Source organism: Podarcis filfolensis, assembly GCF_964270895.1.
Source record: "Podarcis filfolensis genome assembly, chromosome: 11".
Classification (NCBI taxonomy): domain Eukaryota; kingdom Metazoa; phylum Chordata; class Lepidosauria; order Squamata; family Lacertidae; genus Podarcis; species Podarcis filfolensis.
In genome coordinates, this window is record NC_139613.1 from 44,253,421 (window position 1) to 44,314,368 (window position 60,948).

At 40.5% G+C, this 60,948-nt stretch overlaps 1 long non-coding RNA gene across 1 annotated transcript; it reads left to right on the forward strand.

Annotated features, from left to right (window-relative positions):
* The first annotated feature begins 2,853 nt into the window (after positions 1–2,853).
* On the forward strand, positions 2,854–60,732 carry LOC310745117. Its single transcript, XR_014539953.1, has 2 exons — positions 2,854–2,904; positions 60,621–60,732. It is a non-coding gene; the product is annotated as an uncharacterized lncRNA (long non-coding RNA).
* The last annotated feature ends 216 nt before the right edge of the window (positions 60,733–60,948 follow it).

Sequence of the window (60,948 nt, forward strand, 5' to 3'; positions counted from 1 at the left end):
CCATGGTTTGAAGAAGTATCTGATTCCTGTTTGTTCCCATCCTTCCACTGACCACGCATGTCCTTCCTGGTCCAGTGTCATCTTTATCCCCATCTGTGTGTTGACTGCCTGAGCATTATCCAGATTTTACTTTTCTGTCCATTCTGCTTTGCTGTAGGTTAGCTTCAGTTACTAGGTAACACAAGATAAAAGGACGGTCTGTGACAGCCCCTGATTGTGGTAACATCTGAGCTGGATAAGAAATGTGATTAAGACAGGTGAAGTATTTAGCGCTCTCTCTGTGTGTGTGTGAGAGAGAGAGAGAGTGAGAGAGACAGATCATACAGAGGCATGTGAATTTGTGGATTATAAAAGTCCACATGGTGGTCTTCTCCTTTGTTTTTGTTTTTAATGTACAACCAGACACAAAATATTCAATTCCAGGGGGAAACAGTGAGTAATTCAGAAAGAACGTTTGAATAGTTTGAAAATTCAAGTCATGCAAAAGTTGTAAAAAGTGACTAATAACAATATAAAAAGTATAATGAGTTTTTAAGGAATAATAAATTTAAACTAATGTCTATGTAACTTGGCAAAGTGAAGAGGTAATCATGGGACATTTATTAGAAACATGTTATGGTTAAATAAAGAGAGAGAGAAAACAAAAAGATAGGCATGTACAGTGAAAGGGACCCTGTTTTGCATGACTGCTGAGGGTGGGACTTATCCCCCAAAATACTGAATACTGTTGAAATAGAACACCAACAAAGACAGCTCCCATGTAATGTTATGAAATGCACTGAAATGAACTTGGCTGGGGCAACTGAACCAGATGGGGGGTATAAATATTAAAATTATTATTAATAAGAATGTGGAACCCTTTAAGACAAACTAATCACCTTGCAGAATACAATTGCCTGTCTGTTTGAGGTCAATACAACCTTCTTTTAGACGTATAGTCTGAGGCATTTCTGCACAGCATTATACCAAAATAAAATTATATCACCCAGTGGTCCATAGGGCTTTTGAAGGCAGATGCAACAAAGATCCCTTAATCAAGGTAAAATCCAGTCCCTGAAAAATGTGCTGCTTTGCTGTTCGATGTGAATACGATCAACAAAGTGAGGCAACCTCATTTGAGGTCTCGGTTCTATTATCTTTGCATTGTGTCAATATATCTCTAAAACCTCAGCTTGATGCTGGCTGCTACAATATCTATAATATTAATTAAATGCCGAGCACTGTATTGGTTACAGTATATCACAGAATGATTCACTTGCATTTGAAATCTGCGTCTTAATGTTCCATTCCTGCTCCACTTAATGCACATTGCCTAGACGCTATTTGCTGGCAACAAATCGACTCATCACCTAATTACCCTCACTAATCCAGTGCAAAGATTAAGTAGGGAATCTCGCCTGCCGAATAACAGCAACTTCAAAGTTATCTCCTGCTGCATGCACTGAGCCACCATGCTTAGAAGGATAAAAGAAAGCAACAACTTTCAAAATGCTTTGCAGGAGAGCCACACAGAAATGGCTTCTCCTCGCGGGATAAACAATGTGCTCTGTTCCCTGCCCCCAGTCCTGTTACACTCATGTAAATGTGATCCTGTCGGTTATGTCTTCATTAGTACTGAATTAATTCAAGTGTTTTCAGATGAAGTTGATGGGCTCCCTCAAGTGTAAACCTTGCATGTGGGAGAAAAAGAATCAGCTTGATCTTTTGGTGATCTTTACCCTGGTATCAATATTTTCATCACAGACCTTTCTGCTGCTCCTCCCACCATTTATTTATTATTTATTTTCCTATATACTGCTTGACTGTATTAAAAACAAAAACAAAAAAAATATGCAAAAATATGAAACATTAACATTCTTAATTTAAAAAAAACCACCACTTAAAAGCAGGAATTCACAAACAATTAAAATCTACAGTAGCTACAAAGAGATAAATACATGTAACTTCTACATATCTGGACAGGCTTGCCTAAATTAGAAAGGTTTTCAGCAGGGGCTGAAAGAATATAAAAAGGTAAAGGTTAAGTTAAGTCCAGTCACAGACGACTCTGGGGTTGTTGCGCTCATCTTGCTTTACAGGCCGAGGGAGCCGGCGTTTGTCCGCAGACAGTTTTTCTGGGTCATGTGGCCAGCATGACTAGGCTGCTTCTGGCGCAATGGAACACCAAAACCAGAGCAGTGCACGGAAACGCCGTTTAACTTCTGTGATGGCAAAAAAGGGTAAAGGACCCCTAGACTGTTAAGTCCAGTCAAATGCGACTGTGGGGTTGCAGCGCTCATCTCGCTTTCAGGCCGAGAGAGCCGGCGTTTGTCCACAGACAGCTTTCCGGGTCATGCGGCCATCATGACCAAGCCGCTTCTGGTGCAACGGGACACTGTGATGGAAACCAGAGCACATGGAAATGCCATTTACCTTCCCACCGCAGTGGTACCTATTTATCTACTTGCACTGGTGTGCTTTCGATCTGCTAGGTTGGCAGGAGCTGGGGCAGACCAACGGGTGCTCATCCCATCACGAGGATTCAAACCACCAACCTTCCGATCGGCAAGTCCAAGAGGCTCCATGGTTTAGACCACAGTGCCACCCGCGTCCCATAGTGACCGTACCAACCTGCTGTCAATAGTAAAGGAGTTCCAAAGTGTAAGTAATACCACACTAAAAAAAGGAAGAGTCTTTTGGAGCAACATACAGTGGTACCTTGGGTTAAGTACTTAATTCGTTCCAGAGGTCCGTTCTTAACCTGAAACTGTTCTTAACCTGAAGCACCGCTTTAGCTAATGGGGCCTCCCATTTCTGTTCTTATCCTGAAGCAAAGTTCTTAACCCGAGGTAATATTTCTGGGTTAGTGGAGTCTGTAACCTGAAGCGTATGTAACCCGAGGTACCACTGTATGTCTATCAACATGTCCATTCATGTCTTCCAGCCACAGGTTTAATGACTTCTCAGTCTTGACTAAAGCCTCGTCATGTACCTAAGCTTCGCAGTTAGAAGGAATACTCCTTCTTCCGCACCTTGTCAGCACATATGCTAGACTTTTTCCAGCCATTTTGTGTGCCACACTGCAGTCATGCTACTCCTCAAGCAGTCCAGCGCAGCCAGTTTCTCTTCCAGCGTGGGAACGTATCTCTGCTTTTTAGCTTTCCCGCCAGCTGAGAAGGAAGCAACCTGGGGGCCATGCTCTCAGGCGGAAAGTTTGCTTGCTTTCAGATCACCTCCGCTCGCTCTCTGTGCTCTCCCCTAGGCCCTATCTCACGTTCTGATTCTCTGACTCTAATTCTCACTCTCCGACGATGCCCGAACACTCTCCCGAGGTGAGTGAAATGGCTGGTGGGATTTCCAACCATTGTTTCCCACTCCCTCACCTTCTGAATGGTTACCGTATTTTTCGCTCTATAGGACGCACCCGACAATAGGACGCACCTTGTTTTAGAGGGGGAGAACAAGAAAAAAAAATGTCTCCCCTCTCTGCGCAGTGCCCCTTCAGCGAAGCAGCAGGAGAAACGGAGCCCCTTCCATTTCTCCTCCTGCTTAGCTGAAGGGGTGCTGCGCCTTAGCTGAAGGGGCACCTACCCTTCAGCGAAAGGAACTCAAAGCCTCCGGAGCACAGCGGGAGCTCCCGCTGCACTCTGGAGGCTTCAGGCGGCTCTCCAGGCTTCACGTTGCTATCGCTGAAGCCAAGGATCTTGAATTCGCTCCATAGGACGCACACACATTTCCCCTTTCTTTTTGGAGGGGGAAAAGTGCGCCCTACAGAGCGAAAAATACGGTATGTTGATTTCCCTCCAGTTTCTTCCCCTGTTTGTTTGTTTATTTATTTATTTATTTGATCGTCTGCATACAGTTGCGACTGCATAAGAAAAGTGAGCATAAGTCCTTAATGTAGATAGATAGACAGATGATAGAGCAGGCATTTCCCCAGCTTTCCTTCTTAAATCTAGTGAATTAATGCCAAAATATGGTTGGTGGAGTGGTGTAAACTAGTATACAGCTGCCTTTCTCTCTTCAGCTAGAAAGCTCTCTGTGTAAAAAGCAACCCAGTTCAAATATGTATGATTAGCCCTAGGACTTCTTTTTTAAAAAAACTTTCTCCAAGCATTTTAGTGCTACTTGCAGTCACAATGCCAGGGGCATTTCCAGGGCCCTTTCGACATGTATGCATGCAGAAGTCACTTGACAGCAAAATTAAATAAAACATGCTAAGTCAATTTGTACATCAATACAAAGGCCACAGAGTCCTTTCACAGCTCACTTGGCAGTAATTGAGATTTCCAGACATTCCTTGGGATTTTTTCAATTTCCCTCCCTCACCATCCCATGGCTACAGGACAAAAATCTAGTTATATCTGCTTGCCTGCGGCTGTTTTCATAAAGGGGAGGGGGCATTTTTCTGCAATTTTAAGCTTCCCAGGAAAGCTGGGAAATACTTTTCCTCATGGAAGTTTGGGAGTTGATAGCAGTTATTGGGAATGAATCAACACATTCAGGAAAGGCATATAATATGGTCCACCTGGTCTGTACCGCTTTGGGGAATTGCATGATTAAATGCGCTTATTCAAGCAGGTCAAGGGTAACTATTCAAGCCTAATATTGTCATTTTAATTTCTTCTAGTTGTTGTTGTTGTTTAGTCGTTTAGTGGTGTCCGATTCTTCGTGACCCCATGGACCAGAGCACGCCAGGCACTCCTGTCTTCCACTGCCTCCCTCAGTTTGGTCAAACTCATGCTGGTAGCTTCGAGAACACTATCCAACCATCTCGTCCTCTGTCATGCCCTTCTCCTTAGGCCCTCCATCTTTCCCAACATCAGGGTCTTTTCCAGAGAGTCTTCTCTTCTCATGAGGTGGCCAAAGTATTGGAGCCTCAGCTTCATGATCTGTCCTTCCAGTGAGCACTCAGGGCTGATTTCCTTCAGAATGGATAGGTTTGATCTTCTTGCAGTCCATGGGTCTCTCAAGAGTCTCCTCCAGCACCATAATTCAAAAGCATCAATTCTTTGGCGATCAGCCTTCTTTATGGCCCAGCTTTCACTTCCATACATCACAAAATTTCTTCTAGGGCCAGTTTTAATTCTGGGATCCAAGCTCCTAGCATGATGCAAGGATTGAACGTGGGACTTTTGGCATACAAGGCAAATGCCAAGTCACTGAACGATGGCTCTGAATTTTCTGCTCCCTAAAACTCAGCAATGGTCTTCGAAGCACTATTTGATGAACTACTACAGTCCTTTGAAGAATCACATCTATGCAGGTCAGGTACCACAATGTACATTCATTCCAAATGGGCTTTTCATTTTTATTTTTTTTACTCAGAGAAAAACAATAACTGGAGCTCTCACGGCAAATTTGGCCAAACGCAAAGTAGAATTCAAATCAAGAGTAGTTTTATTTCTACCCACGTGCATTGTTTTCTCACAGAATCACAATACATTTAATTCTTAATTGAGAAGACAGTCAATTGCATGATAAATGTTTACCCTTATAAAAATTTAATTAATAATCATATGGCTAGTCGGTTTTGTAATGATCAGTTTCAAATGCTGAAATATAGCAGTAGAAACAGCTATTTAAGTAAATGATGGCATTGTTGTTCAAACTGCAGAGTGCCTCGGAAGCTATAAATCAAGGCTAAAGTGGTTTTGAAGCAAAAATGATTATGATTAGTCGTGGTACACACAGGTCTTCAAATGAATCATAAGAAAAATACCTTCACAATACAAAATGCAGAATGTTGTTGCTTCATTTATTTAATTTCTACTTCTCCCAAAATTCATAAGCTGGCAGCAAAACAAAAAATCAACATCGTTGCCAGCTGAAGAGCTGAGTAGGATCCAAGTCCCGATCCTTTAAGCTCCAAACCAATGCGGGGGAACAATCTCTCTGCAAAGTACTTGGGATTCTCTTCTTAGGGCTTGGCCAAGACACTTTCTTGCCAGAGGTGCACAACAAAATGGCAGATTCTTGGAAGCCCACTAGTCTAACTGCCACGCTGGTGACAGGACAGTGTCCTCCATTGTATCTATGGGCCACTTTTAAAATGAGGCTGCATTTTAAATTGTATTTTAACCTGTATTTTAAATTGGTTCCCCCCCCCCTATTATGTTTTTATTGTAATTTTACTGGTGTTAGCTGCCCTGAGCCCGGCTCTGGCTGGGGAGGGTGGGGTATAAATAATTTTATCATCATCATCATCAAAGGGCTGGTTCATTCTTCCATTTGTGCCATAACTAGAAATCATGGGTCTAAGCCGTTTTCTGCTTGACCCACACTCTCTAGGTATGGGTTGGATCCGAGCCGTTTTCCTCTTGCCCCCACTCCTTTCCAATGGAAAACCTGCTTTTTAATGATAAAGGTGAAGGGTAAAGGGGCCCCTGACCATTAGGTCCAGTCGTGGCCGACTCTGGGGTTGCAGCGCTCATCTCGCTTTATTGGCCGAGGGAGGCGGCGTACAGCTTCCAGGTCATGTGGCCAGCATGACTAAGCCACTTCTGGCAAACCAGAGCAACGCATGGAAACGCCATTTACCTTCCCGCCGGAGCGGTACCTATTTATCTACTTGCACTTTGACGTGCTTTCGAACTGCTAGGTTGGCAGGAGCAGGGACCGAGCAATGGGAGCTCACCCCGTCGCGGGGATTCGAACCGCCAACCTTCTGATCAGCAAGTCCTAGGCTCTGTGGTTTAACCCACAGTGATAGATCGGAACAAATGTCAACCCAGGGAAAACCTGAAGTGCTGTTTGCTTTGACTGAGTGCCAAAGAGCCGTTTTCCCCAGGGATAAGCAGCGGGACCAGAGGGAATGTGGAAAAGTTCTAAGACTAGCAGGCTAGCATGAGGGATAAGCAGAAGGTTGTGAGAGGCATGCACTGCTTGGAGAGAGAGAGAGAGAGAGAGAGAGAGAGAGAGAGAGAGAGTGCTCTGGGAGAACTGGCTCATATCTTATTCCCCTAAAAACGGGTTTCAGCTGTTCTCCTCTGCATATACAGCTTAGACACTAATTGATTGGTTTACTGACTACCAATTTTCTTACTCCAGTAAACACACAAAATATTAGTCAGTAGTGTTTGCCTCTGGGTGTGATGGTTTCTTTATTTAAAAGTGAGATGAGAAAGGAACGAGTGGGATATGAATATAATTTTCTTCTTTTTTAAAAAAAGTAGAACAACTTCAGAAGATCAGCTATAGCATGAGCAATACAAGCCCCTGTAGGCCACAATTACAGTTGTTATGCAAGCATTACAATTCTAATATAGAAATATGCAAATTCATTTCCAGTTGTAAGCATGTGCACATTTCTCCAAGAGCGAGGCAGGAAACATAAGTACGCCATAGACTGATTAAGCCAAGAAGCGTTCTCATCTGCAAATGAAAGAGCACTTCATCTCTCCTTAGCTCATTAACTCCTTGGAAAGGCGGCCGTGCCATTTTAAAGCCAGCCAGTTGACCACCCTGAAACAGAAATGGTCTGATTGCTGTACTAAGGGATCCTGCATTCATGACGAGATGAAGCTCCACTGAGGGACTATAAACTGCCATAAGTAGATTTGCAGCAATGTAATACCGTCTTACTAATCCTTTCCTATACCTATCTAACTACCTGTCAGCGGCTAAATTAATGCTTATCTACCTCTCAGGGGGTGTCATAAAGCTTAAATATTTAAATGTTTCTAATGTGCTATGAGATCCCTGGTTGCTACATAAAATGCAACTATTTCCTCATTATTTAGAACAGATTGATTCTGTCATGATGTTTGACAAAGGGGGATCTCACAAGGGTCTTCCCAAATCTCGATGAAAGCTTCCTTACAGCGCAACTATTAGCCTTCCATACCTCGATATGACCCAGTTAATGGAAAAAGGAAGACTAAAACCTTGGGATGTCGAGAATAAACACAAGAACAAAGCAAATGATGCCTTGTCTCTTTTCTTTAACAGCTGTGTGGATGATACAAATTAAACAGCTTTTTTCCAATACGGAAATACAATTATGGGGAAAGATTTGCTTACTGATATTCTGTATGCCAGTCACCTTATTACTTGTGTATGGCTCCCGATCTGCTTTTGAACCCTATGCTGCATGCTGAGGAGAGGGAAGACTGAGGATGAACTTTTTATGAACTAAAAAGTTTGTTTGGAGGAACTTTAACTGAACTAGTTCAATATATAACAGGTAGACACAAACTGCAAATAGTTCCTTTTCGAACACGATAAATTAGAACTAGTTCCTTTTTTCTTTTTTTATTGAGTTTTACAATTTAATCAACATAATCCATCAAAATAAAACACATAAAGAAATAAGCATACATCCCCCACCGACCCAAGGACTTCCCTCAACTTCCACTTCTGGTTCTTTTTAATATTTTCTCATTCTGCATATTTTAAACTAATCTTAATATCATTCCCCTTTACCAAAATATACTATTTTTTCTGAATCTTCCATGCCAAACCAGTTCCTTTTTTCAATAAAATATACATTCACGGCATAGAGAGATTAGAAATATCTTGACTCTTGCAAAGTCTTACATTTGAGACTTTGCATATGATACCTGCTATGTGTACCAATCAAGATAAAAATGAATAAAAGGGAATAGGGAAGTAAGAAGAAATTATATATCAGATTGAATAGGTCTGGCATTCTAGTTTCAAAGCTGTGTCTGGCATTCTAGTTTCAAAGCTGTGTAACAAGTTGTATCATCCAACATGCACCAACATCTCACTGGTTGGCCTAACCTTTGATTTCTTCTTTTATATGTTTTGGGGTCATGGCAAGCAATTGCAGAACAAAATGTGTTTCCTTCCCTTGGAGTTCTATTATTAGCCTGCAATCCTGAAAGTCTACTTTTTCAGAGGGTTTTTTTCACAGTGGCATCCCTATTTTTTATCAGCATGTCAAGGATATTTGAGTTGCGCTGTCAGCATTCAATAAGGTGAAGAGAGAGAACAGGCCAGCACAAATTAATTCAAGGAAGAAAGCTTTGGGTCCCCAATTACATTAGGGTGAAATTAAAACACAAAAAGAAACAAAGATATACACATACAATACAAATTGAAATTTAAGAAGAAAAATGCTAAGAGAGATAAAAACCATTTTTGTTGCTGCTTACAGTGTTTTTTGACTCGTTTGGTTGGATTATTGTTTCTTTTCTGAAAGAAGTAGAAGTTCTAGATTAATTTTAATTTTGAAGCCTAAATATTATTTTTAAGACAAGTTTTTAATGTTAACATCCTTAGGAACGTAAGAACATAAGAATTGAGAAGAGCACCCTCACTTTCTGTAGTTTCCAGTAACTGGTATTCACAAGTATACTACATACCCTCCAACATTTAGCCAATGAAAATAGGGATGTCCTATTCTATCATCATCATCTTGATCATTTTATTATTTATACCCCACCCATCTGACTGGGTTGTACCAGCCCATCTGGACAGTTTCCAACATATATAAAAACCCAATAAAATAATAAACTTTTTTTTAAAAAAAACTTCCCTATACAGGGCTGCCTTCAGATGTCTTCTAAAGGTTGTAGATTTGCTTAACTCCTTGGCTCGGGGGTCACATAACTCCATAACCTCCAATGAAAAGAGGGCCGCTCTCCAATACTCCTCCAATGAAAATAGGGACATCGTAAGAAAAAACGGGACACCCTAGGATCAGATCAGAAACTGGGACAGCTTCTGCATATCCAGGACTCTCCCTGGAAAATCGGGACACTTGAAGTGTCTGCATCTGTGGAGGTAGAGCTTAACCTCTATCTTGACTACTGGTCATTGAATTTGTTCTCCTTGAACTTGCCTCTTTTGCGCATCACTTCTATTTTGAATTTAACACAGCACATCTTCATGCAAGTTTGTGGATTATATTTTGACAAGAACATCATGCTGCAAAGTTACTGAACAGTAGCCAAGTTTGTTGCAAAGAGCAGCACTCTTCAGTTTTAGAAACTTACAGAGCCGGTAGACTGAAAGAGTCGGATGCTGATAAAAAAAGCATCAAGATTTTTGAATGTAAACTTTTCTAAAACTGCAATGGAACCTGACATACTGGGAAATACATTTACAACATAAATTTAAATGGTGGAAAATTACAGGGAACAGAAAGAACATTTAAAAAAATTTAAACTCACATTTGGGCAGTAATCCTATGTACAATTTTCTTAGAATAAGCCGTTAACATTCTGAGACTTAGTTCTAGTTAAAATAAGTTAAAATATGCATGAGGCTGAAGTCTTAAGAGCACAATCTTATTAAAAGTAGGCCTCACTGAGTTCAACCAAATGTGCTTACTCCCGGTTTGGAGGAGAGACTAGGATTGCAGGCTTACAGCATGGTCCTAACCATGTCTACTCAGCTTATCCCCAGATAATTGGTGCTAAAATTGCAGCCTTACCTAGGAACCTGCATCATTCCTGTATCAGGGGTGTCCAAAAAATTTTCAAAGAGGGCCAGATTGTTAAATTGTGGGTGAACATATCAGACGACACAGCGATTCTTCAAACAGCTCTTGTTTATTCACAGGCCAGAACAGAACTGAACTGAAGGGTTCAGCCAGTCTGCTTATATAGAGCTCCACTAGAACGCAACAGTAACCATTTTCTGTAACTATCCAATCACTGAACTTCACTTTCGATCCCTTATTTGCATATGTGGACCTGAACTATCTACAGTATCCCCCTGCTGGCCCAGGGTGAGAACTTCAGTACATAACACAGATTTGATGAAGTGAACATGGGTGAGGGTCAAACAAAGTTGTTGACCTTTTTTTCGGATTGAAGTTGTTGGGCTTTTTTTAGGATTTTACCCCAGAAAAGAAACTGCCACAGGGGGCGGATTAAACTGACTGGCAGGCCAGACTTTGGACATGCCTAGTGTATGTCTAATCTGCAAGCTTCTCCAAAAATCCGAAAAGCAAAGACTAGATAATTTCTCCTTATTCTTGACAGACCTCTCTAGCTACTTAGCAGGCAGAATACCTGAAATGGAGTAGCAAGTAATCAGCTTTTTCCCAATATTTCTGGCAGAGGTCACAGAGAAGAATTGCTGCAAAAGCCATTTAACGTGCAAGAGAGTCATAAAATCCCCATCATCCTTGATGCTGACTATGTTGTATTTGAATAACCTTAAACAGCATATTGAATTGTTCAACTGATTGAAAATAATGAATCCAATACATTCGAAACATAAAAGACATTTTTTTGCAAGGAATTGCTTTGCTTGTAAATCACCAGAGTAGCCAAATGTTTAAACAGGGAAGACCAAAATGTATTCAGGAATCTGTACTTAAGAATAATGTGAATGGAACAGGTTAAATGGATTCAGAAGATTTTAACAATAAAAATGGCTTTTCCATTCATATACTGTATGAAGTTATGAATACCAATTTGTTATCCTAACCACAAAAGCATGTTCCTTTACAACAAAACAGAGTATTTACATGTTCTAAGCAAGCATGTGTTTAAACATGCATATACATGAACACACATGCATCAACCATCATGATATTTAAAAAAAAAATTTTTTTTTAAGGCTCCTAATTTAATGGATCACTTCACTCTCTATATATGTCAAGGTGCAGTGCATTAGGAATGGTAACTCGAAGTAAATTACACCAAATAGAATAGGAAAATAGGGGGGGTTACATTGATGGGCAGGATATAACACATATAATTTAGCTAAGCAATCTCAGCAGTACAATCCTGTGCATTTTCTATTATAAAGCATACTGATCTCATGTCTTATTGCAATCCTAAGTAAATCCTATTGATCTCAATAGCAGGTGCTCCTAGGTAAGTGTACAGGATTGGAACCCATATGTTATTTTTACACTTAGAGCATTCTCCTGAATTCCCTGGGCTCTACACTCCCTCCCACCCTCTGTTTTCATTTTTAATTATAGACAGGGACAGAAATACAAGTGTGTCTGTGGACAAACTGTCTGTGGACAAACGCCGGCTCCCACGGCCTGAAAGTGAGATGAGTGCCGCAATCCAATAGTCACCTTTGACTGGACTTAACTATCCAGGAGTCCTTTACCTTTTACTTCACAACTACACTTACATACAGTTACTTCACAACTCAGGTTACAGACACTTCAGGTTACAGATTCCGCTAACCCAGAAATAGTACCTCGGGTTAAGAACTTTGCTTCAGGATGAGAACAGAAATCGTGCACAGCAGCAGCAGGAGGCCCCATTAGCTAAAGTGGTGTCTCAGGTTAAGAACAGTTTCAGGTTAAGAACAGACCTCCAGAACAAATTAAGTATGTAATCAGAGGTACCACTCCACTGTACTTTAGAATATGATCATGGGACATCCAGAAAGTGTAACTACATAAGAACATGAATCATCCCCAAAATATAATTATAAATGAGTCACCTTCAGAAGTCTGTTCAAACGGTGATCCTGGATAACAACTAGGATTGTCATCAGTATCACTTGATGCTCTTGCTCTCATCTTGAAAAAATATCTATCCATATTCTGCATGCATATATATATGCTATGCTATAATACCGTGAAATGTTGACATTTTTTTTTGTCCTTGAATCTTCCTGCCACACGCCATCCTCTCCTGCCACACTAGTGTGGCACGCCACACCCTTTGATAGCCACTGCTTTAACTTAATGTGCTTGATAGAAATACATTAAAAAATGTCCAGTAGCACCTTAGAGACCAACTAAGTATGTTCTGCGTATAAGCTTTTGTGTGCATACACACTGCACACTTATTCAGATTTTTGTGTATCTGAAGAAGTGTGCATGCATACGAAAGCTTGTACCCAGAACATACTTAGTTGGTCTCTAAGGTGCTACTGGACAATTTTTTTATTTATTTCGACTGTGTCAGACCAACACAGCTACCTACCTGTGCTTGATAGAGTATCTTTGGCTCAGTTTTAAGTTGCTCACATTATTATATTCAGATTTATTTTTAACCAAGCCTTTAAAAAAAAAAGGAAATGCAATGTGTTCTTATTTTTTAAAAATTCAATCAATCAAAACATTATAAATCTAATTCAAGTTTTGTTTTATTATTTTTAATGCCATCCATTTTTATTTGTTATGGACTGAAAGGTTTAAAAATACCAATTAGTTACTGAATGATATCTCACTCGATCCATGATGGAAAATTACTGGGCCAAACTCCAAAGCTTAAACACAGACCACCTGCACTCGAGAGTGAGAAATTGTTCGTGTTTCTTGTTTGCATTAGGACAAAGTTCATGTAAACACCTGCTTGCAGTAATGAAACTTGGAAAGAGATAGAGCAACTTGCAGGAAATAAAATGTAGGCAATGTGCTGCATCACAGAATATAAACTACCGTATTTTTTCATGTATAAGACGCCCCCTATTTTGGGAGACTCAAAATTTTAATTGTCCAGAGTTACTGAACTTTTTTAAGGGGGATTGCCGAAAATAAAATCGCTCACCCGCGCTGCCACTCGCACGCGTTGCAATAGCCACTTATCAGCTGTTCCCTCGCAGGCAGAGGCCACCAATCGCACGCCCAATTCATGAAGCAACAGCCAATCAACACCAGCCCTTGCCGTAGCGACCAATAACACGCCCAACAGCTGATGACAATCTCTGGCTCCCGGCAGCAGCCAATCACACGTCCCCCCCTATGCACTATCTGTGTATAAGATGACGGTATATGTCATCTGTTTCCCCCAATCCTATGGACTATGCACCTCCACCTTCTTATTGTACAAAGTGGAACAGAGGCAGACATAAAGGCAGTGGCTGCTGCCACTCCCAGGCCCAGGCAAAACAGCTTTTACTTCCTGTAGAGGCTTGAAGAAGAGGTTCCTTGAACTACTGCCCCTGCTCCAAATCCTTTGCCCCAAGTAGAGTTTTTTTGGCTTGAGGCAGGGAAAAGAGGAGATGAAAGCAGCAGAGGTCACTTGTTAAGCCCCTGTGTGGTTAGTAGAGGGATTATTGCACATCCCTTCCATGTATGGCTGACTGTGCTGAATCATGGTCAATGTTTTGATTACATTTTTGGAAAGAGTCCATTTGAATGAGTATATTGAATGACATGAACCACAATCCTACCATGAGATATTTTAGAACATCAGCAACAAGTTAGGTACCGTTCATGCACAACTTAGATTACATGGGGCTTATTAGACACAGGGGTGGTCTTATATGGGATAGAAAAAAAATAGAATATGTACTACTGTGTGGTAGTTACAGAGCTGGGGTGCTTCCACCAAAGTATTCCAATTTAAATGAAATCACAAAGAGGAATGAGTCGAGAAATGAACTAACTAGAATCCCTAACATATTCTACCAGTCCTTCCCAGGTGCCACTCTTGAAGTTTTGGTTCCATATGAGATAAAACTGGTAGTGTGGCAATTTGCGGGTTCCTATTTCTAAAGGGTACAGTCTGCTTTTAAGCTTCCTTGATCATCCAACTTGAGTCTAAAGATCTGAGTCCATATTTTAAAATGACTAGAATAAATAAATAAATAAAAGAGCACCCATCCATAACTCACCAGAAGAAGCAACTTTTTAAGGGGGGAAATATTTCAGTAACTCAGGATACTTACTTTGAAAGACATTCCATGGAAACAAATGGTAATTCTGAGTGGAGAGGTTTAGGAATGGAGCACGTGTTTTCTGTGCATTGTACTTCATGGTGTAAAAGCAAAGGATTTATTAGTTCCACAGAACATCAGCTGAGCCACTTCACAGTGAAGAAAAATCTGTCAATGGTCAAAATCCCTATCTTGAGGACCAGGTTATACTATCTCTTTACAAAGAATTGTAGAGGAACAATGTCAATGCGTTAGCAAATTGGGTTTCCAAATAAAATCCCCATACCTTATTAATCATTAATCTGTATTATTTGTGACCCACAAAGCCAATCTTCCAGCCATGTATGGTCACCTGACAGAGGTCAAACCAGCTTTCAAGATTGGTTTCATGAATTGAAGGGCTCCTTCCATCCGCAGAAGGAACTATAATTCAGTGGAGACTTCCCAATGGAAGTTAAATGGGTGGAGGTCATTTTCACATAGCCACCACCTCCCAAGCTCTTCCAAATGATCCCCTGACTCTCCAGAGCATTTTCTCAAGTGGCACAGAGGGCTTCAGGGAAATGGGGTATGATGAAAACTACCTCCCTCTTCCTGCAGCAGGCACATCCTATGAGCAGAGTTCCATTCGCAGGACGGTGGGGTGCAATGCCATGTGTTCTTGCAACAGCAAATAAATTATCAGATATCTGGCAGACTACAATACATAGCTGGTTCACTACCACTACAGAGTTGATTACAAGTTGCTCAGAACCTATAACCCAAGTTATTGAACTTGTGTAACCATACACTCTGAATACATTTGGATTGTTTCATCTCACTTCATCAAATACTCTTCTAAATTCCAGGTCTATTTGATCTACTCAATCACCCAACTTTATATTTACCATTTATTTGGTAATTCCATTAAAGGAGTAATTGAGTTTGTCTGGGGAAATCTCTTTATAAACAGCAGGTCACAGGCATATGGCCTCAATACTTGCTGTTTGTAATAATGTGTCTTTAAAAATAAAATAAAAAAAACATGAAATGAAATGCAACATATGACCCAAGAAAATTGCTGGCTTTGTTCTATTTAACTTCAGTAAAATGTTTTCCTAATATTTTCTCCATTACAATTTAACAACAGACTAATAACAGCCAACTTCCTTTTAATGTTTGCATCAATGTGTAGTAAAAAATAAGTAAGGGGCTTTTAGCAGACAATAAAACCTTTATGTTCTTCAAGACTTCAGTTCAATACTCATAGATGCTTATTTGAATACTTTTTCCCTTGAAATACTGATATAGAATGTCAGAAAATGTTAAATTTACACGGCTGCTTTATATCCATTGGCAATATAACTAGGTTGTAAAAGTATATTTTGGAATATAAGCAAATTTGTGATTATCTGAGCCCTCAAAGTCTTTGTTACCAAGAGAATCTGAATCAGATTATATAATAATATTTGCCTTGGTTTGTTTCTTAAGGAGCAATTATTTAGCCATTTTAAATTGCTCTAGTGCATTTTCTTGTTTAAAAGCATGCTAAATTGCAAGTGGGGGCACTTTTGCTGCCTAAAAGTAGTATATTGGCACTGCAAAAAGGAAAAGCAAAACTGGCTCCCTGTGCTCTTTTCACACAAATGTTCTTACATGATAACAGAGCTTTCCACCTTCAACACAGGAGCACCATGTTCTTCCAAGCGGCTAGAACTGTGTTCTGAAACAGTTGCAAGACAGACTCAGAGGGAGCCCTTGGACTGACTCATTTGTCATTTAATGGTTTGGGGTTTTTCTGTACAGATTTCTCATGAAACATCTGCATTGAAATGGGACAGGGCGGATTTAAGTCCAGTCCATGCTGAAATGAGATACAACTGGACTGATGTGTCTTTGTGAGAGAGGGATAGGGATGACAAGATCGGTCCTATATAAGTGTGTGTGTCAAGGCAGGAGTCAGATTGAAGAGGCAGAGTCCATTGTCAGTGAAGTTAACTCTTTATTCAAGGAAATGGCATGCAGCTCAGCAACACTTCCCAGATGGCCATGTCCCTATGTCTGCTATGTATTGCCCTACCTGGAAGGTGGTCTGTTATTAAATCTCCCATTGATTTTAGTTCTGGATAATTTCACAAGAAAAAGTACCAGCAGCTCAGTTTCTGACTCAAAAAAGCCAAGAACAGCCAAAACACCTCAAGGCTTTTTAAAAATCTCATGATACTTATATCTGAACTACTGTTGCATTTTTTCCCCTGTTTGACACTATGAACAAATGAACGATAGACAGACAAATCTCTCTCAAACATTTGTATAGCTTCTTAAAAATAACAGTCTTCTGTAATTTCGCAGAACATGCTGTGTTCCATCCCTACCGCTGCTACTGGCCTACAATAAAACTGTTATGTAACTGAATTCTGAATCTTAAGAACTTAACCCCAACAGCTCTCTATTCTTCTCTCGTCACTGTGATGTTCTGATTCCTACTTAAGACTAGCTCCATATTTAGCTACCCTAGGTCCCACAATCATCTTCTGTTGGTGAAGAAGCTGATGAAAGACCATCTCTCAACCAAGGTCAGAAATAAGCTTCTATTTCAATGGAGAGTATCCTTATTTCCTCTTCTTCCCAGGCACAGTCAGATAAGGGCTGCATCTTACCTTCCCAGAAAAATAAGTGCCAATTCTAACATTGGCTATAGCTAACTAATTTAAGGAAATGTGTAGCCCACCCTTCCACAATGGCTATAGTGCTCAGGATGGCTAACAAGCCATGTGATGAACGGCTGCCTCATGAAAGAATTATCCATCATGTCCCTATGACAGCCCTAATGCAAGTATCAGCCCTTAGCATTACTGTGGTTTTCTTTAGTGACCAGTGCTCTTACAATCCAAAACCATAAGCTTTTTTCTTCTTATATACTAAGGATAATCTCAGTCATGACACATTCTAGGAGTATGCACAGGCCCCAAGATGTGCCTAGTATTTGTGCAATTTTGAAAATTTCAATCTGTGTGTACTCCACTCAATCTGCAATTCAGTTCCTGAGCTGCTGTCTTCACAGTGAAGCTCTGTATTTTCCCATTCACTATAATGGGGAAAGTAAAAAAAAGGGGGCTTTAATCTTCTCCCTCTTGGGCAAGAGTGGGTGAAATTTGCAGGCATGTGATCCCCTCCAAGGTGTATCAAGACTGCCAAGTTGCAGACAAATAGACCCAAGGGCTTTTTGTGGGGTAAATAAAAAGATTCACTTTCTTCCAGAATCTCTTATGAACGGGGAAAGCGTGGCAACGGTTAAGTGACAATGCCCCACTCCATTCCACTTTAACACACCTACAAGCAATCCAGAGTTCTCCAGTGCTCTGTGGGGAAAATATTGGAAAGCTTCATTTCCTTCAAAGCCCATGGACCTAAAGAAACATAGATGCATTATAAAGGAAAATGTAGAGCTGTGCTGGTACAGAAAAATACAGAAATCTAAGACGAGCCTCCTGGATCAGGACAGCAGCCTATCTAGTCCACCATCCTCTTCTCATGGCCAACCAGATGCTTATGAGAAGCCCACAAGCAGGATCTGAATGCAACAGCACTCTCTGTCCTGCAGTTTCTAGCTACTGTTTAGTAGCATTCAGTGGACAAGGAACATATCCATCAGGGTTAGTATGCAGTGAACACAGCACTCTGTGGGCCCTGATCCAACTCATGGGGAGTGTAATGGTTATATGGGGTTGCTCGTGCGTAAGTTGCCGCCACTCCTGGCTAGGTTGCCTGGTTAAACCTTTTTCTGGCTGGACAGCCCTTCACTTCGTGGCTGTTTCAGTCGCTAGCAGAATCCGTCAGTGGGCGTTTCTTGAACTTCTTCCAGCAAAGAAGTTCTTTGACGCCAAGTCTACGCCTACTTTCCCTGCGCGGAAGTCTTCTGCGCAGGGTGGGTGTGGGTAGCGGAGGACCCGTGCTCTCCCCGCTGGTCTCCGGCGAGGAGTCCTGGAGCCCCCTCGCCGATTCCCCCATCTGCCCCCCTTTATCCCTGGTGTTACGCTGATTTCCTTCCCCAGCCGATGAGCTCCCTCTCTCCCTGCTGGGCCCTTCTCCAGCATCGCTTGGGAGCCTTGCCTCCACCTCTGGCTCCGATGTCAGTTCCCTGACAGGGAGTTTTTGACATTGCATTCTGATTAGGGATAGGAGACCCCCCCCAACCCATGACTCTAATTCACCTTGTTACTCCAGCCCCACATGGAGCTGATGCACACCCTTAAAATATACCCTAAGGGTTTGTTCAAATAATGATATGAATTTCAGACATTCACTAACCTCTAGAAGTCCAAATATGCAGATGAAGCTGATGGACTATATGGAATTGGCGGAAATGACTGGCAGAATCCGAGACCTGGGAGAAGAGATGGTGGAAGAAGACTGGAAGAAATTTAAAGACTATCTTCAGAAATACTGTAAAATTAATGAATGTTAAAATTATGCTTGGATTGGTAATAAGTGGTAATTAGTGACAAAAGTTAATAAGATTATGTAAAAAAGGTATTGATAAATGGTTGAAAATATCGACGTATAATATGTTATGGTATAAAGTTAAAATATTTGAAAAAGGGTAAGAATTTGCTGAATTAAGTATGTAAATGGGAACACAAAAGGGGGGAGGTGTGAGGAGGTCAAGAACATAAGTATATGAATTTGAGGATACTGGGAAAAATGGATTTGTTTTATTTCTTTTTTCAAACTTCTTTTTTCTTAATTAGCTGTGGTTTTTTTGTTTGTGTGTATTTTTTGTGTTTTCTTTTTTGTAATGTATATTTTTATCTGTGGCTTTCTATTCTGTGAATTTTTATTTTTTTCTTTTGTAAAACTCCAATAAAAATTTATTTAAAAAAAAAAATAGAAGTCCAAATATGGGCCAATCTGAATGATCCTATTTAAAACCTGTTGACTTTTTCGTCTTTCTACTTTGAAGCATTGGGTGGCATCCAGTTGTGCACTTATTATCGCTCTTCACTCTGGCCCAGGTCTAGGAACAGCTGTTCACACAACAGTGAAACAACCAGTCACAAATATTTCTGGCCCCTACGCAGATGATGAGCATATGGACCAAGCCAATTATAACATGACCTGCTGATTCAACCCTGGCTGTGAAAGAAAGGAAAAATCAACTGGGCCGGAACTAAGCCCAAGTAAAGTTTGTGTGAATTGGCTGCAATTGAGTTTGAAGAGGGATACCTGCCAACTGTTTCCATTGTCTGTGTTCCAGATCTCCAGTCTTGCACTTCTGTTGTTGTAGAGCAGAATATAGGGCAAATTATTCATAAATCTTACATTGACCCAGATCACCGTAAAAGCTAGTGACCTACATGGCTACATTTGAATCAATTACTTCTAAGAATTTTAGTCTGTGTGTGCAAGAAGAAGAGTGGCAGGGTGAGGACTGGAACAGATAATTTTCTTGATCTGAAAGCTAGCTTGTTAAATAATTTAGAATAAATGTTTGATTTCTTGATTTAACTAGGCTTGTGGATCACTCAAGCAATGCTCTTGGGAGTGCAGTGCTTCAGAGGTCATGTTGTTCTGCTCTAATTTAGTTTTTATTAGAAAGTTATGTTCTACAGAATGTACAATTATACAACTATAGAAAACACCCAAACACCACATCAACCATTTGCATCTGTTAGCTGGCTGACAGAACTGGAATACTAGTTAGGTCGTATATATTAAAGCAGGGATCTCAAGCACTTGAGACCTATTGATTTCAATGAAAGTGTTTTAAGCCCAACCTTAACTCTTCCACTGAAATCAATGGGACCATAAACTTTGACTGGAGCAATACTTAGGGGAAGAAATCAGCAGAAACAAAGACAATGGTGGGTTTTTTATTAAAACAATATAAATGAATTCTGTTCTACAGAAAGATCTGTTGAGACGCAGTGCTTTGAGTGTGGCTGCCGAGACCACATAACACTGGTCTTGAAAGATCTACACTGGCTCCCAGTATATTTTCGAGCACAATTCAAAGTGTTGGTGCTGACTTTTAAAGCCCTAAATGACCTCAGCCCAGTATACCAGAAGGAGCATCTCCACCCCCATCGTTTAGCCCAGACACTGAGGCCCAGTGCCAAGGGCCTTCTGGCAGTTCCCTCACTGTGAGGAGTGAGGTTACAGGGAACCAGGCAGAGGGCCTTCTCAGTAGTGGCGCCCACCCTGTGGAACGCCCTCCCATCAGATGTCAAAGAAATAAACAACTACCTGACGTTTAAAAGACATCTGAAGACAGCCCTGTTTAGGGAAGTTTTTAATGACTGGTGTTTTAATGTATTTTTAATCTTTTGTTGGAAGCCGCCCAGAGTGGCTGAGGAAACCCAGCCAGATGGGCGGGGTATAAATAATAAGTTGTTGTTGTTCTAGGAACAAGGAGACTTGAGCTCAAATTCTCATTCAGTCATGGAGTTTCCATGGGCATGTCAAGCTATCGCAGCCTAACTCTGACCTCAAAGGATAAAGGGGGTGAGAAAACTATGAACATCGCTTTGAACTCTTTCCTGAAAGTATAGGATAAAAGCATCTAATTATAAAATCAGTAGGTTTTTAAAAATATATAAAACAATAGTGGTTCTACCTCAATGTCAGAGGCATTATGCTTCTGAATAGCAGTTGCTAAAAATCACAAATGGGAAGAGTGCTGTTGCTTTCATGCCTGGGTCACAGGTTTCCCACAGGTATGTGCCTGGCTTCTGTGGGAACAAGATGCTCAACTACTTGAGCCATTGTCCTGATCCAGCAGTCTCACCTTATGCTCTTATGTTCAGATACAAGAAAACCATTGCCGCCAAATTATTTAGGGTGCTCTGTTTCTGTTTGGCTCTGGAAAAAGTCCTGGTATTACAACAAAGTACACACAGAGTTTAATGCTAAAGCTGTGTGCTCCTGGGCAGTCAATGATCCAGTGTTCAGGATTCTATCAATTTTACTGAAAAGCTTCTGTCTCCCATTTAGCAGAGAAGCTGTAAATGAGGCCATAGGTAATGCAACTCAGTGCAAGGTATTTGCTTAGCCCTGACGCAGGGGTAGAAGATAAATGGAATTGGTTAGATTCACCTTGACCCAGGGCATGACCACTGGCCATGTTGGCTGGGGCTGATATAGTCCCACATCTTGGGGGTGCACATGTTTTCCCATCCCTGACCCAGGGTCTTGACCTTCAGATGTGATAGACACTGCTATCACCTTATTTCCTATTCATTATTCAAGGAGGAGACAGCTTTCAAAGCTTTTTGTGTTGAAAACTTAGGAGAAATCCAAACGAGACCCCCAAAATAGCATTGGGTCAGCCTCAATTCTGCCTTCACAATCTGTCTTCCTTGAAAAACTAGTAATTTGAAGAAAAACTGATCAGACACATAAGGAATTTATGGACTCCCGATTCACCTGTCAGTGTGTTTTCCAGTGATTTATTCTAATACAGGGAAAACCTTGGGTCTATCCAATCCAACTGTCTGCCCCCCCCACAGTTTCCTAGATATGGCCCCATAATGAGATGAAAAATATGTCAGCCACAGAACTAGTGTAGTGTTGGTTTGATTTGTTATGTAGGTAACATCCTTTATTTATCCATCACCTCTTTTTATGTCTTTTTCACATAACTCCTAGCAGCTTTCTGTGTTTTATTTTAATGAAAACATTTGCCAAAATTAACAATACTTTAAAATGTTATATTAATTACCTATTGTCATGATCTGTATGTTTTCAGTAGCATACCAGCCTTCCTTCGGATAAGAATGAATTCAAGCTTTGAAAAAGAATAAGGGGGGGTGGGTGGAATCAAAACAGATTTATAATCCATTGGCACTTCATGTCTATGTTCTTAGAAGCATTTTCTGTTTAAAAATAACTCACTTGTCCTTACATAACGCTATTGCAAAAAGCTCCCTAGGAAACTGACCAATGTAAACAGGGGTCTTTAATCTATGATGGGCCAGGGGCAACACTGTTCAATTTATTTTATTATTAGAATACAATTTGAGGATTAGTACCACTAAATATGAATCAAATCGTATGCTAAGAAGGGATTGATTTTTGAATTTCCTTAAATTGCTGAAGAAACCAGATGGCAAGAGAGAGAAATCCATTAAGGGATTATAATAAGACTGTGCAGGATGATGCTTTTCTGCAAGAATGTAATGTCTGAGGAAACTATTCTAGAACAGCAGGGAAATTTTTCATTCCATTTCATAGTTTGAAACAAACAGTCTTTAGAACAGCATAAGATTTCCACTCCATTTCAACGTAATCCTCAGAGTACAGATTCTGTTACTTCAGAGTCAAGGTACAGGCCAATTTGATGAACATTTAAACAACAAAGATGATGATGTGAGGGTAACTTCACTGAAAACTATGACTCAGACAATTGGGCTAGGCCTATGTTTATTACATTTCTTTCTTTCTTTCTTTTTAATTTTAAATCTCCAAGGCACCCACTGATGGCCAATCTTGTGCATTTCGCAGGACTTTGATTTGAGAAATTCTCAATAATAGTCCATTAAAAGTTCTGTCTTTTCTTATCAACTACTTTACATTTTGACGGACAGCAACTAAATTTGTGTGTATCTGTATATACAGAGAAAGGGGAGAGAGTAATGGTATTAGACAAGTAATAGCCAAACCTGGACATTTTTCAGATGTTTTCATTCACCCTTTAGTTCCTCTCTATCCCATTAAGAAAACTTAAAGACGGCCACAGTGGCTTGATGGTTCAAGGACCATGAACTCATAATTGGTTCCAGTTCTGAGAATACAGAAGACCAAGCCAGTTGAGAGCAATAAACTGTACATCATTACCCCTTCGATAACAGTGTGCCTTTAATATCATGTTTCACCTTATAAACCATGTTGATGGTGACAGGCAGCCAAATAGTGGATAAATCACATAACCTTACATTATCTTTTGTTGTAGTAGTTGTTTAGTCGTGTCCGACTCTTCGTGACCCCATGGACTCTTAATTCTTTGGATATGGTTCCATAATCTTCTAGAGCTGTATCCTATGGCTACAATTCAGTGGTATTAGCCACATAAAACCCCAAACAAAGACTGTTTAATACTTAGTTTAAAATATTACTGGCTCCCGAAGGTAATATGTTTTTAAGAAGCATAATAACACCAGGTTTTTTGGTGCTGCAGGAGTGCATAATGTAATTCCAAAACAGAATGCCACAGGTTTGGGATGCCCTCCCTAAGAAGGTATGTTTGGTGCCTATTTTACAAACTTTAATTTGTATAATCCTTCAACCTTCCCTGTAATTTTTAATCTGGTGTTTGCTAAGTCTAGTGTTTCATTATACTGTATTGGGTTGAACAATATTGTTATCCTGGAATCAACCTGATTTGATAAAGAACTGTATAGAAATGCTTTGAATGTATAAATAAGATATTTACATGTGACCATGGAAATTTCTAGCAATATGATGCTAATGTCTTGAACTATAAGGAAATGATAACTGTGCTATATATAATGGCTGCTACAGAATATCCATCCAGTAAGCATTGCAACAGTGCATTGAAATAGTACAGACTGAACTTTTAATGCAAGTAAAGTGTATCATATGTTAGAGCCATATTGGGGTTGATCCATATCAGAAGCAGCAGCAGAGCACGTAAAGTGCATTGCAATACATACAATTTCCACATAAATCACGATCTAAAAATAGATCAATATCAATAACAGCAACAACCCCCCATCATCCCCCCCTTTAAACAATACCCCAAGCTAATAAGTCTGTTCACCAGTCTCAGCTTTTGTAGCTGGAGCCAGTCAGGGCCTTGCTCTCCCAAGTCAGGTAGGGAAAGACTCGCAAGGCAGAGAGCAGGTCTTCCAAGAGATGATCACTCCAAATCTCTCAATGACAGCTTCCAAAGGCTTCATACATGTCAAATAGCATGGGGAACAAGATGGAACCTTGTGGGACACCACAGGACAGTTCCCATGGTGCTGAACGGTAGCGTCCCATGGCTACTTTCTGGAAGCTTCCCTGGAACTAGACGCAGAACCACTGAAGTACAGTGGTCCCCAATCCGCACCTCCCACAGACACCTCAGAATACTGTGGTCAAGCCACTAAGAGATCAAGGAGAATGAGCAGGCTCGCACTTTCCTCATCTCTTCTCCTGATAAATTTTATCAGAAAGGGTGACCAATGCAGTTTCAGTGCCACAACCACACTAGAATGGGTCCAAGTAATCATCTTCCTCCAAGTATGCTTGAAGCTGAACCACCACCACCTTCTCAAGCATCTTGCCCAATTCTACATGGAAAAAACAACAACTGTGAAACTATTTCATTATTGTAGAAAAGCAGAATCCAATGACATCAATGTTGTCAAGGCCAGGAGAATCGCACTGATCTTTAGCATACTGTTAAAAATTCACCACTTTCTACTCTGAGATTTCTGCCCAGCCAACAGGTCACCTTGAGAACGTATGACACATAGGTTGTTTTAGTTAGAAATTCAGGAAAAGACAGATGCACTGCAAGAACTTCTGAGAATTTCTTCCTCGGCTAAGATTTTAATCCGAGCCAGATAAAAACTTCTCCCGCCACTCAGCCCCTTAATTGGCTGCAGTGGTCCTTCTTCCCTCTGTCCTCTGGTTGTGAGAGGGAGTGTGAGAGGAGAGTGGGCGGAATCACTGATGAAAAGCAGAATGATGAAGAGACTGCCACCAGATGTCACAGCAAGCAGGTAAGAGAGGGCTCACAGACTATAACCCTCCAGGAAAATACAACTTTCTCCCAGCCAATTCCATTTCATTCCTGATTGCCAGTCCTAATCTGAATAGAGCCTAGGGGAGTTTGCCTGTCATTACTAATAAGAGATAGATGGCATACTCCAACCTACACCAGGAGAAGCTGAGCCCAAAGTGAGTATGCAGAGCAGGTATACTAATTCCATTCTACTAATCTGGCGCAATGAGTGTGACATTTGCATATATAAATAAAAAGGGTAAACTTTGCATGCCCTAATTACCCAAATCATTCATTTAGCATCTCCTGATTTTACAATGCAGTGCCAGCTTTCAAGATCCAAAAATATTCTACTAGGGCTCATTTCTAAGTTTTAGACTGACAATAAAGACAGTTTTCTTGGCATATCTAGGGTACTGAACATATCACCACCATGTGACTGGACAGCTTAAAAGCTTTAGCCTTTGGGATATAGTTTTCCTAGATCCTTACAATTTTTCTCCTTGTTGACATTCCCCATGTGTTCAAAACTTTCAGCATCAGATACATTTTTAATGGGCAGTCGGCTCTGCATTCTGTACATCTGGGCAATTTTGATGTCTCTACATGTTTGCCGAAAAAACCGATTTGCATCCAAGTTCTTTTTTGGCACAGCCGTAAAACTGTTTATGTTCCAGCACACTGCCAGTATCCTTGAGAACAAGCCTGTAAGTAAGTGAAATTAACATTTATGCTGAAACAATGATTTGAAAGAATTTATTCTGTGATGAATCGCAAGCATATTTCCATTAAATTCTTGTTGCTTGATAGTAAAGATAATAAAAATGAAAAAGAACTCCATATTTAAAAGAAATGCCACTGGTGTGTACAATTAAGAAAAAAAGATTATATTTTAATTTATCAAAGCTATCTTACAGTGCTCATCCTTCACCTTAGCACAGTCCATTTAACACATATTACTTCAAAAAGGCAAGTCATAAACTATATATGGAAAAAGTAAATGAAGGCTATAAAATGGAACTGGACATTTCTTTGGGAACAAATTCTAGACTTAAGAATAAGCATGAATGGGTGTTTATTAGCAAGACAAGTGCTGCGCTGAAAATCCCAAAGTATCATTGAGTTGTTTATCAGCTGGTAAGCTAATTCCAAGTATAAAATGAAAGTTAGGGGTTTTATGTGCCTACCATAAAACGCAATCAAGTTTCATTATTTTTCTGTCTCATAACATTTTACTCTTTCCTAATTAGATATAATTACCATTCTGTCATGCCTCTAGCAACTGCTGGAGCAGTAACACCCCATATCCAGGCAACTGTAGAAAGAATTAGCCATTGGAAAGTTCTATCCTGTTTCAGTGGGCGCCACTAGGTCTTACAGACACAAGGGAATTGATTGGAGCGCATGCTGGCCAATAAAACTGCTAGCTGCCATATAGCATCTATGGAGCTCTTTAGTCAGACCATCTTCATCGTGAAACACAGAAAGTTCTGCATATTAATGCATCTGCAGCTACTTTGATCTGCAGAGCCAGTGTGGTGTAGTGGTTAAGAGCAGTAGACTCGTAATCTGGGGAACCGGGTTCGCGTCTCCGCTCCCCACATACAGCTGCTGGGTGACCTTGGGCTAGTCACACTTCTCTGAAGTCTTTCAGCCTCACTCACCTCACAGAGTGTTTGTTGTGGGGGAGGAAGGGAAAGGAGAATGTTAGCCGCTTTGAGACTCCTTCGGGTAGTGATAAAACGGGATATCAAATCCAAACTCTTCTTCTTATACTTTATTCAACTCTACAACTGCAGACATTTCTCCTTCATTGCCAGTTAAGATGTATACTTGCCCCACATTATACTACTCTGCCAATACTATGATGGAATATGAAACTAAAAGAAAAGTTTCATTTTTAAACAGAATTTAAACAGGTACATTTGTATACTGGAAAATAAGAAGGTTTAGTAATAATACAAAATCCTTGAATTAGCTGGTTCTCTCTGAAATGCTAAGTCCATGCACCTTTAAATAAATAAGAAAACTTAAGCAGACAATGAAAGTATTCCTGCAATCCCACCAAAAGCATTTTCTCAAATGCTTCTGGAAAATTAATATAAATTTGTACGATCGGCTACAGATACGCTCAGTCTGCCTCATGGTGTTGGGATTTTCATCCACCCCTTGGGAGTAGGGACACATCAGAACTTACTGAGCTGGATCCTGCCTTCTGCAGACCAGCCAATCAGGGAGGAGTTCAGCCAATGTATCTGGGACGATCTAACACGGTCCTTATCAGAACTTTGTAACTAAAAAGTAGTGCCTGAGTTTCCTTTTTTGCTCCTCCCTCCCAATCCTTTTTCCTTTTACAGTGGTACCTCGGGTTACAGACGCTTCAGGTTACAGACGCTTCAGGTTACAGACTCCGCTAAACCAGAAATAGTACCTCAGGTTAAGAACTTTGCTTCAGGATGAGAACAGAAATCGCACAGCGGCGGCACAGCGGCTGCGGGAGGCCCCATTAGCTAAAGTGGTACTTCAGGTTAAGAACAGTTTCAGGTTAAGAACGGACCTCCAGAATGAATTAAGTTCTTAATCCGAGATACCACTGTATTTCATGTCTTTTAGATTGTAAGCATGAGAGCAGGATTTTTGTACGCCAGTGTTTTTAAAGTAAAGATCAGAGTAGTAGTAGTAATAATAATTATAATTATTATTATTATTATTATTATTATTATTATTATTCCAGATATTCCCTCCCAAATTTCTCAGCAGTGACACGTGTTGACATTTGTCTGTCTCAAGAGATAATGGAGTGAGTCTCCAGCATCCCATGTAAATATGTTATTAGTAGTCACTGGATACAGCATTCCTGTCAAGATACAAGTGCTTGCAGCTAATCATACATCTCCCTTGTAGAAAGTTCTTTGCAAAGTGGACGCAGTTCTGGTGAACAGATCTTAAGTCCTCATTCTTACAAGATTTTGCACTCCTTTCCCACCCTGTGATTCATGGGGAAACATAGGCGTCAAGATGTACTCCAAAATTGGGTAGATGAACTCTGAACTGCATGCCTTCTGTGGAAGTATTGGATAATCTGGAAGTATCTGAAGTATTTTAGACTTCCATCCACATCTTTTATTTCTGTTCTTCACACTTGACTGACTTACAAAGCAAAGACTCTCCGTGGGTCTCCATTTGGGGAGCCCCTGAGCAACATATCCTGTCCTGCAGTCTGTTGGTATGGAAGATATCACAACTGAGCCTATGATTACAATCTCTATCTTACAGAGACAGAAATTACTAACATCTGTTTGACTTATAAGTATTGATAGTCTGTTTAGAAGCTTATCTTAGCCGGAAACTTTCAGCTGTTTTCTTTTTGTAGTGCACTCCGGAGAGATTCTAAAATTGGGGCCATCAAATCAGAAAAGCCATTCCAAACATTCCCCCTTTTGTTCAAAAACGAAAACATGTTTTTAAAAGATCAGAACACATATAGTGGTAATATTTTGGTTCTTTATACTTTTACGTTGAGCTCCTTGCACAGGGCCTTAGGTTGGTGTTCTGATTTCTTCCTAAATTTCCAAGATTCATGGCTTGTCTCTAATGCTACCTTCCTGCTTAATAATTAGGACATAAATCACCATGATGAGTCAGACCAATTGCCAGCTACAAGACTGGCAAGAAATGATGCTCCACATTGTTTGCAGGCAAGGAGATGCAATGCAGAGAGGGATGGAGGTGGAATCTATTTTAAACAGATTTAGACATGGAATTTGGCACTTCTGACGTGATTCGAGTTTTGCTTGCATTGGACTGAGCACCCGCTTAAGTTGGAGACATTTACTATATATTTTTTTAGTCTGACCAATTATATGCAGCATATTTTATAGCATGTAAAAAGGAGTCAAGCCCCAAGTTAAACTATATTTCTCCTGAATTTTGTATTAATTTTGTATATTTGTACAGTTATAGGCATGTATTTGTACAGTTGTATGCCTATGCTCATGTGCTGTGGGAAATCTGGAATGTCTATAAATATGTGTATAGTATTATATGTATGTACAATGGATAATTCATATAATATGTATGAATTGTTCACATGTTTAGAGGAGCTGGTGGAAGGCAAACACTTTCCCACACAATTAAAGAGCAAGATGGAAACTAGGGGAGAAAATGTGCAGATAAGCTCAACATTGGTATTTTCAGAAGAAAATACCAATCCTAATTATGGAACATCTCCTGTGCTGAAGGAAACCTGTGACTTTTCACCATCTTCCCCTTTTCCAAGATAAAGTTTGGAGGGGGACAAGGTGGGTTTTCCAATCAGTTCAACTTTTTATCCTTTCCAGTCAGATTACAACTGAAACCACGAAATGCCCAATTGATTTTGTGGGATAACCCTTTAGGGAACATTGGTCATCTCTGAAATGTGCGAGTAATTTGCAGATACAAATCCACTACCTCGTCCTGCCCCACAGGCCATCAGTGTAACAGCCTTACAAAGTAAATCCTTCAGCTGCGTTAGTGAGATGCTTGATTCACCTGGAGAAATTTAGAAAGGAAATGAAGCACACCTTTCAAGAGTTCTGAGGGACAAGGGGATCCCAAAGTTTGGGGACATGATTGATTTTCACTTCATTCAAGTAAGGGGCTCCTGACCTTGGTTTGTCCCAACAACCCAAGAGAATTCTGCTTGATACTTAGAAATGAACTCTAGCCTATCTATAATAATTCACTTCTAAGTTACAGTGAAAAGCTGATTTTCTTCCTTTCCCCTCATTTTTTCACATTAGTGGAACATGTTCATATTAGCAGTATTATGCTACTGTTGCTATTTGTATTTCTTTTTCATTACTCATCATTTTTAGCATTTAGTTTCCAGGGGAGAATTACTAGTATGACTTTGTAACTAATGTTCTATTATCTGCGTAAACAATGAGTTTCAGCTCTCTTTTTTCCTTTGACATCGGCGTTACAACTTATTATGATTAACTTCTTATATCTTCCAAAAGGCAGCAGCTGTCTTTTTTGTGTGAAAACAGACCGAATGCCGTAACCCTGAAGAAAATTAACAGACTTCAACCTACATTTTCCATCATGCTGCTGCCTGAGACTTCAGCACCGCCCCACAGTCCTGAGCACTATGAGAACAACAGTTTACCCATAGAACTGTCAGAATATAATACTGCAGTCAATAAAACCTAATCATTAAATAAAGTTGAATAAGACAAACTTCCTTTCCAAAGTGGCATTGCAGCAATATTTCAACGTGATGTTCCTGATAAGCCTCATTGTGCTAAGTGCATTTATATGCAGTCTGGGCGCTCCCTATAAGTTATTTTTAGTTCAGCTTTCAGCTGTTAAATTTACAATTTGACTTATCATAAATAAGTTGGGTTCCACAGTTACTTGGTCCCAGCAGAGCTTCTACAGCAGATACCTCACATAAAACAAAGGTTGGCTTTTTAATTATTATTATTATTACTAGCTGATTCCCAATTGTCTCGTGATTATCTTTGCCCCATCTCAGTGGGTTGAATCCAGAGTAGCTGTTCTGCAGAATGGCTTCTTCAGTTTGTGGAAGGGCCACAGCTCTGTGGAGTTCATCTGCTTTTCATGCAGAAGTCCCCAGATTCAATCCCTGGAATCTCCGGGTAAGGCTGACTCTCCTGTCTGAAACTCTGGAAAGATGGTGTGACCTAATGCAAGGAAGCTTCCTAAATTCCTTTGGTGGTCTAGCAGAGGATCCCACTCACAGAAGAAGTGGAGACACGTTTTGCATCTTCCTGCACCAACTGCCACACTGTTCCAGAGGGTCTTTCAAGCATCCAGACCAGATTTTCAAGGGTACAGGGGACCGCAGAGGGAAATGGCTCCAAAAGTGTATCTCCTCCCACCCCACCTGCCTCCTTGCCCATGTCCAGTGGCAGGGGATTCTGTGAGCAGAAATCAGCTCATGAAATCTCTGGATCTGAGTCAATGACTATTTTCACACACAAGAGTTCACATGAATATATGGAACCGCCATCATTGCAAAAGGTTCTCTTCTGGGCTGCAGGCAGCTCTGCACTCATTTTTCCCAGGGCAGGGGTGAGGAACCTGCCTATGACAACAGATGTAGGGGTGGTAGGGATCTATGACAAGGTGTACAGAGCAGAGCCGTATGACCTCTAAACTAGCCTGTAGTCCTAAGATCCAGTGGTAGATACAGTTTCATTCCAGTCTTGAAAGAAGGTTCAGCTACTAGGCCAGTCATCATTTCTGGGCACAATTCAAAGTGTTTAAACCCCTAAACGGCCTCAGTCCAGTATACCTGAAGGAGCGTCTCCACCCCTATCATTCCGCCTGGACACTGAGGTCCAGCGCCAAGGGCCTTCTGGTGGTTCCCTCACTGCAAGAAGCCAAGTTACAGGGAACCAGGCAGATGGCCTTCTCGGTAGTGGCACCCGCACTGTGGAATGCTCTCCCACCAGATGTCAAAGAGAACAACAACCACCAGACTTTTAGAAGACGTCTGAAGGCAGCCCTGTTTAGGGAAGCTTTTAATGTTTGACGGTCTACTGTATTTTAATCTTTTGTTGGAAGCCGCCCAGAGTGGCTGGGGAAACCCAGCCAGATGGGCAGGGTATAAATAATAAGTTGTTGTTGTTTTATGCATAGCCGTTTGCCTCAAGCAGGAAAATGTCTTGGGTTGGTGCTGATGTTCCCATTTTATACATCTAAGTTTCTTAAGATGGAAGTTTGGTGAATGAGGAAGCCAATACATGCAGGATCTCTGTAGGGCATTTACTTCAGACTGATGTGAGTGCAATGAATATGCAGTACATGATTTTAGAGCCGTGAACAGAACGTTCAGCCACTTAATTTAGTGGCCCCTGCAGTCCTGACAACTTACTCCCAGGTAGTTTATATCACATGCACTATTTATAAATAAGTTTTTCTTTCTATGATGAAACAAAGCTTTGAGATCTTTAGCTTGACAGTAGGTACTATTGACTGACTTTGCAGCTTTCAAACATTTTACAGAGTGCGAGCCACAATGAATCAAACTGAGCTATACCAGATGGGATCTGGTACTACAATGTCTCATTCTTTGCCCGTTCCATGATATTTCATTTCACTTGACAGTGAAAAGCCAAATTGGAAAGTCTGGAATATTTGTTTTTAAATGGTCACCAAGCATCTGGGTTGAATTTTTTTTGTATATATGTTTTTTTAAAAAAATAAGACTAAATTCTAGAGTATTTCTCTTCTCCCAAGTGTTTGATTTAGCATTTAGGAAGGAAAAATATAAAATTAAAACCAGAAACTATTATGTTCTCAATGTTTTCAAAAGCCTAAGCCTCGTTCCAATGATAAAAGAGGTGAAAAATCTGGAGAGAGTTCTCAGCTAAACAGACTACATTTCTCAGTAGACCATTTAACATACCTTGGATAAATTTTGATGTATAGATGCTTATATGCACACACACACACACACACACACACTTTATGCCAACATTATACAGTGTCAAACACTTCTTTCAAAAACTGCTTACTGGACAGATTATTTAGAAAATATTTTTAATTGTTTTTGATAGTCACAGTTTCTGTCATTAGTAGGGCAAACTGACAAATTATAAATGACATATTTATGCTACTGTTGCCTTCCGCTGGCAGCCAAAATAAGGGATCAACATTCTTCGACGACAGTATGTATAGAATATCTTGTTATTTGCCATCTGTTTGTTTACACCAAGAGCTGCATAAATTATAAAGTTTTCAAATGTAGCCATTATAAGACTTCCCATGGACGCAGAAGATTGAGTTGGTGGAGTTTTATACAATGATTCTTATTATGAGAATTATCTACGTTTTGTTCTGCTAACAAGCATTTTATTTGGCTACGGTTGGCGCATATATCCTGGGAGTACCTACGTAATTCCCAATTTACTGGAAGTGTGAGCCCTTCAAAAATGCTGAGATTTTCTAAAACAGCAGGCAAAGAAAAAGGGGAATAAAGGCTTTTAGGGGGAAAACACATCAATTGACCATAACAAAGCGTGTTCTCCTTCATGGAGAGCACGTGTTGCGGTGGGGGCCGCCAGGACACTCCAAAGTTGGGGGCGGGCTAATTGATCGTTGGCCACTGATGCGATTGGGGCTTCCCTTGTTGTTGGGAAGAAGTTAATGTTGCCATTTTTTGATTGACAGCCAGAAATGCTAAAACTCCTTGCACGAGGCTAGGGCTTCCTCTTTTTGACCGTGCATCGGATTGCCCGTCCCCCCCTCCCTAGAATTAGGGTTGTTCGCTTTGACCTTGCTATGCCTGTCATGGGGTCGTCTGCTCTTGGGGCAGGGGCCCGGTAGGAATTTTGTCCATCTGGCTGATTGGCTGGGGCCATTTGGTTTTTGCCTACTGCGTAGCAAATCGTCACAACTTGTAAGGTTGCGGTTAGGCATTGGTTTATGGTTTGGTTGGTTGAGGGGCAGTGGTTAAGTGCCTGCCCTTGGTAGGTTGAGTGCCTGCCCCTCTAATGCTGCTGCTGCAAGGGATTCCGTTAAAAAAATTGGGGGCAAACTATTGCTTGTCCACTCTGTCAAGGGGGCTCGGGCCATAGCAATGAGCTCCTGGTTGCATTTGGGGTGAGGGCAGGTTCCCTGCTCCATCGCTACCCCCAAGTGTATTCCCCTATTCTGACTTTCGCATCGTGCGGAATGTCAGTCCGTCCCCCACGGTGGGGGGGCAGATAGTCGCAACCAATGCCTAAGCAACCACTCACAAATTTGTATTTTAATAAAGTTGTGGCCAAAATTATGCCAAAAATCTTAAACAAAAAATTTGGTGTGATGTGTGAGTTATTGGGGTGGCCCTGGGGACCTCGACACGCAAATAATATAATGACTGCATAATCGAATGAATCCGACCAAAAACCAAAGTCTTGAATTATTGTTTCAGTCACTACATCTTAATTAGGCGCTTGGCATGCTCGTTACTACTACAGGTATAAGACTCTGGAGAATAGAACTCCTTATTGCAATGAGTTGTGAATTAATTAATGCATCTTCCACTTTGCTCAGCAAAGTAAATATGAATGTGATCTGGACATCAAAATGACATAGAATATTATATCCAGCTAGTCGAAGCCACAACCACAATTTTTTTCTTCTTTCTAAACCTCCATCAGGAATTTTTCCAGCTTAAAAAAAAGACATAGATTATACTTTATATTTCCTCAAGTGTCGGTTACTCTATGAAGATAACCTTTACTGCAAACATGTGTCCCTCCTTGCTTTCCCTGCTTTGTACTTCAGCCTTGAGGTGGGGAATAACATGATTTAACCACAGAGCCTAGGGCTTGCTGATCAGAAGATTGGTGGTTTGAATCCTCACGACAGGGTGAGCTCCCATTGCTCAGTCCTTCTCCTGCCAACCTAGCAGTTCGAAAGCACGTCAAAGTGCAAGTAAATAAATAGGTACCGCTCTGGCGGGAAGGTAAACGGCGTTTCCATGTGCTGCTCTGGTTCACCAGAAGCAGCTTAGTCATGCTGGCCACATGACCAGAAAGCTGTACGCCGGCTCCCTCGGCCAATAAAGCGAGATGAGCGCCGCAACCCCAGAGTCGGTCACGACTGGACCTAATGGTCAGGGGTCCCTTTACTTTTACTAAGCACTAATCCTAATCACACATACTTTGGAAAAAGACCCACTGAGTACAGTGGAACGCATGTCTGGGTAACATGCAAAGCATGGCTACAACCACGCATGGAAACACATTAGCAAGTATCTTTCCCTTACCTTTATTTATTTAATCAAAGGTTAATGCCACAGGTTGCCCTGATGACCAGCAACAGCAGGGGAAGGGAAAGTTGCTTCTCTTTAATCCTTTTCTTTCAACGCTGCTTTACACAGGGATCCACCTTTTCTACTTAAAAGCATTCTCTCCTTTTCCTTCCAGGGGAGAAAGATACAGACAACTGTATGCTGGTTTCAGCAGGTTTACAAGAGCTTCCACACCTCAAAACTACCACCTTCCATGTCATACCCAAAGCACTACGCTGATAGCCGGTCCTGTAGATGTTCCTCTTCTAAAATTTTGTCAGATCATATGCACCACATCCCATGAACAAACATCTGAAATGCATGTAACTCAGGGGTAGGCAACCTAAGGCCCGGAGCCCAGATCCGGGCCAATTGCCTTCTAAATCTGGCCCGCAGACGGTCCAGGAATCAGCATGTTTTTACATGAGTAGAATGTGTCCTTTTATTTAAAATGCATCTCTGGGTTATTTGTGGGGCATAGGAATTTGTTCATTATTTCCCCCCCCCCCAAAAAAAATATAGTCCAGCCCACAACATGGTCTGAAAGACGGTGGACCGGCCCATGGCTGAAAAAGGTTTCTGACCCCTGATGTAACCTGAAAGTCCACCATGTGTATTTCTTGAGGCTTTTAAATGTTTCAGATATCTATTTACAATATTTTTAATATGGAGAGACTATGTGAGACTGGATTTGAGGAAGTCAAATCATTTGCATTGTGAGATACAAGGTTGGGGGGGCATGAATGTCCAGATTCTTGCCGCTTTAAAATCAGCTGTGGCAAAACTTGCCGAAAAATATAAATTTAAGGAACCACAGAAAGAGGAAGAAGGAAGTCAAGTTTTGAAATGTTAAAATGACCTTAAAACTATTGAAATGTATATAACTGAAAATCACGAATAAATTTTTTTAAAAAAATAAAATCCGCTACCTGAACTGATGCTTAAAGAGGCTGTAATTAAATACACCATATGAGTTGTATGTGAGCAATTCTCAACAGTTGCTCATTAGAATTGAAACAATCATACTACAGGGACCATAATTGTTCAAATGTATAAAATATACCACTGTAGCTGGAAGCAACATAAAAGGAGTATTATTCAAAGTTTGTTTTCCATTCTTTATTTACCACAAGCCTTACCCAAAATAATTCTATTTAGACAGCAAGGCATCCCTTATTAAAATTTTAACTGCAGGCATATAAACCTAGGAGCTAATATTCCTCCTTCCTATCAACACCTGAAACTCAGAAAGCCTGGTGGCAAACAGACTGCATTGCCATATGGTGTGTTCCAAACCCAAATGACCTTATACTCTTCTCTGCATCATTATTTGCTATATCTAGCTATATTAGGCAATAACTGGTGCATGTCAAATTCACTCACTTAGGCTTTGATTTATACATTTCAGGCAAATTATTCTTGAGGTCCATTCATAAAACTGCAGCTCTTTCAGAAAAAAGGGCAAAAAACAGTCTTTTATAAAACCAACCAATATTTACAAAATGGAGTGATAAATAGTATTTAGTATTTAGGCATCACCGTTGATGCCATTTAAGAGTGTCAAATTTGCATTTACATTTTATAAAGTCCGAAACCTACTTAATCTCTTCTATTCTTTCTTTGCATGCTGGTGACCTCATTGGACAGAGGCAGTTTTAGAGTAGCGCAACCAGTTCAGCCACACTGGGTACCACAACAATGCTGTAGAACAGTGTGCAAGAGTTGGGAGATGCCAAATTTTAGCATCATACAGGGTGCCGCTGAAATTTGAGAGCCCAAAGTCTACTACTGCATTGATTGCCATTAGTTGACTACCTCAAATTCAGCCTTATACAGCCTCTCCCTAATCAAAATACTGTGAATCAATCTCTCTCTCTCTCTCTCTATATATATATATATATATATCGGAAACATTTCAAAGTACTGCTTATATGCAGAAACTTTCTACCTCATCAGTTCCCTTCTCTGTCCAATCACATATCTCCAAATTCCTATTTCTTCTCGAATGTTTCATCACTATCTCAAACCTGCCATCTTTCTCCTGCTCCCTCTCTTCTTTCAACCCCACCCACCATCAATTAACTATCTCAATTAAGTTTTCGGCAAACTGGAAAGTGGGTCTGGAAACCAAGCCTTATGAGGAATGGATGGGAGAGCTGGGTATGTTTAGCCTGGAAAAGAGGAGACTGAGAGGAGATATGATAACCATCTTCAAATATCTCAAGGGCTATCACATGGAAGATGGAGCAAGTTTGTTTTCTCTTTCTCTGGAGGGTAGGACCTGTACAAATGGATACAAGTTAGAAGAAAGGAGATTCTGACTCAACATGAGGAAGAACTGTTGTTCAACAGTGGAATGGACTCCCTTGGGAGGTTTTTAAGCAGAGGTTGGATGGCCATCTGTCATGGATAATGTGGTTGAGATTTCTGCATGGCAGAGGGTTGGACTAGATTACCCTTGGGGTCTCTTCCAACTCTACAGTTCTGTGATTCTATGTTAGCTCTGGTAAATCCAAACAGGGGTGCCTTTGTCCTGACTGATCTGAGTAGAACTTTATTTCACATTGCCTCATGTTATCGAAAAAATGAACAGCAGCAAGATTTCAAATGCGCTATCGCCTCTTCTCTAGCGATGCTACGCCAGACAGAGAACACGGCACTCACTAATTCATTCATAATTAGTTGTTTATATTATTCATTGCAAATGTAACATTTACTTCAAGAGGCTCGTTACCTATTACACACTAGATCTGAATTAAAAGTGGACTTTTAATTTGTTGGCATAAAAAATAATCACAAGGAGGACAATCTTCACCAAAGGAATTTGCTGACTGTTCCACGTGGATTTGCATCATGTCATGTATATTCCTCTTTAGCTGTTATTATCTCTACAGCTGGCACATAAAACAGCAATGTTGATGAGAGTTTATGTCCAACATCAATGGTAAGTATTCACCAGTGCATTTTTCTCTTTTCACGTAAACAGACAAGGCTTCATCATCAATGGCATCTTTCCCTTCAGACTCTTCCCAAGATCCACATTACTTAAATACATATCAAACAGTTGTGTTATACAGAAGGTGTAGCAGAAAGAGAGACAGACGCAGCAGTTAGAAAACATGAGGATAATACAGGAAGGAGAAAGAGAACTTCCAAAGGCCGGTGGGAATGTTGGTATCCATTCTAATAGCTATCATTAACTTTAAGTGGCAGGGTTGTTTTCCTAGGAACATTTCCATGTGATATTTTTTTCAGAGGCTCATTAATCTTTCAGTTATGAGAGCAAACCAGAATTTATTCTACTCTATTCAATTATGGTGCATCAGTGTAAGAATGGCATTTATTAAAAGAGAGGGAGAGAGCTTATTGTTAGGCTTAACTGTTACATATGATGGAAAGGATACATTTACGAAACAAAGCTAGAAGATTCTACACATATGGTGAGATAAGCAGGATAGTTGCTTTAGCTTCTTTACATATTCTCCACCTACTGCCTCATCTGCCACACTCAACCATATCTCCTGGGGCCTTCCTGCAGGAAGCCATCTGCTCAAGAAGGTGTGGGGGGTGTTACCCCTTGATGAGCTGCCTTGTCTAGTCAGTCATGAGCTGAAGAAGTCTACCAAATCAAAGGGATGCTCTTCCTCAGGCAAACATCCTCCTGCTGGGCAGGTGGCTGTCTGCATCTGAGGCCTCAGGTGCTGAAATGGGAACAAGTGAGCAAAGAGGCAGAAGACGCAGAAATATCTAACAGAAGAAGTTTCCAGAAGACACCTCCAGCCCAGAACCTGCTCATTTGAGCTTTCTTTTTCTTGAGAGAGAAGAAAGTGTGGTGTAAACTAACATATAAACAAATGAATTCAGGGAACGTTGAGAAAAGTTGGAAAGTTCTCCCAAAGCGTAAGTGTTTCTCAAAAGTTTGAAAAGTGGGTTCTGGAAATGTCACTCAAGTTGCATGACACTGCTTCTGCTGCTCATCTCCTCAGAGGTACAGTTAGGTAAATTTAGACTCAGGGAGCACTTTTCTTGTGGTGCCCAACTTTTTTCAAAGAGGGCCAGATTTGATGAAGAGAAGGGCTGATCAAAGGGCCAACCAAAGTTGTTGACCTTTTTTTAGGATTGAAGTTGTTGAGCTTTTTTTTTAGGATTTTTACCTCAGGAAATAATTCACCTCCTTCAAACTGTTATAAGCCTTGAGGGACACTCCTGGTCATTTGGCTGAGCAGCAGCCCCAGACTTCAATCACAACATCCTTCGCTTATGGTTCCCACTGCATGCCCTCATAGCTCGATAATATCATTAGCAAAGCAGAGTCTACCATATCTTTCCTCAATCTGGATTTACCATTTCCATAGAAAAACCACTAAGTGTTTTTAAAGCAAAGGAACAGTACATCTGGATTAAAGGGGAAGTTTGGATATACTGTACGTGGCATTTTAATGAGGACAACGTCTCATGGATGCTGCAAAAGAAACAAAAACAAAAAAGCCTTGTGTGCATGAGCAGCACTGAGACCACAACAAATTGTTTTTTTTAAATAATATTTATTACTTTTCCAACAATTTAAACAAAACAAAATAAACAATACAGTACAATACAAAAACACTACATAATATAACATAAAAACACTACATAACACTAACACATTAAACTAACAGAACAAAATAAAAACAATTTAAAACACACCAAACAATTTCAATATCTTATCTTTCATTCACTTATTTCAGCGACCTCCTCACACCTCCCTTTTTGTATTCCACTTCTATTAATTATTTCAGCAATTCCTTTCCATCTTCCTTGTTTTCTATCCTATAATTATCTTAACATTTCTAACCTTATTTTTTCCTTGAATACTCTAATAATCTAATTATACTTAGTTCCTTATCACATTTCTACTGAAGCCATATAACTTCATTTCCACCTTTTCTAACATTCATTAATTTTACAGTATTTCTGTAAATAGTCTTTAAACTTTTTCCAGTCTTCTTCCACCGACTCTTCTCCCTGGTCTCGGATTCTGCCAGTCATTTCCGCCAGTTCCATATAGTCCATCAGAGACCACAACAAATTGCATTATAGAGCTGCTCCAAGATATTCTCCTACCTAGATAACATTCTCTTACCCTCCAGTTATAGCCTCAATACCTCCTCACAAAGATTCAGTGTCACTTTGATCCCTTACTGTTTTTGAGTTAAGATGATAAAACAATCCTTTTGCTACCTGAAACATATAACCTGATAGAATACCTTTCATCCCCCTGCTGACATTGCTTCTCTGAGCCTTTGCCATCTTGTTTACTGATTATCACTTGTAGCCACTGACGTTCTCAACTGATACTAGAAAAAAGTAAATACAGATAGAGCACACTGATGAATAAAGGTTACTGGCAAACACAAAGCCTTATCATATTTCACCTCCTTCTGGTGAGTCATTAAACTGATTTCCCATAAAGTCAAGAAATGAGGTAAAAAATATGCTCTTAACCTCAAGGTCCTTCATAGTTGCAGCATCTCCTGCTTAGCTGATCTTTATTCTCCTTAAGCTCCAATTCAGGTTTTGTCACCCTCAAACCTGCTCTTCAAAGCATTTATTTAGTAGCACTGCAAACTGATGGGAAAGGAAAGTGACAGTGCCTTTATTCATTACGCCTTTAGGAGATATTAATTTCTGGATCCCGGTAGATCTATGTTGCTTGCATCTTTATATCATTTGGACAGGGCACCAAGCTTGATCAATTGATTGGTTCTATGAATAAAGTTTTAATCACAAATTAAAGTTTCTCTCAGTAAAACAAAAAAAAAACGTGAAGCTAACACCAAGAAAAGGCTCCAGGATTGGAGGTATTTGATGGAGCTTTTCATGTGAAGTTAGGAATATACTATCTTGAGTTAAAAATAATTCTCTGTTATACTCTAAGCCAAGATGCCCCTAATCCTAACGGACCAGGCTGTATATATCCACGGAATTCACCAGACGCTAGCAATTTTTTTCTGAATATAAATTGCTCTGTTTGCCAATTTCTGATAATCCAAAGTAATGGCAAGCTACTCCCCAAATACTGGCAAACCATTGCTGCCATGTGAAAGTTACTGTAATCTATTATTCTACACGGCTGTTACTTTCACCCCAAACCCTTTTCAGAAGTTGAAAAACAGTGAATAATGAAAAACATAGATGATGGAGAAATCATGGCCATCGTCCCCATTCATGATCTCTATGCATTGATCTGAAAATCTGAACAGATCCTATGTGTGTACAATTTGTACAGATGTACTCCGTTCAGGCCTTTAAATCAAAATTTGGTGGCTTATGGTCAAGGGTCATCTTGTTGTCCCTACGTGTTTTTATTATCTATCATTTTGATCATCTGAGGAAAAAATGATTGTGGTAGTTTTTAGCGTTAGGTCATAGCCAAGTTTTCCTATATGTTTCCCCTCAACGGTCTGTTGTTAAGGGGTCCTAAGCAAAAGCTGTGATCAGTGAATTCTATGCAATCCCTCTTTGTCAAGGAAAGCAAGATGGAACTTGAGCTGTAACCACAGAAACAACTGCTCCTTGCTATGGTTCTTGTGTAATCATGGAAATTATACGTGCCTGCATATGCAATTTAAGCAAGCATTAAATTAGAAGAAATGTTTGCTTTTCATCTCCTTAACTCCAACTATATTTCCTCGCTCCGTGTTATATAATAAACCTAATTTTTGTTCAGGGAGTCATTGAATAGGCTTATTCCATTCCAAATTAACAACTTTCAGCCAACTTACTAAAAAAAGAATATGACAATCTGTAGGAAGTTTAAAGTTCAGAAGCTAGCTTGATTATCATTTATTTTACGTATTTTTTTATTTAGTAAGATTATATGCTGCTTAATACTTATATAAAATAAGCATTAAAATCACTGATAAAACCAGATGTTTAAAAAGAAATTAACCCCCATATTTTCACAATATAAATAAAACCATCAGTTTAAATATATATATATAATGAAATTGCATGTTAAGATAAGAATTTACTTAACTGGATTGGCTTGCTTGAACAAAAAAGTTAACAGGCACCAGAAACAGTACTTTAAATGTGCCTGCCTAATTTCACTAGACAAGGTGTTCCAAAGTGTAGATTATTTATTTAACAAGATTTATAGTATATAGCATTTAATCATTAAAACTTCTAAGGATTTCACCTAAAATATACATTAAAATTACCAATGCAACCAGATGTTAAAGACAATTAACCTAAAGAAATAGACTATAAATAAAACCAGCAGTTTAAAAAATATACAACATTTCTGAACATTTTTACAGTACTAAAAATTTAATTTAGCACTCCCATTATCTCTATTAAATTAAGTTCCTGCTGGCTGTCTATCAATTTATAACAAACGTTAGAGTAGATTTAATCTCAGTGGTAAAACTAGAAAAAGCAGACTCACTTCTAATCAAGTTTATCCAATGACTATTGCAATAATAGGATATGAAAAGGGATTAAGACTTTTCAAAGGACCCCAGGAATGTCACAGAACTGTGTGCAGGTTACATTGATTAGATACAAGACAGGCAAAAGAAAATACTTCATTCTATGCATCATTAGGAATTCAGTATCTCAAAATGTAGCCATGGTGGCATATTAATACTGGGAAATTCACTATTTCAAGATTCCTGCATTGCAGGTGGTTGGAACAGATGGTCCTAAGGATACCTTCAAACTCTGCAATTCTAGGATTCTGTGATGTTGGACAACAGCTTGGATGGCTTTTAAAGGGAATTGGGCAAAGTCATGGATAATGATAATGATAATAATGTTTGTTTGTTTGTTTATACATACATACACAGGGGACGTGGGTGGCTCTGTGGATTAAACCACAGAGCCTAGGACTTGCCAATCAGAAGGTCGGCGGTTCGAATCCCCACGATCCCTGCTCCTGCCAACCTAGCAGTTCGAAAGCACGTCAAAGTGCAAGTAGATAAATAGGTACCGCTCCGGCGGGAAGGTAAACGGCATTTCCGTGCGCTGCTCTGGTTCGCCAGAAGTGGCTTAGTCATGCTGGCCACATGACCCGGAAGCTGTACGCCGGCTCCCTCGGCCAATAAAGCAAGATGAGCGCCGCAACCCCAGAGTCGGCCACGACTGGACCTAGTGGTCAGGGGTCCCTTTACCTTTACCTTTACATACATACATACCCTGCCCATCTGGCTGGGTTTCCCCAGCCACTCTGGGCAGCTCCCAACACAGTATTAAAAACACGATAAAGCATCAAACATTAAAAACTTCCCTCAACAGGGCTGCCTTCAGATGTCTTCTAAAAGTCAGATAGTTGTCTATTTCCTTGACATCTGATGGGAGAGCGTTCCACAGGGCGGACGCCACTACCGAGAAGGCCCTCTGCCTGGTTCCCTGTACCCTCACTTCTCGCAATGAGGGAACCACCAGAAGGCCCTCGGCGCTGGACCTCAGTGTCCAGGCTGAACGATGGAGGTGGAGACGCTCCTTCAGGTATACTGGGCCAAGGCCGTTTAGGGCTTTAAAGGTCACTTTGAATTGTGCTCGGAAACGTACTGGGAGCCAATGTAGGTCTTTCAGGACCGGTGTTATATGGTCTCGGCGGCCACTCCCAGTCACCAGTCTAGTTGGAGGATAAGACTATAAATGGTTTAGTTTATAGGCATTTTTATACCACTCAACGTTTAAACACCAGAATGCTATACCTTTTAAGACATGAGAGCATACGCAAAATAAAATGCAGAAAAACAGTAAAGCATCTTCAATAGTATGGACGACATGGCTAGGCCATACTACAAGGAAAGCTTCCATAAATATTAAATATTGTGGTTCGAGGACCCGACCCCCGCAATGTGAAATGAATACACAAGTACACGAGATATAAGGTTAATGGGCAAGAAAAGGCCACAACTTTATTGATTACAGCAGTGAAAAGGTATTGGCTTAGGCATTGGATGTCAAAAACAAGGGGGGTTTATTCACCGTAGGTGGAGCCTGTTGATGCTCATCCAACTATAGGCTCTCCCCTGATGTCACCGAGGGTTGTGCTATGGCCTCCCGCCAAGCAGGCATCAGACAGAATACACGACCGCCAGATTCCTTTAACGTAATACCCAAAATATTGAAGGCATAGGCAATGGCCACACCTAGCTCTTCGATTCCACAACACATTTATCCAATGCCTAACCTACCCACCAATACCACGAAAGTTGTGACGATTGCTACGAGGTAGGCGAAAAAACCAAAAAGCCTAATGCCAAATGGAAAAATTCCTACCAGGCCCCCCGGACAACCAGGGCGACCAACCTAAGGTCCATAGCAAGGCCAAGGAAAATTTAAGACCCTGAGCTCAAAGGGAGTGGAGGGTGGGTGACTCGCGTCAGGACGAAGGAGAATGAGGCCGAGGAAGGGCTGGCGCCGCAGCATTTAGGATGCTGACAACGCCCCCCCCCCCGAGGCACCTGGTTGGATGCCTACCGAATGGGGGCGGGTGCCAGCCCGGTGAGTGGGGGAGGCGGAGCTCGAGCTCCCGCCCACAACCACTCCCCTCCCTTCCAGGGAGGAGAGTCTTTGTCTCCAGGGTATTCTACCTCTGTATCCCAGTTCCTGGGGATCATTAGCAGAATAATGCTAACACTGTGGCCTTCAAGTACTCCTGTGGTTGTCTAAGGTTCAGTCCAATGTGAGCATACAGATCTATCTGTGTCCTTTTCATTTTTACTAAAACTATATTAGAACTGTGTTATTTTTATAGGGTGTATTGTATTGTATTGTATTGTATTGTATTGTATTGTATTGTATTGTATTGTATTGTATTGTATTGTATTGTATGTTGGAAACATTCCCTTGTGTACTATTTAAATTGGAAGGGAATAAAAGCTAGGTTTGATTTTAAATTGTTCTTGGCAGTTTTAAAAAACCTGCACACTTATTAGAGATACCTTTGAGACTTTAAATTACTTTTGAAAATACTTAATAGGGTGAATAGGCAGTTTAATGGAGCTGTTTATTGGGGTCCAGTTGATCTAAAACTTTTTCCATTGTACATTAGAAACATTGCCTTTGAACCGTACAGAGATGGATACCATATAAAAAATAAACAGCAAACCTCAAAATGTCTCTTTCTTGCTCATTAAATAGCAATTGTTTCAAGATGAAAATGCCAGCCTACATGCCAAGGCTGGCTAGTTCTGCTTTAATTGACCGATATACTTTGGCCTGAATCCCTTAATAAGAAAAAGAGGAAAGAAATTATTTTTTGCTTTAAATAACCCATTAGTCATTATAATAAAATAAGCACTCAGTATTCACACTGCAGCAGTCCTTTTGCACTTGTCCGTTGGCCTTTCCAACCTGCTCTGCCATATTTCTTACCCTTGTGTTTTCAGAAGCTATTTATTTGAACAGGAGCCTATGGTGAAGTGAAGGCGACTTATGCCAATGATATAAATTGGCTCGGTCACAAAGTGCTTTGCCAAAAGGCCAATCATTTACACAAGCAACCAGCACATACAAGGTTGATGCAAATAATTAACATGCTTTCTTGAATCCCAGCTTTGAAAGTGTTTGGAGGCTTTTCTTCTTCTTCTTGTCTGTTCTCTGCTACAAAGCAGAGCCATCCAACCATCATCAAACCTAGGCCTGGAGTTAGGACTTCTCCTGATGCCCATTGAACTAACAATGCAATCCCAATCATGTCTACCCAGAAGTAAGTCCTATTGAGTTCAATGGAGTTGACTCCCAGGTAAGTGGGATTAGGAGCACAGCCTGACTAATTAACTCTTCATTTTCAAATACCATGGCTTAACTGGCAGGGGTTTTTTTTAAAATGTAAGTGTCCTTGTCATTCCCATTTTGCCAATGGGCAACAAGCAGAGACCGAGAACCACTAGTCATCTCCAGAGCTTATGTCCTACAGGCTGAGTGGGACTGGACTCAGCCTTCCCAGATTGCAAATAAATTATAAATAAATAAAACTTCAGATAATCAGACTCACTAGTAACCAACGCAATTGCTTTGCTTTCTCCGTTACCCTCTGGTAACATAGATACGCTTGCCCTATAAATCAGGTCTCATGGTGATTGGCTCTTTACCATGTGTAGATGAAAGATTCTTTCTGACCCGTGTTATGTTAATGGACCCAAAGGGACAGAATGCTTCTCAGATGTGCAAGTTCTGTTTTCAGCTATGCAGTGTTACAGGGTGCATGTCTGAACACACACATATGTAACCCACTCTCCTGAAAGGAACGGAACATTTTGCGAGGGGTCAGGATGTGCATCCATTCAAAAATGTGTGTATACCTTTAACCTTTATGCCTGCTGCAACACCAGTAAGTAGGAAAATATTGACAATGAATCTGGTTCTTAACCTTTGCTGAGTAGGCTATATTCCAACCACAGAATTCCAGTGGTTTCAGCAGATACACATATTTCTCCCTCCAGGCAAGAAAAAGCATTATCAGGGTTCAACAAGGAGAGTGAGGAGCAGGACCAATGAAGAAGACTGGCCTGAGAGTGCCATCCATCTGACAGAATTTCCTCAGCCACTCTGGGCGGCTCCATTAGAAGGAAAAGTCCATTTGTTCCTTAGTCTGTACCAATAACAGACCCTCCAAGTGTCCCTATTTTCCAAGGACAGTCCTGGATTTACAGAAGCTGTCCCAGTTTCTGATTTGATCCCATAATGTCCCTCTTTCCCTTAGGACGTCCCACTGCAGAAATGTTGTAGAGTATGGTAGGATGCCCCTATTTTCATCAGAGAAATGTTGGAGGGTATGGAATCATTCAACCCCCGAGCCAACGGAAGGCAACCCAGTATAGGGAAGTTTTTGGTTTTTTAAATTTTTAATGTTTTATTATGTTGGAAGCCACCCAGAGTGGCAACCCAGTCAGATGGGTGGGGTATAAATAGTAAAATAATAATAATAATAATAATAATAATAATAATAATAATAATAATAATAATGGAATAGGATGTCTTTTCATCAGAGAAATGCAATAATCATGGCATGGTTTGCATACTTGTCTAATTTCCTTTACTTCAAAAAATTAAAACGACTAATGAAATATGTTGTCCTTTGTAACACTAACAGGTGTTTAAGGGGGAAGGGATCCAAGTGAATCCCAGTAAACAGAAGATCTGGAAAACCTCAGCCGCATGACTTACACAGTGGAAAGGTATTCATGACAACCACTCATGCAACCTTATTTAAATATATCCCAGAAGGGTTTTTCTATTCATCCTATTATGCTGGCCAAGTAGCTACAAAGGAAAAATAGACTGGGAAAACACACTGCCTCCTCTCAATGTTTATTCCCTTATGCGTTTCATTTACAACTGAAGTTGAAAACAATACTCGGGTGTAATAGAATTGGCTTTCCCACACAGCACCAGGTGGTCAAAGAGTTCCCCATTCAAACCTCAGAAATGTTAAGTTAACTTCATGTTCTGGCAAGGAAAGCTTTTAAGAAGTTCCACATGAGGAAATATTAACATGACCTCAACTTGAAAACGGCTCTTTCCGTCTCTCCACCCTGCCTCACAGGACTCCTTCAACCAAGACATTCTCTTAAAGAAGTCTCATCCCTTCTTATTTTTTCTCAGAATGTATTTGTTGGCTCAAGGTTTATGAAGCCTTTAAGTCAACTGACCTTTAGCAGTTCCTCAAACTGGTGCCTGTTAGCTCCCTATTAGGTATGGTAAGGTAAAGGACCCCTGGATGGTTAAGTCCAGTCAAAGGTGTCTATGGGGTGCGGCGCTCATCTCGCTTCAGGCCAAGGGAGCCAGCGTTTGTCCACAGACAGCTTTCCAGATCATGTGGCCAGCATGACTAAACTGCTTCTGGCACAACATGACGGAAACCAGAGCACACAGAAACGCCGTTTACCTTCCCGCCACAGCGGTACCTATTTATCTACTTGCACTGGTATGCTTTTGAACTGCTAGGTTGGCAGAAGCTAGGACAGAGAAACAGGAGCTCACTCCGTTGCAGGGATTCAAACCGCCGACCTTCCGATCTGCAAGCCCGAGAGGCTCTGTGGTTTAGATCACGGTGCCACCCGTGTCCCAGCTCTCTATTAACTCTTTCAGAAGTAACTGGTGCTCATTGGATGGGTAGGGTGGAAGAAAGGAAGACCAGCAGTAGATGGAGCCAAAGCAAGATAATAGGAAGGGACCATGAGGGTCATCTAAGTCTGACCCCCTTCAATGCAGGGATCTTTTACCCAACTTGGGGCTTGAACCTACATCCCTGAGATTAAGAGTCTTACGCTTTACCGACTGAGCTATCCAGCCTCAGCTATTTTTGTCCCCATCCTTCTCCCTGCTGAGTTCCACATGGACAACAGCAAGGCTAGAGAGGAGGAAGCAGACAGGATGTGCTACCTCACATAACTGGTTGTAAATAGGAAGCCCAAGAAGCTGGGTTGGTTGATGGAGCAGTGCTTCATTCACCCTAATGGGCCAGATTCTACTGTCCAGTCACTAGAGTTTTATTACACTACAATCATATTGTTGAAATCTTTTATGGAACTGCTTTCCTCGCTATACATTACTGTATTATTTTATACTCTGGGTAAGAAAACTTATTTCCATCTGCAAAAAGACTAATTTGAGCAGAACACAAAGCACACAGCTCCCTTATACTAATCAGTGTAAACTTCAGCATAAATTGCGGCCATATTTTTCTCTGGAAATTTTCTGCTCTGGTTACAGCTGGCAATATGTGCAATATTATTGCTTAGAATTTATCACAAGCACCCTTTGGTTTGCCATGCTTCACTTACACCTTTATCTTTCTCCATTACTGACTCAGAAATAGCAATCAAAATATGGCATCAAATAAGGCAACACATATCAAAGAAGCTATGAGAGTTACTATAAGCATACTTTCCCGCTTCTAAACCACCTAGGCCTTCTTTGGCTCTTACATGTGGGCTGCCTGGATTTCCTTGTATAAAACTGTTCCACAGACCAGATTCTATAGTCTCCAGGGCACATGAAAGAATCATTCACAGTCCTAATGAAAGCTCTGGATTTATCTGGAATGTGCATTATGGCACAAAGTCATTAGAGGCCCTATCTCTATTCATGTATTCAGTATCCATGGTTACATCCAACAACTAAGGATACTGTGCACATAGATTAGTGGCTTTAAATTCCAGCCCCAATTTACTTGTGTTCATTCAGAGTCCTCACACAAACAGCTGTATACATGGAGGGCTCTCTATATATAACTGAGAATGCTACAAGGAACTAGACTACAAGTATGTACTCTCCACTCGAGTGATGAGTACTGGTGCAGTACTTGTATAAGCTTCTGGCCTTTTTACCATTTCTGATCTTTCAGAAACAAACACATTGAACATGGAAAATCAGGCAGGTACCTTCAATAACAGTGCTATATTGTAAAGCTGGGAGATCCTCTCTGCGGTTTTATTTATTGAAGACGAGCAGTCTCAGACCCAACGTTGCTTGGGAATTCAAAGAAACTAGAAAAAAAAATCAGTACCATTTCAAAATTCAAAATGGCACCCAATTGTTTCCAAAAATAGGTGAAAACTTGCTCCTTGAGCTCAGGAACCATCATGCAAAATTGGGTTACAATATGCTAGGAGGTGGGCAAATACATAGTGAACAGGCAAAATGTATAGCAGATTTCCTTGTTTCTGAGCACAGTTCAAAGTTATTCCCCATAAACCTGTCCAGGTGTTAAGATCTTCTTCCAAAGTAGCCCTTCAGCAGGCCCCCTGCCTTCAGGTGGATGGTAACCTGATAAACAGCCTTCTCAATGTTAACGCCTCATCTCTATAAGCGTCAGAGATGTTCATCAGGCATTACTTCTGCTGCCTTTTCAGCACCAAGTGCAGTCTGTTTTCTTTGCCCAGGATTCTGAGATTTTCTGCTTTAGCTCTGTAATTTAAACACTGCCAATTTCTAGCTTATCCTGCTGTTCTGAGCATCTTTGAGCTGGAGCTGACAGTGACGACGTATCAGTTTTCCTCAAAGCGAGAAGCATTCCATTGATGCTGCCTTCAAGCTAGCTTGAAAATTCAGACCTGCTCCAGCCTTCCTGGCTTACATGTCATCACTTTAAACCAGTGGTGAGGAAACTAAGGCCACCCCCCCCCCAGGTTTGGTTGACTCTGCCTACCATCAGCCTCAGTCAGCATGGCTTATGGTCAGGAGATTATGAGATCTGTGGCCCTCCAGATGATTGCTGAACTATAGCCTCCACTTGTACTCTAAACTGTTTCCCCCCATTTCATGCACACACACACTCAGAACTACCACGATAGTAGGTGTGGCCTGGCTGGTAAAGGTAAAGGGACCCCTGACCATTAGGTCCAGTCGTGACCGACTCTGGGGTTGTGATGCTCATCTCGCTTTATTGGCCGAGGAGCCAGCATACAGCTTCTGGGTCATGTGGCCAGCATGACTAAGCCACTTCTGGCGAACCAGAACAGTGCACGGAAACGCCGTTTACCTTCCCGCCTATTTATCTACTTGCACTTTGACGTGTTTTCAAACTGCTAGGTTGGCAGGAGCAAGGACCAAGCAACGGGAGCTCACCCCATCGTGGGGATTCAAACCGCCGACCTTCTGATTGGCAAGTCCTAGGCTCTGTGGTTTAACCCACAGCGCCACCCGTGTCCCCGGCTTGGCTGGTAGTAGTTACCAATTGTCATAGGCATCTGAATAAACATATTCCAGCCATTTGTGTCTGTTGGACAATATCCTGGTCACTACACCAGACAAAAGATGGCTATTTGTAGGTTGCTACAGAATATTCATTGCAATATTCAAAGCTGATGAACAAGGTTACATAACTTGTGTGGTTTAAGGATGGTATCTGACATTACACATTTTCTCCTACGTAAAGGGCAGATGAAGTCTGTGGACATGCAATCTGGTAGCCAAGTTCCAGTTCTGTATGTACAGTGGTACCTCGCAAGACGAATGCCTCGCAAGACGGAAAACTCGCTAGATGAAAGGGTTTTCCGTTTTTTGAGCTGCTTCGCAAGACGAATTTCCCTATGGGCTTGCTTCGCAAGACGAAAACGTCTTGCAAGTTTGTTTCCTTTTTCTTAACACCGTTAATACAGTTGCGACTTGACTTTGAGGAGCAACTCATAGAACGCAGTGTACATAGTAGCCTTTTTTGAGGTTTTTAAAGACTTTGGTGATTTTTGAAGCTTTTCCAAAACTTCTTTTGCAGCCATTTGGTAAGTTAAGCTTTTAAAACTTTTTGGGGGGGTTTTGGATTTTGGGTTGGGGTGTTTGGAATTCAAGGACTTGGTGTTGGGGAGGGGTTTGCAAGAATCTGGAAGCTTGTGTGTGTGCTTTCTGCATTTTTATGATTTTTTGTGACCTTTGGGGCACTCTGCTGTTTTTTTTAAAAAAATTCTGGATTTGAATTTCTGTGTGCTGGGTGGCTGGGGGAACAGTTGGGGAGGGGTTTGCAAGAATCTGGAAGCTTGTTTTTTTTTCTGCATTTTTATGATTTTCTGTGACCATTGGGCCACTCTGCTGTTTTTTAAAAAAAATTCTGGGTTTGAATTTTGAAATGCTCTTTACAGTATGTGTGACTTTAAAGAGCACTTAAGAAACTCTTGTTGTACCAAATTTGGCTTTGTTTGGACTTTTTCTGACCATAGGAATGCATTAATTTATTTTCAATGCATTCCTATGGGATTTCGTGCTTCGCAAGACGAAAAATTCGCTAGACGAAAAAATTCGCGGAATGAATTAATTTCGTCTTGTGAGGCACCACTGTATTTAAGGAATGCTTACTACAATCCTTTGGAAGGGCTTATCTCAAATCAGATCATTTTTTTTTTTACAATTAGCTCTGTTGTTCACAGCAACACATGTTGATCAGTGATCCCATGTGATTCAAGCAGTGGCGTAGCGTGGGGGGTGCAGGGGGGGCCGGCCGCACCGGGCGCAACATCTGAGGGTTAGGGTTAGGGGGCGCAAATCCACGGGTTAGGGGGCGCAAATTACTTGCCTTGTCCTGGGTGCTGACAACCCACGCTACGCCACTGGATTCAAGTTCCATCCCCGCACCTCCCTGCCCATAGGCTATTTTTCCTGGAAAAACTCTCTTGGTTTTTCCCATCTTTGAGATATTATTCATTTGCATTTGTGACTATAGAGGGAGATATTTTAAGCAGGAAATCCAATGAGTAAGTCTCTAGATTTGTTTCCATTTTGAGTGCCCAACTAGGTTACTGTGGATGCAGGGGGAATTAGGCAAAAAGCTACTTTGCTGCCACTGAATAGCCAACTCATTTACATAATGCTTTTAACACAGCCTCTTGGAGAAAAGACTTCAGAGCATCTTAATGGGCCATTTAAACCTGCTTATTTGATGTGAGGAGGTTTAATACGTTTAACCAGCATTTACTTTCACCTGGAAAAATTAATTTTTCTTAATGAAGCAGTAGTCACACTGCTATCAAGCAACAGAGTGGAGCAAATTTAATGTGTGCATGCCTATCCAAGTGTATATACTTTACCCTTCAGTAAATCACAATCAGATTAAACATTACACTGACCATAAACTTGCTAATTATTGCCATTTTTGTTTCCAGAAAGCCTGGTTTAGGAAACCTGCCACACAAGATTTGAGGCATCTGCATTACTATTGCAAAATATCCCAGATTGTCAATAGGGCTTCTCATGCTGCCCTCTAGATTTAACCTTTGGAAATGAATGGCTCTACTTTGTGTGGTTAGAATGTGACATATTTTGTTCTTCTGAGGTTTTGTCTTCATCCGCTGCTTTCCACTGCTGCAGCTTCTCCAGCCACAACCAGATGTTCTTCAGTCAGAGAGTTATAAATCGTAAAATCCAGATTATGAACCCAATCTATTACCTGTAATCTGATTTTCAACCAGCTATGCTTTCAAACGGAAGGGCTAATTGCATAGATGCTAATGTCAAAACAAAGATGTTACGGCCTAACCAAGGATATCTAGGCTATACAACTATGTATGGACATTTTTAGAAAATGAGACTAAAATACAGTATAGCATGTCACAGGGTTTCTTCACATTTGAACACAATTTTGCTGTTAATCCACTCCCCCCTCCAATCAAATTAGATTGGAATAGTCTACACATGAGGAACATACTAGTTCGTGCTAGTAGGTGTTCCATGTTGTGTTTGCTCTCCCATTCGCTCCCCCCCCTTTTTTTTGGTTCTGTTATTCCAGGGTTCCCATATTTCAAACAGTGAAAATCCAGACAAAAATGTTGTTGAGATGTTTTTGAGCTATTTTTATGGAAAATCGGCAAAAACGACACTGCCAACATGGGTTGCCATACATCCGGATTTTCCCAGACATTTTTTTACTGATTTCCGCCCAGACACTGCTGCCAACTGCAGTATTCTGGACGTGTCTGAAAAATTCCGGATGTATTGCAACCAATATTCTGATTAAATACTGCAAATTTAATTCTGATTAAATACACAGATAGATGCACAAGCACCTTGTTTGTTTGTTTGTTTGTTTGTTTGTTTGTTTAAAAAATCCTGTCCAGGAAATGTGCAAAAGCACACATTCAGGAGATTGTAAAATTTCACACATTTTTGCAGTTTTCTGGTTTTGTGCAAAATAATTTCTAGAGATAGATAGATGATTAGATAGATAGATGATAGATATAGATGATAGATAGATAGATGATAGATAGATAGATGATAGATAGAGATAGATGATAGATAGATAGATGATAGATAGAGATAGATGATAGATAGATGATAGATAGATAGATAGATAGATAGATAGATAGATGATAGATAGATATAGATAGATAGATGATAGATGATAGATAGATGATAGATAGATAGATAGATAGATGATTGATAGATGATAGATGATAGATGATAGATGATAGATGATAGATGATAGATGATAGATAGATAGATGATAGATAGATAGATAGATAGATAGATAGATAGATGATAGATAGATAGATGATAGATAGATAGATAGATAGATAGATAGATAGATAGATAGATACCACACTCCTCCATTCAGGCGTGTTCTGAAAATAGTTACATGCACAGAAAAGAAATGAAAGCATCCAATCATCTTGGGGACTCCACTCCAGATTTGGGTTTACTCATTATTTTTTTTCTTCCCCCGAAGATGTTCTGCAAGGCAGCAGAGGTTTAGAATCGTGGACTCAGGGACAGAGAATTATAAAGCGTCAAAATCGAAATGTGGAAAATATGGAAACAACGAAGAGAGGCAGGACTGAGATGTGGATATATGCTTCAGAGATCCAGACCGTGGGGAGCTCTGAAAAATTAATAATTATAATTTGGACTATAATTTGATCTTTTTAATTTTAGTTTTTTATTTTAATTGGAGTATTATGATTGGATATATTAACTAGATGTTTTTTATTGGAAAATCAATAAAAATGATTTTAAAAAAATAGAATCAGAGTTTTAATTTTCCTAGATGGGCTACCACTCCCAGTTCATTTCCGAGTGTAGTTGCAGGTTCAATAAACCCTTGGGACCAAGCTTCTTGAATGGCTCTCTTTTCTTCTGGGAATCTGCCCATCCTTTAAGATCAGCAGTTGTGTCAATCTTATGTTTGCCATTGGTTGGGATTGTGTTTGTTCTCTTGCCTATACTTCTATCTGCAAGCTGTTTTGTGGAGAGGTAATGTGAAGTATGAATCAATTAATCAATCAATGAAAACTAGCCTCCTTCACTCATTACTAACAATAAAGGGGTGCAGGATCATGTGATCGCTGGGGGGGGGGATGGACCACAGAGTCTACCCATTAGTGTGGTCATCTGTGGGTGGCAAGGAAGTGTGAAGCAAACTTCTATGGTTCTGTTTGAAGAATAAAAGAGACATAAATAGGCTGATTATCTCCGAGGGGTTTTTTCCCCCCCTGGATGAGATGTTCAACATTTTTCCTACTCAGCCTTCTAATGAATCTGGAGTTTACATTGTGTAGAGGCATCATTAAGACTTATTATCTGTACTGTCTGAATCAATTCTTTCAGAGCAGCTACGGGAACATTTCTGAACCTTCTGCCAAACAACACTCCAATTCAACTAATATTTGTAGACTGCATGAGATGTGGGACAAATAATGTCTTTCCAATTTACGTGATGCAAATGAACCATTTAGGCCTGGTGGCTTCTGTTACCTCATGCTAGTGGTATTTATTCATTAGCCTAAAAAATATCTCATTTAAGAAATAGAACATTCGTTTCCAATTGCTCATCACTTTCTCTTGTTCGCACATTTTTGGAAAAAAGAAAAGAAAAGAATGAGCAGTACAAAATGGCAACACATAACCAACAAGGATTAATTTTCTATACTAAAAAACAAACTGTATACACTATGGAAAGAAAATATTTAATGAGCAGCTGAAATCTTATATCGACAGTGAATTATTGACCATGACAGAAATATTGTTTGGTGATTACAGTCATCTCTTTTCCTCTAATTTTTTTAATGTTCCCAAGGGTATGCTAAGCATATAAATAAAAGTTTTGTTTTACTGTGATTATATTCACTTTTATCATTAGCAATCTTTCAGCTGCCATTTTAATTTATTTATCAATGTATCACATTTGTATATGGAGCTTAGAGTGGCATGGAATAGGAGCCCTTAATGGTTTGCTTTATTGCAACAATTTTATAAATTAAGGTACTTACTCAATTTGAAAGAGAAACAAATCTTTAAACAGGCATGGCATTCATTCTTTATAAAGATAAAGTATGCTTAATTTGCTTGCCTTACCTTTTGAAGGAATAATTCTATTGCCAGGAATCAACTTTTGGAAACAGACTATTAGTAAATGGATGACGGTGGTAAAGACTGAAGAGAGACGTGTATATTTTTCACTGAGTACTAATACAATTTTCAACTCACAACAATATTCCTATGAAATTGTATTTGCTAAAGTCCACAGCCGGGGTCACCAATAATTTCACCTTATGGGCTATTTGCAAACCACATAAACTGTTGTGGGCACCCCACAACCAACTACACACCACAGCCTATTCTATTGACTACAACTAAGGGCGCTGGCTCCTGGAGAGCACTGTGGCTCCCCAAATCTTTTTTTTAGGAAGGGGTCAGGCCCCCTTAATATTCAGACGGCCCCCTGTGTGGCGCCTGGATGTCACGCGGCATCATGAGTGTGACATCAGGACGTTGCGCGGCGTTGTGTGTGGGCCTCCTCAGTCCTCCAGAGAAGGTGGCACCTCTGGCTACAACAAGCCAAACTGCAGCAGGGGACATGAAATTGGGAAGGTATACTGTGGGTGTCAAGGAAGGCCCCTGTGGTCTGCAAATACCAGTAAGTCTCCTCTGTGCTTGGCATTAGAGGAGCAGGATGAGGTAGCACTGCCATCTAACACACACTTTTAGCCAAGAAAAGCACATGTGCCCCACCACCAATTAGCGCAGGCTAGGTAGATACAGGTTTTGTGATCTGGGTGGAACCAGAGGAGATTTGCACCAAACATATACATTTGAGGGTGAACTCTAACCTCATACGGCTCTTCCTTGGCCACTGTGGAAAACCCTGTGCCTCTTGGCTTACCACCATCATCGGTCCAATATTGGTACAGGCTGGGAACAGATATGGGGCATGCTGGGAGGTGAACTGGGGAGAGATTTGAACTGGGAAGACTCACAGCCTTCCCATTCCTCCAGGCCTTTGGTCAGGGCACAGCCTGACTCCCTCCTTTGGCCATCTTCACAGAACTTTAGCCTAATGGCTGCCATCATTTTGAGTTGAATTAATTTTATAATGGAATGATTTTATAATGTTGTACTATTTTATTGTTGTTAGCCGCTATTGTTGTTAGGCTTCAGCTGGGGAGGGCGGGATATAAATAATAAAAAATTATTATTATTATTATTATTATTATTATTATTATTATTATTATTCCCCTGACATGCCCCTGAAACAGGGAAAAATACAAACAATATGGAGCTAGTATATCTATCTTCCCACCACAATGGGAGGGGAAATGTAGACTGGATCAGACTGGAAAGGAAGCAGAAGGTCAAATTCCAGTCCCCCTTCCCTTCTGCTCAGCTGCTGTGCATCCAGCAGAGTTCTGAACTGGTGGCTTGCCCACCTCTTCTTCTCTCTTGCCCTCTTAGAAGAGGGATTTCTCTGCCAATATCCTTGTACAATGCAATTATATTTGGGGCATGATCTAGCCAAAGTTAAGCACATTAAAGTCCAACTGAATTTGACTTAATCACATTCTTAACTCTCCCCCTGAGGTCAATAGTTCTAAAAGTGCTTAACTTTGGCTGCATTGTATTCTTTGCATGCAACTTTCATCTAGCTAAGCTAAAAAATTATCCACCACTTAGGAATGCAATTAAAAAAAAAAAACATTTTTGAAGTGCAGGAGATCCTTTGAAATTCATCAAAGAAATGCAATATGGTAATGGAGGAAAGGAGAAACATTGTTTTCTTCTAAGGAATCAAAAGAAATAAATTGGTTTTTAGCTGCTTACCTGTTCAGGCAATGCTGGTTAATTATTATTTTTAAGGGTGTAGTTTCATGGTTGTCAGAAATAGAAATAATACTGTTATATTTTGCTGTTGCACAGAACACAGATTTAAGAAACTGGGATTTATTGGGGGATATTGGGTTGTTGTTCTTATTTTGATTATATATTTTGTGGTTTTATATTTTGATTTTGTTCTGTGAACCGCCCTGAGGCCTCCAGTTATACGGCGGTATATAAATTCAAATAATAATACAGTACAACCTCTACTTACGATCGTAATCCATTCCAGAAGCCCGTCCACGGGGCGAAACCAGACGCTAGTAGAGGCGCCATTGTGCGCATGCGCATTCGCGGCAGCGCACTTCTGCGCATGCATAGAGGCGGCAGCCGCTTGTGTGCATGCACAAATGGCAGAAGCCACTTCCACGCATGCACGAATCAGGGCAAACCCGGTGTTTACTTCCGGGTTTGCCACGGTCGCAACTTGGAACTTCCGCGAGAAGATGTAAGTCGAGATTCCACTGTAATAATAATAATAATGCAGGTGATATCTAGGAAGATAAAAATAAATCATTTTATTGTTAATCATTCACAAGTGATTGAGTCATACTGAAATATCCAGCTTCCAGCATGACCTATTGCTTTCTAGTCCTTTTTTGCTTGAATTATTTAAGTTAGCCAGTTCAGACTTTTTAGGCTGCAATCCGATGCCCAGGTAGCCGAGAGCAAGGCCTATTGAATAGTGGATCACTCAGGTAAGCACATTTCCACAAGCTGGGCTAATTGTATACATGGTGATTCCACATACTGGTTTTTGACACTTGATCTCAACTTCACAAAAAACCGTGGTTGCAACTGGGAGTTACTAAGTGTGCTCCAACCACTCTGTGGAGATGCACACAGTAAGCATATGCTGGCAACTGAGGAGCTCCATAACTTCAGATCCCTGCGGACCTTTGGATCGTATCCAATGACTTCATTCCAAGCAGTAGATATGCATTATACTTCTTACTTTCATGGGTTAGTTTACAGCTAAGAAGTGTTTACAACAGTAAATCTTCCCAATACGCAGACCGTTATTGTCTGAAAAATATTGTTTGTCATACGACCTTTATTCCATGACACGGTTAATCAATCATTCTTCTCAAATGGTGTTTTTGCAGATTTGAATAGCACCATGGGAATTAATGGCTTGACAGTGAGTCTTTTTTGAACCTCTGTAATTTTAATAGTACCTGCAGAACATGAGTTAAATCTTCATTTACAAGGCAGCTCTGTAAAGCCTGCCAAGATTAGCATTTGTCAAAGTCTGCTTGCTAATAGGGAAATAAAAAAAATGCTAAAAAAAAAGTCTTGAAGAATGCAAATACCTATATTTTTCTCTTTCCCTCTAGAACAGCTTTTAAGAACCTTAGCATACATCTATTTCAAAAATATAATCCATTTTTCCTGCTCTTAGTTAAAGAAAACTGTGACTGAGCTACAGATAATATTTCCAAGTGCCCCATATTAGTAATTTAGGCTGCAATCCTACAGCCGCTTACCTGGGAGTAAACTGCATTATACTCATTGGGACTTCATTCTAAGCAGATATGTATAGGATGCTGCACTGGAAAACAATATTTTTAAAACCGTCCAAATCATTGCAGACATTTCAAGAAAGTCAAACTGGTATTCAATGTCCTGGGTGTGCCTTTTATTTATTTATTGAATATTTCCAGCTAAGTGCAGTGTTGAAATACACCAGTTGCCTGGTGTGGCCAGAGGCAAAAAAATATGCAGAGCAATAGATGTCACTCTTACATATGTACCGCAGGCTACATTCAAGCTATGCAAAATTCAGAGGTTCCTACAAACCCACGTCTCTCCATCCCGGAATGTAAGAGACATTATCATGGCTCAAGGCCCGTGCACAGAATGTGGCCAGTTCCAAAAGCAGAACTCAGAAAACTTCCCATGTCACACATTAATACTTTCTTTATCTTACTCTCTCTCTCCACCACAGCTGTGGAGCCATTGGGCGTGTTCTGTATTTGTTTATTCATTTATCATTATTTATTGTCTATCAATTTTAGGGGCACCCCTAGTATTTTCGGGGTGGGATCGACCGAAGAGACCTGGGCAGCAGCAGAGCATATGCTTACTCTGACCGGGGTGGGCTTGCCCCCAAGGGGTGTGATGTTGGGATTTTGAATATGTGCAGCTTCACACAGAGTCAGTTAGGAGTTTGGCCAACAGCCAAGGCAGTGTAAAAGAGTAAAGTCTGCCCGGTGATACAGAGGCACGGAGACAGCTCCATGATTGGTCAAGCTCTTACATGGGAATAATGATTAATGGCCTACTAACTGGAATGTGTTGGTTGAGTCAGTGTCTAGTGTAGAAGTTGGAGGTTGAGAGTTGTGAGTTGTGTAAGAGAGAGCTAGTCAAAGATCCGTGTTCTGTTCTGTTCCTGTAAATAGTCCACTGTATATAATAAACACTTTAAGTATAAGTTACTGGTTCCTGCTTCGTCCATCCTGCCTGCAGCCAAATGCCACTTGCCTTCGTGAACTCTGCATATACTCTGCTAGGTCTGGCTAAGGTCCTGCAACAAGTCAGAAAGTTGCGAAACACCAATATGTGAGGCATGCCCCCAAAGGGTTGGTGTGCGCCCCCAAGGGAGGAGTGCATGGAGGACGCCCTCCCCTGCGCCACAGTCCAGGGCAGGAGGAGTGGGGAAGCTGCAGCCTAGGCACAGCTCCTTCTCATATATATATATATATATATATATATATATATATATATATATATATATACACACACACACACATATACATACACATACATTTTTATTGATTTTTTACCACATCAGTTCCAACAGTCATACAACATATCTTCACATCTTATACAATATTTTTGACTTCCCTCAACACCTCTGATGATTTTCCGTTCTTTATCACTTGTTCTGCATTTGTTGATTTCCTATTACATTTAATTATCCTTAACTAATAATTCTCTTGCAATATTTCAAATAATCCACCTTACAAAACTTCTTGCAGTCCTACTAACGTAATCTGTTCATCACAGTTACTTTTCAGATAGTTCATATATTTACTCCAGTCTTCTAAGAATCTCTGATCCCGCAGGTTTCGAATCCTTCCTGTTAATTTATCTAATTCTGCATAGTCCATCAACTTCATCCTCCATTCTTCTTTCGTCGGGAGTTCTTTTTGCTTCCATTTTTGCGCCAATAATATTCTCGCTGCTGTCACTGCATATAAAAACAACTTACAATCCTGTGTATTAATATCCTCTCCTACAATGCCAAGTAAAAATGCTTTTGGTAGGCACAGCTCCTTCTCATGTGGAGCCAGGCTCCGATGAAGGTGCCTGCTGCGGGGGGGCCTGTTTGTGC